Raw genomic sequence first — 60,948 nt, 5'->3', positions numbered from 1 at the left:
CCTAACAATTGGGGGACACGTTGATTATGATGAGACGACATTTGAAGGCCATGTCAATCGCAATTAGAAAGGGCTACTCTTTTTCCACAAAGCCTAGATTGCTTTCTTCCACAAGTTATTTTTATGATCAAAAGACTGCATTGCCCTTGAGTTGAGGCTCCTTTGTTCCCAATTTCATTGATCCCTTCTTCATGAAAGGTCAGCCGTAACTACTCCCTCTTCTCTTTTCAAATTATAGATTTTACACTGCAAGTGTGAAGATCCATCACTCCGTAACGTTCGATAAAAGGTGCCTCTTGAGATGGTGCTTATTCAATGTGTTGTTCAAGGTTCACTTTAAATACAGAGATGATAAGAAGATCAACTATTTGGCCATTTAAACCAAACCCAAAATAGACAAATCAAAAATATATAATGAGGGAACACAGTCACACACCGCTTGTTTATTATGCACAAACGATATTATACATCTGTACATGTTTGGTTCTATGGAAGGCAAGGCCATGTAGACCTCCTCTTTGGTGGGCCCGGTACTGCCCCTTTCACCCAAACTCGTGAATTTAATCTCATTGATATCTTTCGGACTTTTTGCCTAAACGCTCATCGCTAATTAGGAAAAGCACAGTGGTTGAAGCACTCCTATGTCGACCATTTCTCATGCCTTGCCGTGTGGGAATACTTCGGCCAGTTGCTTTTGCTCCGTCACCGCCGCTCTTCCAATGCTTTTTTTCTTACCGAAAAATCCCCTCGCATCCGTCGTCTTCAATCCACATCAATCGTTTCACAACGGGGCAAAAGTAAGTTCTGATCTGCTCAGCTACAAAAGCAGTGGAAACAGCCAATCGTGGCGCCATGAATCTTTAGAGTCCCCCATCTAGAAACTGACAGGTGTGCGTCGATGTTGGCCTTAATCATTTCTCGAAAGTTGCATGGAAATTGCGTGGAGTCGACCCCACGCAACCAATACGGATTCGACACCTTGTCGCAAGCGAAATTTCTCCCCTGTTCTCATCATTTTGATTATGGAGCAGGTCGTCGGCACGCTTTCGGTACCCGCGAATTGAACTCCGGACCGACGTGTCGTCACGGCCCGGAAATTTTAAAGGGAAGTTTTTATCCTGGGTTTTCTGTGGGACGGCTGAAGCGGCCAGCCGACATCTCGCCGACCGCTCGTGATCCACGCAACCCCTCAATTTCCAACGCTTTCGTCTGCATGCGACAACTTGGGTTTGGATAGGAAAAGACCGGTGGCCAAAGTCCATTGTTTTTGTCTGCTCTTGAGAAAGGATTTTGGGATGCTCGTAACAAAGGACGTTCGTGTTGATTTTTCGTAGTTATCACCCTATCTCGTTTACAGGTTATCGTACGTTCTGTATGGAGTCGCTTTCACATAAAAATTTCACTTTCTAAATTGGATTTCCCGGGAATATTATCAAACCTCTCATGCTCGATTAGCTTGTGATTATGTTTTACACTGCTTTGCTTTGATTTACCCTCATCCATCCCTTACAAACTCTTTCTTTTATCCCATACACCTGACGACGGTGATGGTGAATCCTCAAACAAACTCATATTTTTATCGAGATACAGAAAACTATATCAACATGGTGAAGCAAACTAGTATATGCATGAATTGAATATGAGGCGACACGTCATGTTATGCATATGGGATGCTTTTATCTTTATTAGAGATTAGTCCGTCCACGAGATGTTGCGCTTAACTTTTTTCTTTTGGCTCTTCTTTCTCTGTCTGTTGTACATCCGGTCCATTTTGGTGCTTGCTTGACTTTTGTGTTGTATTCTCTTTATGAACAGGAAGCGCATCTCAATAGGTAATAGCAACCTCATTCAAAATTCTCTCTCGTTGTATGGACGGATCAAGTAATACGAGAGTTAGCGGCCAAGCGAGTCGCCGACTTATTACCGCGTTTGCACTGTGAGGCCATTTGCACGTAGGAATTATCACATGGCACGTCAATTCAAATCACAATTTCGCACGATGAACAAGAGGCGTATCTAGATAGTCGCCTTTCAAGACTTTGCGCATTGTCCATCCCAGCAGTTTTGATTGATCACTTCTTTTTTTCTCTCCACATGTGTGGGAAGGATATTCCAAATTAGCGGATGACCTGCTACTTGACAAAGTTACAAATTCGATCCTAAATTTTTTTTTCAATTTACTGGTATAATCGTGAGCCTTCACATGAAATTCTATTACAATCTTTTCGGCATATTGATAATGTGGCCTCTAGTCATCGTTGGCCGTTTTACATGACACGTTGATGTACACAATTTATCAATGATTCCTAAAGGCTATTGGTCGGAAGGACTTCCATGAAATTTCACAATTTTTTAGGATTACCTGGCAAAATTGAAAACTTCAAGATTGAATAGACATCCTTACAACAGGTTTAGGACTAATAGGGTAAATATCTCCCCGCCTCATGATTATATCCAAATTAAACATGGACTGCAATATGTGGAGTGTCGTTCTTGGTAATCATGATTCAACGGGAATAGCATCCACAAATTTCACCCTTCTTAGGTCAAACTATGTTTTGCATACATCATCTATACCTCTCATAAAGATTAAACCAGTCGGTCTATTTCTTATGAAAGCAGCGTAGAAACTTTTGGCATGGCCAAACATAAGACTATTGATGTGACCAAACTTTGTCACTACTTATATATATACACGCGCGCGCGTGCACACACTCTAGAACCTTCTCATTGCTTTCAAACGTAGACGTTTAAAACTCTAGTGAATTATAGTAATATGTAAAGTACATATTGGCTAGATCATTCAAAATTAGTGTACAATGGATCGCACGCCTGATTAAAGTCAAAGGGACTATGAATATTTTATTCCCTTTCGCGTCAAAAGCTTAGCTGGTGAACCTTATATTATCTCTTGCTCAAAAAAAAAAAAAAACCTTATATTATCTCTCTGGACAAAAAAATAAATAAAATTATATCGGACACTCTACTAAACTCTCCCTTTGAATTTGATACGTGTGTAGAGGAAAATGGGGAGATTTCCGAATTTCTATAATATTTATTCCATTGTTCTCACACGTTCATAATTGCGCTTAAATTTCCACTATTCAGATAGTCATTAGGTTTTTTTATTTGACTAATTTTCCCGATTTAATTCACTGAAGAAAAAATCTAAAATATAATTTAAATTTGAAATGTTATGGAAAGATTATACGTCAATGTAGGTGTCAATATTTGTATCTGTGGAAAATTTCAAAAATTTCGGATTAATTAAAAAGTGAAAAATAAAAAAAACTGTGTAGACACTTCGTTTCTAAGGCGTGCTAGCTGCCAAGTAAAATGGTTCAATCGCTGACTGAAAAGCTAATAATAAAGCTGCGGATAAAACAAGAGAAAAATAAAATAAAAGGGAAAAAGGAAAAGGCACCTCAGCTCTGAAAACGACTTCACAAATAATTAAATACGGAAAAGAGAGTTGACGTCGGAGAACCGGCCTCTCCCCTAAAAAGTCCAATTTTAAGTTTAATATCAATTCCGTCCCTATATTCATTTATTTATTTTTTATCTAAAAATAACAAACTTTCACTATGACTCTAAACTGGTCACGCATTCAAAAATCACCGTTTCTTAAAAATTATAAATATTAGAAGACTTTCGTTTAATTTCTATAAAAACAAGAGTATTAATGAAGACCCAAGTTTTGACAATAAATCCCTAACTAGTCTGGATGTTGACAATTTTAAAGAAATTAATAGGGACGGTTGGATGTGGGGGTAGATTTAAGATCGAGAATTGTTTATGTGATTATCTTTAATTTACTGTGATTAGACCAAAAAAATAATAAATAATTAAAAATTATTATGAAATTCATTCTTTGAAAAATTTGTGATTTATATCGTACGGTTACTCTTTGGCAAAGCCCTTTTGGATTATGGTGAACGTTTGGGATTTTTTTGGGGGGGAAAGAATCGGGGTAAAATTGAAAATTGACGTACAGTTGGGGTCCTTTTAGGGGATTAAGCTTGGGACAACGACTCCATAAAGTCGCACATTACGTGGTTTCCATCCGGAGAAAAAGCCGCAATCGTCGCCATCACAAAAACAGATCCACCACCCATTTTATAACCTGCAAAAATTAGGCCAATTTGGATACGACAGTGACTTCTTCCCCATTTTTTATAATTTTTCAAATTGACAAGGAAGGCAACACCAATGGATTTTTAAATCGATTAATATATTTGCGAAATTTTATGTGGCAATTGAGCGAGCCCGAATGATATCGTGCTGTAACCATCCAATGTGAACCCAATGCCACTTTTTTTTTTTTTAGCACCCAATGCCACTTGTAAAGGTGGCAATTATGCATTATTTCTTGTTGACATTGAAATGGGACATACACGGACTGACCACGTCAGTCGGAAATCACTAACATGCAAATTGACTATCTTCTGTGACATGTAATTTTGTAATTTCTTAAAAAATTTCTGATCTTTTTTCATTTTTTCTCTCTTTTCCTTTTCTTTTCTAGGGCCGGCCTCACCTGGGCAACACCCTTGCTTACCCTTGCTTAGGTGAGGCCCACGCAAACCCGACCCTTGCGTATGTCTGGTGAGAGAGACCCTCACTCAAGCAGATCCAACTCTCGTTAGCCATTGACATAAAAAAAAAAGGGGAAAGACAAAAAAAAGACAAAAGAAGTTAAGTAATCTCCACAGCAAGTCATTAAAAGGTTTATAACTAAATTGACTAAATTAAAAAGATTTAAAACGGAATTTATGACTTAATTAGTAATTTTCTCAAAAGTTGACGGAACTTTATAATTGTCGCTGCTCTATTAGTATAATATATATGTTGAGATTAATATGGTAATTTGACACGATCGCTCGCTTTCTGACTCTCTCCCATCCACCGCATGTGTAAATCCGGGTGCGCCTTCTTTGCGCATGCTTATCTGAAGAAGTCAGGTCGATTGTATCTTTGATTCCTTATGGACACAGAAGCTAAATAGTCTGTGATATCATATCCAAATGGAGCCTGTAATCCATCAGAATCGCCGGCCGACGGCCATGGCGCTGAGTTGTCGTCGGTAGCGCTTCGAGTTCCTAACATCCATCTATCTTATTGAAGACTTGGAATGATTTGTTATTCTTCAAATGAGGATCTATGATTGCCGTCCATCCGCTTCCAAAGAAGATCATCGAGTAAGACAAATCGGGAAAACTAGAGGACTTTCTTGTTGGATTTCAATCACCAATTGACATTGTTCCATTATCCATCGCATCACCAATCCACATCATTAATTTATATGAGTATTGACGGTTTAGTGGGAGCAATATTGATGAAAATATTTAATTACTGACAAATTTAAAAAGTTGCACGATTGCACGAAATAAAATTTACGAGATCAAATAGAATGATTACAATTAAAACTATACTAATTGTATGACTAATGTGAGCAACCGAAATTGACATTTTATGTTCGAAACTGGAACATCAATTGAAGTCGAAACGAAACAACAAAACTGTCCTAAAAAGTAATTGCATGAACGTTTTTCCTCTTTATGAGCCCATATCTGCGATGCCCTCATTACATAATCCTTGCACAATCGTTGAGCGCAATAGCAGAGACAAAAGAAGCTGTGCGTGAACTTTTACTAAAAAAGAAGAAGAGGAAGCTGTGCGTGAAATTTCCTGGTTTTGGTGCTGGAGTCACTTTCGGTAGATGAAGAAGATCAGGGTCGGTTGCTTGGTGGGGGAGGACATCCTATATATTATTGCTCGTATAGGCTGATGTGGCTAGAGTAATCATGAGGAGGGTGTACAGTGATGTACTTTTTTTTTAATGATGTAGAGAAGACCGGTGATGGAAGGGGAAAATTACCGAAACAATTTTAAATTTATTATAATTATTATAACCATGTCAATTTAATTATAAATTCATTTTTTTCTCAATTTAATTTAATTCTTTTGTATTTATGTCAATTTAGTTTATTTACTCAATTTTCAATGGCGACGTGTCAATTTTTTAAATATATATTTTATTTATTTATTTCACTTAGCTAGTCTGATGACCAGCCACTTGTGAGGCTTGCCCTTGTCGTCGTGGGCAAGGTCAAGCTTGCCCAAATTTGGCCAAGGTGGCCAAGGCTCGCCCTTGCTAGTGCTAGACAGGGCGAGCCTCACTAGTGGCCAACGAGGTCTAGGCCCTACCCTTTGGCTTGTCCGGTGATTGGCTAGAGGAAGAAGGAAAAGAGAGAGAAAAAGAAGAAGAAGAAGAAGAAAAGGGAAAAAAATTAAATTAAATTAAAAAATTGCCATATTAGTGTCGCTAAATAATTGGTGCCATCCGGTATCCACATTAGCACCAACCAGCTAAAATTGATTAGATAAATTGAATTAGCACAAATCCAAAAAGTTGATGACTAAATGGGTAAGAAAAATGTTTAGAACTAAATTTGTATATGTTTAAAACTATTTTTGTAATTTTCTAGTGATGGATGGGCTAAGCCGTGACTATAAGAGTTGATTCCATTTTTCATGAGATAGTGGCAACGATCCTTCATTAGTTGAGATAAGTTGTGACTAGAGACGAGTTAGACTAATTACTCGTTTGTATATGTTGATGAGCCACCGTGTAATAGGTGCGTATAGTGAGATAAGTTGTGACTAGAGACGAGTTAGACTAAATTTGGGTGACTTATTTTTCTGCCACGTTGTCATGTTATTTTCATTTCATATCATGAAAGAGGATTGATAAATTTACCCACCTTCAATTTGTGCATTCAAATATTTTAAATTCATGCTATTGTATTTAATATCGAATCAAGTGGTAAAATGATCTCCTTCCTTAAATTTAGAAATTTAGCCTACTGAATTTTAACTCGTTTTTTTATCTCACAAATATGTAAGGATGGATCCTCCAACTTGCACTAGGTTTTGGAGCACCTATATTTTATCTGTGAAATATATTATTATTGAATTTAGTTCCACTGTCTGGTTTGATGTATGGCTACCAGAGTTTATCCCTCGTCGTTGGCCCACGATACATGGGCATTAATGGCAAGTGACTAGAACAACTAAGGGGATATGATGGTCCAATTGCTCATGACAATGGAGGTAATGTGATGATGCCCAAAGTCATAAACCCTCAAGTCAGGCGGTGCTATAAATAAATAAATAAATATAGGAAAAGATATGTGTTGAGCACGACAGAATACTCTAAATTTGTACTGGTGCACTAAAATTTAATGATTTCTTTTGTGAAGTTGATACAACTTTAAAGTTTTAGCAACACAGGAAAAAAAAAAGTTCGGGCTATGAATATTGCAATGTGTATGCTTTGGAATCTCCGGCGACACGATTAAGATGTTTAGGATATTTTAAGACGTAGACTCGTGGGATTGACACTTCAAACCGGATCTAGGATCGCCCTCGTTCATACCAGGGTTCGAACACGATCATCACATTGCCCGTTCTAGAAAACATGGATCCCTTCCTCACAACAATCATTGAGCGCAAGAGCGGCGCCCCAAAAAGACAAGAATCCGTGCGTGAAAATTTCCAGGTTTTGGTGGTCGCGTCGCTTTCGGGAGTTGAAAATCTGGTCCGGGTTGCTTCGCGGGAGAGAATTCCACATCACTGCTACCATTTGATGGCGGTGTAAAATGATTTCATCGGCTCGATGCGAGTCCCCGGTCCTTTTCTCATTGCCATCAGTTCGTACTTTTTGTAGGTTACCTTATCGGATTACCGCGGAGAAAAGAACGAGGCGTTTGCAAAGTTTAGTTCGCGGGACCGGACGCATTACGTGCTAAAAGAAAGAAGAAGAAGGGATCTCTTGGATTTATATATATAGTGGAGAGACACATGAAGTGCTTTATATGATATCCTATTGGACGTGATTTAAACATCTCACGTAACCATCGAATAAGGGGATGAGTAAATATGCATTTACAATATTATGAAAGTATCAACATATGAATTATCTTTTATAGTATCTTGTTAAAGTTTTGAGGGTCCAAAAAGTTTCAAACATCCGATGCTTGTTGATATCGATGTTATAGGCCATCCAAAACTCGATACAAGTTCGAGTTGGATACTCGGGCTTCATTTATTAGTTATTCATCGTACGAACTGATTTCAAGGATCGTGACAACCTTCATTAGGGAGGAGTGAGCAAGGGAAACCGACCAAACATGGCCCGTTCGAGGTGGTTTTCGATTGCCAAAAATTAGAACTGGGGACTATTAGTCCCATTCTTGATTTTAGCTGTGACGTCATGCAACCAGCCTATATATATATATATATATATATATATCAATTCTAATTTTTACAAAAATAAAAATCTTGATTTCTAGTTTGCCCTATTTCACTTCAAATCGCTAATTAGATTACCTTAATTAGCTTCTCTCTCATTTTGAAATCACTAATTAGATTACCTTAATTAGCGTCTCTCTCCTTTTGCTCATGTAGCGCACTCTTGCAGAGACGTCAAGTTCCAAACCTTAATTGCCATTTGCCCCTTTTCTAGTTTCTTCACTCAAGTCTTGTGCTTCTTTCTTGCAGCTCGCTCTCTACTTCGACATTGGCAAAGAAGCCAAAACTCATTCTTCCATCTCCTTCTTCTTCGATTGTCTCAAGCTCATTTCTCCATCCATCCACATCTCGCGAATCTTCTTGTCCATTATTTTGTCCAATCATTTTGAGTTCTTTCTTCTTCTCTTTTTTTTAATTACATTTTGTGTGCATTGTTGTGGCGTAGACTCTAGAGCAACCACAAGTTCACCATCACTACCTTCTCGGTCATGGGAGGAGTTTGTGAGTTTTCCTCTGTTTTTTGGATACCTTTAAATGTTCATTCACTTTATTGAGTTACAATTTGAAACCCTTAATGGTTCTTCAACCATTTTTTTGCACTAGAACGTTTCCCATTCCTATGACCAAATGTGCAATTCTCGGTTCCGAAAATTGAAAATTGGTCCTTTCAAACCAATTCTTGATTTTGAGATGAGAACCGGTCCACTTAAAAAGCGGATCACCCATAGCTTTTGACCGAATGGGGTCGACGCATCAACGGCCCCTGGTTTCTCTAGGGGTCCATGTATTAATTCGAGTTGAATTTCATGGATGGGAACGCAACTCCATGGGAGTCGCTCCAAAAAAGTGGCTTTCCCGACATCCATGGAGAGAGTTTCTTTTTTCTTCTTTGGGTCGACATTCAGTAGATGAGTTTATACGGGGGTATCTTCTCGAAACGATTCTCTCCCGTTGAACCAGGCCAACTCCGCTGGTTGGCCTTAGCTTTGTCCACGTCGGAAACACTCGCCGTCCCCGTCCCGTCCCGCGGTGGGGCCAGCGCCAGCAAGCAACTAGCAATTGGTTTTTGACGGACAGGACGAAACCGGCGCAACGCGACATGTCACGTGACGCGTCAGCGACACGTCGTCTTCGACCGCCTCCCAAACGAGGAGAGGGCGAATTCCACACACGATCCCCAAAGCGGTCCCCCCCACGCCCCTCCCGAATTTACCCTTTTGCCCTAAGGCCACGACAAGACCGAAACTAACGCCGGGCCCCGCGCCCAAATAATTAATTAAAGAATACCCCCAGGCCTCGCTTTTCTGGATCTTCTAAGGTCTTCGCCCCCACCCCCCTTTCCATCACCGTCGCCATTATTAAAACGGCTGTGTGCTCGGGCTTATCTCCTCGCTCATCGTTCCCAAAGCTCTTCGAGAACGAGTACTGCAACGGCGATTTCAGCTCTCCGTGTGGCGTTCTTCGCTTTCGTGTCGTGTCATCCGAATCTTGGAAGAAGGGTGTTGCTACAAAGTAGCAGACATGGTCGCTCTGGTGTCCCAAGAAAGCATGGTCACCCCCACCCTGGTGTCTCGCACCGGTCGGCACTTGCAGCGGTACAGCAAGCAAGGCTCTCGCCAAGTCGTCGGGTTCGTCTCTCTCTCCCTCTCTCTCTCTCGCTCTCTGTGAGAATATGTGTGGAGATTGATGTCTGATTCGGTACCGCTACTGATGGGTTACCCAGAACAGAGTAGAGTCTGGTTTATTAGAGGAAGATGAGGTTTAATGTCCGTGTCGTCATGCGAATCGATGAATAGATCGAGAACCAATTTGGAATGATCCTAGGGAATTGCATTTTCGAGCCTCTTGAAAGTGTACTAAACGGGCTCGTTCTTGGTCTCGGTTCTGTGCCGAACTACTTGCAGGTGCATTCCGTACAGATACAAAAGCAGAGAAGACGATTCTTTGGCGGGCGAGGAAGAAGACGAAGTGGAGGTGCTTGTCATAAGTTCCCAGAAAGGGAAAGGTCTCTTGTTCCCCAAGGTATGAAGGATCTACCCATTTCGAGCGGCACGGTTTTCGCAGGTTCGATTAGTGATTGACTGTTAATCTCACCCGTGCTTGTTGTTCTTGGTTTGTTCGTCTCAGGGGGGTTGGGAGAAGGATGAATCCATGAAAGCCGCAGCTTTGCGGGAGACCGTGGAGGAAGCCGGCGTCCGTGGTACTATTGAGGTGAGCGAGTTCATACAACAGGCTTGCTGTACAAAAAGATTTTTCAAGGATAGAAGTTTTGAGTTGCGCAAGAACAAGAAATCCTGAAATTTCACAGAAGATTAATATCTGCACGTGAGCGTTGACCTCTAGGAGTCAAAACCCTATCGAGTTCTTGATATGTATCCGTTTTGATGTCGGCAGCCCACGGATCTCTCTAATTTTGAATAGCTGAACTCTGATGGAACAGGGCCGGCATTTCCCTTTGAAATTAGCCTCTTTTCTTGAATTGAAATTTCCCAATTCGTCGTTCTGTACTTGAGTAGCTTGAACAGAAAATCTGAATAGGTGGAGTTCTGGGAAAGTCAACTGAGTGTTCCTTCCTTGTGTTGCAGAGCAAATTAGGCAAATGGAGTTTCAAAAGCAAGAGCCAGGACGCGGTTTACGAAGGACACATGTTCCCGTTGCTGGTGAACGAGCAGCTGGACGTCTGGCCAGAGAAGAACGTCCGTCAAAGATACTGGGTAAGAGCTCGTGCCGGAAAAAAAGCTTTACTTCCCATGCGGGTACTAACGTAAGTAGATTATTGGGCGAATCTGATAAATGGAATGAATGGTCGATGCAGATGAATGTGAGAGAAGCTGGAGAGGTATGTCAGCACTGGTGGATGAAGGATGCCCTGGACCTTCTAGTGAACCGTCTCACGTCTAAGGATGGAGATCGCCCCGCATCTAAGGAAGGAGATTGTCCCTCGCTACGACATTGCTCGATCAGGCCCACGTATATAGGATCGAAGTGATCACTGAGGGGAGGAAATGTGAAGTTGTGTCGTTTAGATACTAAGGCAGGCCGTAGGAGCTGTTAGAGATTCGGGAGCGAGTCCATCCATGTGTTCAAGGCAAATTGTATAGCATTGTTTCTCATGGTGAAAGGATCCGAGAAATCGCTTCGCCCAGTTTTAATTTCAGGTGGTTGTATACCGTCGCCTGTCTTCTTCAGAGTAGAGAATTTACTCCGTCTCCTCTGTTTACTATAGAGTTTGTAAAGTCCCATCGAAATCAAATTGGCCGATGAAAAGTCTGCGCTGCAGCGTGTCGCGTGGCACAATTTCGCCGTTGATTGGATCGACCGCTTCTTTCGGTCTTTTTCCATCCTTTTGGTCCTCGCGAACTTTACGAATTGAAAGCTGTAAACAGAGCAGCACGAGTAAGCTGAATATTGCTCTGAAATGTTGTGTATCAGAAGCGTCTGGCCAGCTCTCCGAGTCCATTCCCCGAAGCGGAGGGATTACGAGCATCTGCGGTGCTAATGCATCCCCACGATAACAGGAGAGGCTGAACTACATCGGCTCTCTGCTTATCTTCCACACCACACTTTCCAATTCCAACATTTTATGACTTGACATAATAATGGAAATTATCCTATAAGTCTAAATTTACTGTACATTATTCTAAAATTTTCAACCGTGTCAATTTAATCTCAAACATTCTTGCAACAATTAAATTCTTCCGACCAACCTAATTTTGGATGAAAATGCTAACGTGATAATTTAGTCAGGCACTCGTCATCTTAATTTTCTTGAATCTTATTTGAGGAAAGTTCCCAACTATTTCATAAAACACAAACATTTATTTAAACTAATATAGCGAGTCATTTAAAAAATCGACCCCATCAACCACTAGCATGTGCCGTCTCGTCAGCAATGCAGGAAGATGTGCCCTGTGCGAAAATGGGCACAAATGGACCCTGTCACGACACATGTAACAAATGGGCCGGCTCGGCCCATTTGTAACCGCGAGCGGGCTAACATTTCTCTTTCCTCTCTTGCCACAACCATCCTCTTGGCCTAATTATCCCTTAATTAATAGTATTGTTTGTTTCACAAAAAATGAATTAATATCGTTTCAAATAATTTGACCAATAAAAAATGTTCTTACTATTGACTGTACGGTTGAATGATTTTATGAATGATGAAAATACTTTTCATTCATTCATTATTATAAGTGATTTAATTGATTATTTTTTTCTCATGTGTGTTACTCACTCGACAAAGCTTCCGCTCGTCACGGAAAAAAAGAAGTCCCCAACGGTCATCTAAATTAACAGCTCCAGATCGAAAAAAAGGAGTACCATTAGCTGGGTCTCCGCGCCCAAGAAAAAAAATGTGCACTAGAGGAAACCCTCTTTAAATGAGAAGTGGTTGGATACTTAGAGAGCACAAATCCTTCCGATCGACTTTGAAACGAGGAAACTTCCGGACGAAGTTCATGCGAAGCAAAGCCATACAATGAATTATGGGACCGCCCCTTTTGATCGTGCTGGCCATGCCATCGGGCTCAATTATGCACAGAAATCTTGGGTTAAAGTGGCTCTCTTTATGTTCGACAGAAAGCAAAAGTAGATGAGGAAAAAGGAAACGCTTTCGCCTTCTGATCTTTTTTCTGAAGGATTTAGCCTAGAGAAACGTAACAAGACGAAGGCGTTTCGAGTGGCTGTCTGGTTTATCTTTTAGTCGGTCATTTTTCGCTTCGCTTTTTGGCAACTTGCATTGCATGTGGTGAGTCAGTCTCTCTCTTTCCCTCCACTTATAATGATATTCCCAATAAGGAAATAGTAAACTACATTGAACGATTTCTTCGTGGTATATAGAGAAAGGTATTTTACATTTGATTCGTGAAAGCTTTCTGTTATTGACTTTATTTGAGCGCTCGACTCAAGTCTATCACATTATTTAATAAACCCATTTAACATACGAGTCTTACAATATTCTTATATAAGTAATAGGAATAAGTGCACTATAAATCTTAAAAATTACAATCGAGTTTAAAACTTTCAAAATGTGCAATCAAATCATAAATCTTATCATAAAAATGCAATTAAATTGTAAAACATTCAAAAAAGTACAATTAAGTTTTAAAACTTGTCAAATTTGTGCAATTAAGTTTTCCAATTTATTTACAATTTATTAATTTGGTGTAATTAAGTCTTAACATTTGTTAGTATCAAGTTGTATGGAGTTAATGGAAGAATTTGATTATATTAATTTGACAAGTTTTATGACATGATTATATTAACTTGACAAGTTCTTAGGACCGACTGCATAAATTTGATAAGTTTTTAGAATTGATTATACTTTTTAATGTTTTATAACTCAATTGCATTTCCTTGACACATCTTATTAGCCAACAGTAGCGTTGTGGTTGCCGCACCCTTCAAGGAAACAAAACAATTGCACATTGACAATGCACAAAATCAAGAACCATTGAGTAGTGAGTCAATTTGCACTAACAATTTGTGCCGACGTCCCTCTTTATGTTCAATAATAGTCAGTTTTTCACCTCACACTTCATCTACGACACTCTCGACACACAAGACACGTCACTCTCATATACCCAAGTGATTAAATTAATCAAACAATCAACAAAGGGAATCAACTAAAGATATCCAACTAGGATTCTGTCTTTCTCGCAACTTTTAACACATTCAAAGTAAGCATATACAAATTACCATAAAGCAAAAGCTGCCCTTCCCTTACAGTCTCGCTCGACTTATTTGAGCCGAGAATCTTGCATTGCATAATGGAAAGTTAAAGAAGGCCCAGCAGCACTTCCCCTCCTCTCTAGATGTGCAACCATGTCTGGAACAGCAAAACTCATTTCCCTCTTGATCATCACCATCTTCGTTGTTCCGTCGCATTCCTACACCGATTCGTTCCTCTATAAAGGCTGCTCTCAGCTGAAATACGCCCCCGACTCGGCCTACGAGTGGAACGTCAACTCGCTCCTCACCTCGCTCGTCAACTCGGCCACCTACTCATCCTACAACAAGTTCACCATCGTGGGCTCGAGCCCACAGGACGTCGTCTACGGGCTCTTCCAGTGCCGGGGCGACCTGTCCATGCCCGAGTGCGCCAAGTGCGTGGCCCGTGCCGTGAGCCAGGTCGGGTCCTTCTGCTCTCACTCATGCGGCGGTGTGGTGCAGCTGCAGGGGTGCTACGTCAAGTACGACAATGACACCTTCCTCGGGGTGGAGGACAAGACCGGGATGAGGAAATGGTGCGGGCCCTCGGACGGGTACGATGCGGAGGCGATGGGCCAGAGGGATGCGGTCCTGGCAAGTCTCGCGAGCGCAGGGGGCCCTTACCGCGTGGGCAGGTCGGGGAAAGTCTTGGCCATGACCCAGTGCGTGGGCGATCTGAGCACGGGGCAGTGCCAGGATTGTGTCGGGGAGGCGATCGGGCAGCTGAAAGGCGTGTGCGGCGCGGCGGCATACGGCGACATGTTCCTGGGCAAGTGCTATGCTAGGTACTCAACAAACGGGGCACAGTCGTTCTCCAAGGGGAATGATGGCGGTGAGCGATCGCTTCTCTATTTTCTTGTGCTTTTTTTTTTTTTTTTCACGCTAGATCAGGTGATACTTCACGAATGCGTTCAATGCAGTAGCATAGATACGACATCACTACTAACCAACCAAATCTGCATCATCTAATGCCCAACCAAAGTGCAAAGACACGACCATTTGGCCCAAACCATCGACATAAAAAACATGGTTTAAGCTGCTGCGAAAGGATCTGACTTCCTGGACGACGATCTTGTTTAGCATGCCATGAAAACAGTTCTTTAGAAAACAGAAGACGGTCGCCCGATCGACTTGAGTAATTTAGACCAGTGTTATCTATGCGATTCCGTTCTTGAAATGCAGGGAAACCGAAGGACAGAGGCCCGAAGACGTTCGCGATCATCGTGGGCATGCTAGGCGGAGTTGTGCTGCTCATCATTTTCCTCGCTTTCGTAAGGACGGTGTTTTCAAGAGGTAAACATCTCCACGAAAGAACACCAAAAAACATCACAACATGCCTTCGATTATTCAATAAAAAGAGACTATAATTCGCTGGTGTTTTGTTTTCGTTTTCCTTGTGGCAGGTAAATAGCGAAGTTGGGATATTTGGGCAAGATCCGCCATCGTGTTCGACTCTATTCCTGTCCGAGACGTTTGAGGAAAAGAAACGAAGATGCATTTGATCAAACAATTCATTTGGAAAGGATTCAAAATAAGGCAAAGCTTCGATTTGTAGTGCGCGTGAAGATGTTGTAATGCAATTGATTAATTGCAAAAATTTCCCATTTTTACACTCGTTTGGTTTCACCTAACTTTTCCATGACGAGGTATTTTTCCTTCTTTACTTTGTAAGAAATTCCCATCCTGGCATAATTATTTTCCGCTTAGCCCAATTGAGATGGTTTGGGGGAAAGGAGGACGCGCGAAGCCAATATAAATGTTGGTTCCGTTAGATATTGTCGCAGGCTTGAGTACGCGTATGAAACCTGATTTGCCTTACTTTTTTATTTTAATTTTATTGGGGATAATCTTGAAAGTCCTAGAAGGGAGATCTAATCAGACATTGGAGTTCTTTCTTAAAAATTATAGAGAGTATCAGCGATGAAACGAAACGAGAAAACGAAAGGGAAAAAAAGAAGAGAGTGGAGTGACGCTTTCTATTGACGCGAAGCATTTTCTCTGGCTGTTGGTGCATCTACGATTCCTCCTGTATTTGGACGCCACTACGTTTAATTTCGGATCTCGTCTCTTTTTCTTTTCTTTCCTTTTCCTTTTCCTTTTTCCTCTTTCTATATTTTGTGACACGTGAAGGTTTTGAATTGAATAGTGGTGTTGCTCTTCTGGGCAGTTGCCTTGACAACGGTCGACAAGATTGCAGCCGCTAGGGGGTGAGTAATTGGGAGATTAGATTCGGGAACCGTATTGTCCTTAACCGATTGATCGGTTCCGAATTGTATGAGGACCCGAATAGGTCCGTGGATAAAATACATACATAATTAGTTTTTTTTTTTAGGTTTTTAGTTCATGTTAACTTTTGTTTAGAAAATAAATATGTTAAAGATGAGCTTCAAACATTAATAGCCTAAGAAATTCATCAATGTCTTAATGACTACACCATGCAATACATTAGGCCTAGTTCCTATCTACTTCGAATAATCTTGTTCGACCCCAAACTGTTCTCTTAAGGAATATATTATACCATAATAGGTTTTAGATTTTTGTTTCGGAATTTGTATATTTTCTCAAACATATCACCTCATAGTCATTAGTCTTTTTCAAAAAATTGGGGGTACATTTTCAAGTGTTCACAACTTTTGGATATTGTGAAAGGATCTAAATAAGTAGCTGCCTCTTTCCCAATTCAATTAAAGGTCTCTTTTTTCGTGGCAAAACATTGAATTAAAGGTAAACCTATTCATTTTAAGTGAGGGAGGAGTTGGTTTTGTTAGTGGAGTGGAAAGGTAAAAGTCAACGTTACCTTACTCCCCGACCAAAAGAAGGTCAAACCCCCATCAGCCCATCTCTATGCATCATGTGGATTAGCTGACGGGCCCCACTTTGGAAACTTCCCTTCTCAAGATTGCTTAATCATGTGCACAACCAGACAAAGAGTTAAGAAACCTCGGCACGACAGGTCCCGCACCCACTCTTGCGGTTGAAGATTTTCATTTGGGTATTGTTTCCTCCGTCGCATCATAATAAACCTAATTTATCTCATCAGACATTCAATATTGATTGTTGCGCCGCATTTCAATCTTTCCATCAAAAATTTCCAAATACTCGTATGATCAAATACTTTATATAAGAGGTACGGAAAAATGAAACTAGATAAGACTCATACGAGAGCAGTGATTTCTCAAGGACGGCAGAAGTCCTTCACAGTGCACCTTTTCTACCATGTCCGTTGATTGCTAAAGCAAATGGTGCAAGTTTTCGAATTTTAAAGTGTCTGTGCGTCATTTTCTCGCCACCGTCCCTGAGAGTTTTCCCTTTTTTCGGCCCCCTTTTCTTCTCCCTAACAATAAAGGAGCGGGACCTGCCTCTCCACGCATTTTGTTATACTGAGTATGAAAGTCGACCGTCCTGTAAAGGAGCAATTATCATACAGTAATAACTCCGCCGCGCAAAATAATGACAATTCGGACCTACATCTTTCGAGCGAAAGACGAAGGAAGGATACACGTAACGGTGAACAAAATCGAACACCTCGCCCCTTTCTCTTCTCTGTCCGGCGCAGTTACGTTGCCATTCCTCCTCCACCAACTTTCAAGAAAACCTGCAACATCAAGATTTTCAGAAATCTTCCCCATCTAAAAAGTCCACCTTCAACTCACTCCTCCATCTCCCACCATTTCGTATCAAACCTCAACTACCACACTAGATGTTCCTCACCAGAAACTCAATCGAGTTCTTACAAAAACTAAGTCGGTTGCTCCCCATAATTTCACATGGTCAAACCAAGAACCCCGGAATCTTGCTTCGCCGATATCTTGATCCGAAGTCCTCTCTCGCCATGAAACAGAGCATCGCCGCCGCCCTGCCCATGCCGCCGGTCCTCCTCCTCCTCTTGCTCTGCCTCTGCTCTTCCCCTGCCAGTTCCGACCTCGCCTCTGACAGAGCTGCCCTCATCGCCCTCCGCTCCGCCCTGCACGGCCGCCCCCTCCTCTGGAACCTCTCCGCCTCCCCGTGCTCATGGGAAGGCGTCAAGTGTGCCCTCGGCCGAGTCGTCGAGCTACGGATGCCCGGGATGGGCCTACGCGGCGAGCTGCCGGCCGGCGTCATCGGCAACTTCACGGGACTCCAGACCCTGTCTCTCCGGTTCAACTCGCTGAGCGGCTCGCTCCCTCCCGACCTCGCCGGCCTCTCCTCTCTTCAAAACATCTACTTGCAGGGCAATAAATTCTCTGGCCAATTGCCGGACTTCTTGTTCTCCATGCAGAGCCTGGTCCGCTTGAATCTAGCTCTGAACGAGTTCGACGGCGTGATCTCCACGCGGTTCAATAACCTCTCCAGGCTGACCGTTCTGTATTTAGAACAGAATAACTTTACCGGGTCGATTCCAGAGTTGAATCTGAGGCTTGATCAGTTCAACGTCTCGTTCAATCAGCTGAGCGGGGCTGTTCCGACCCCATTCTCGGGCATGCCTAAGAGCGCTTTTGAGGGGAACTCGCTCTGCGGGAAGCCCCTGAGCCCTTGCAATGTGACAGCGGCGACCGCTGGTCATAAGTTGTCCCGCAGAGCGATTGCGAGCATCGCAGTGGCTTCCTTGCTGGTATTGTTGCTGGTCCTCGTGATCGTTCTATTGATATGCTGCGTGAGGAGTGGCAAGAAGAAGCGCGACAATTCGAAAAAGGCCGAAGCTCCGAAGCAACCCGAAATTGGCAATCGCGCCATCGGGAAAACTAGCGATGCTAGCGGGTTTAACAGCATGGTGTTCATAAGGAAGCAACGAGAGAAGATGTTCGGCTTGGAAGACCTGTTGACGGCTTCAGCTGAGGTTCTAGGGAAGGGGACTTTCGGGACGACCTATAAGGCTTCTCTGGGGGCCGGAATCACCGTGGCCGTGAAGAGGCTGAAGGACGTGAGTGATTCCGAGATTGAGTTCGGAGAAAAAATTAAGGAAATCGGATCGATGAATCACGAGGGCTTGGTGCCTTTGGTGGCTTACTATTATAGCAGAGGTGAGAAGCTTCTGGTTTATGACTACATTCCCACAGGAAGCTTGTCTGCTCTATTGCACGGTAAGAATCTGACGTTAATGTTTTGTGTACTTATGTTGGGTTGTTAATCATAGAGTTTAGCGCATTGTTTTCTTTGTCGACGCCGAATAATTCCGTGATGATTTTCTTGATGATAGATGATAACGGCGTTGGGTGGACACCGCTTAGTTGGGACACAAGGTGTCGCATTGCGCTCAGGACCGCACAGGCGGTCGCGCACATCCACTCATGGGGTCCCGGGGCCTCCCACGGGAACATAAAGTCGTCGAACGTCCTCCTGACCAAGTTATACGAGCCCTGCCTCTCCGACTACGGTCTCGCCCGCCTCGCCGGCCCCGCCGTCTCCCCGAGCCGGTTCCATGGGTACCGTGCCCCCGAAGTGATAGACATTCGGATTGTGTCCCAGGAGGCCGACGTGTACAGCTTCGGTGTGCTAATCCTGGAGCTCGTCACAGGGAAGGCTCCCTTGATGTCGCTGCTGGCCGAGGATGGGGTGGACCTCCCGAGGTGGGTCCGGGGGGCCGTTGAGCAAGACCCGACTGCCGAGGTGTTCGATGCCGAGCTCCTGAGGTACCAGAATGTGGAGGAGGACATGATACAAATGCTGCAGATTGGGATTGATTGCACTGAACAGAGTCCTGATCAGAGGCCCTCCATGGCACAGCTGACCAAAAGGATGGAGAGCTTCTCTCAGTTTCATTCTTTTCAAGAAGAAGACTAGGATCAATCTGTTAAATGTGTTTTCAGGTTCATTTTTAGAATGATTTTTCGATTGATTGAATTGCATTCTGAGTCTGCATTTAAAGAACTGGAGATGATCAGATTCGGCAGCAAAACATTGGTGTTGGGGGGGTTTGAAAATTTGAGTCAAATTGTAAATTCTTTTTTGCTATTTCTTCCTTCTCTCAAGTTGTTTATTTAGTTTTTGTTTTTGGGATTTCTGGGGCTTCTTATCTCTTCAAAAGAATTTAACCTGCAGTTCCAATTTGTCAAAAAAAAAAAAAAAAAAAATCATTTTCCTGCTTTTGGAGGAGCAATTAGGACCTGATAATTTGCTGGTTTGTTTGGCTAGCCTCGTATGAAATCGTTGACATCAGATTCGTTCATCTTAAATAAGAAAAGCTTAGTTAGTAAGCTATTAAAAGTTAAGTTAATATACATGATGACACAAGCACATTGAAGAATATCATATGCCATACATGTGCAACTGGACCGGGTTTACTCAAAAACATGACCAAACTATCTGGAAAACAGGTTCAGGAACAAGTTTCTAATTGAATCGATCCCCGTTTGAACTGGTCCAAGAATCGGTTTCATTTTTGGGAATTGGTTAAAATCGGTTTAGTTCGTGATTCCAAGTAAAGGCCACCTGGAACCAGACCGATTGGACTAGTTTTGGAATTGGTTTTTACTTGTGTTACAAAAAGATTTGTTAACTGTTTTAGATAAATGAACGACTTTCTATAGTGGGAATGAGACAAATATTAGACTCATATTCACTACTAATGTTTATGCAATATTAGAATTTTACTTTGCCTTGTGATATTGTTTATGATAATTAGTTTTGTGGATCTTTAGTTTTATGTTTAGTAAAAAAAATTCATGTATTTATTGATTATTTGTGCTTAATGTTTTAATACAAATTAGGAGGATTTTTCTCGCGTATTTATGTAAAATTCAAAACCATATAGGTTATCGGACAGTTGCAAAATAGGTTCTAATGCAAACAGTGTAAACCTTGGAATCGGATCGGAAAAATAGTGTTCCAAAATAGGTCTAATGCAAACATGATATGATATAAGGTTTTAAAAAAAGGGAACTAGTTATAATATGGTAGAATATAGGATCTAGATCTGGAATCTACTCACCTTGGAATTGATCACTCCTACTATTAATGCTTTATTAACGAATCAAACAAGGCTTTTTTCCTTTGATCCAATGAAGCATGAAACAAATGTTTTTCACTTTGACTTCAAATTCGAGCTCAATTGAATTTTATCTATTGTTCTCATTGCATAATCAAGATGATGAGAACAAATGGAGAATCATGAGAAAAGTCTTAAATCTATTATAATTGTGCTAATTTAGTTATAAACTTTTTTCTTTTTGCCAACTCAGTGATAAACCTTTGCATATATACCAGTTTAGTCCATTCGCCAATTTTGGCCGGGCGCGTTGAGGATGCATTTTAAAAATGATTTTTGATTAATTTTTTATTTTTTTAATAATTTTTCTCCACAATGCCCTTTCATGGGCCGCGGGAGCTAGCCTTAAGGGAAGAGGGAAATAATTAAAGAAGAAAATTCAAAAAATATTAAAATATTATTTTTAAAATGTCACGTTAGTGTTGACGGATCAAAATTGATTGAATTAATTGAATTGGTATAAATATAAAAAGTTTAGGACTGAATTGACAAAAAAATTATGATTGAATTGAAACAATTACAATAAATTAAAGACTTGTTTGGTAATTTTTCTCAAGAGAGAAGGTCATCGTTCGATGGGTATCCAATATTGTGCTAACCCGACATTACCGAGCCAATCGGGCGATCTTTATTTCGATGAATATGTACCATGTCTGCGCGCTGGATATGAGAAAGGCTACTATCGTCATCGATATATTAAAAGAAGTAGAATGCATAAAAAGTCCTCTAAAGATGGACCTTTGCTTTGCGGGCAACCTTGATCCGTTGGGCAGGATGGAGCGGTTTTCTTTCTGCGAGACAGCGACTGTTTCTTTCCAGTTACGACCCGTCGCTTTTGCTTTTGCTTTTGATTATCTCTCACGACATTCTTCTGATCTGTTCCTGCTTTTAGTTAAGAAACCGGCTTGCTTGTCTTAAACCGAAAGTGAGTTTGTTGGGACTGTTAGGTTCCTTTAGCTTTCCACAGCCATACAAAAGAGGACACCCATTTAAGGACCCTGGCGAGACCGCCAGGACAAGGATGGATGAAATTGAGGATTTATTTTTTTTACGTATGTGTTGGGCATGAATGAAATTCAGTCACTGAACCAGACTAATTTGATTCTAGAAAAATGCACTGTCAACCCAGCCTAGACTTGTATTATGTGGAGTGTTCGTGCGATGTAGGGGATCACCGCCACTTGGGTTTTAGGTCATGTGTATCATGTTCATGAGGATTATAGATATTTTGTATGCTCAGGATATTTTTACTCGTGTTGGCTTCATTGTCTTAAAAAAGAAGAAGGGCGATGAACCATAATACCAAATCGAAATCGAACTGGTTAGTTCCATTTTGTTTGGAATCGGTAGTTTTGTTCTAAAGCAAATAGGAATAGCCAAGGTTTCATATTAATAATACCCATAATTTTTGTGAACTTTAGTTACTTTTAATTTGCAAAGTACGGTATTGCAGTGTTACAAAATTCACTCATCTTTTAGATAAATTATCCAGTAAATTGACCTTTACCAAATAAAAAATAAAAAAACTATCAATAAATTGACTATATGTACTAAAATGAATAAAGACCATCAGATCTAGCAATTCCCAGCACGACCTTGCATTTCGATAATTCAGGTCCAATTTATTACATATGATACACCCTATGTGATAAAGTTTCTCCCATTCCGTCTTGGAATCTCCTCCATGTCTTCTCCATCTCAATTTTCATATTAAAGCCCCGCGCCCCAGAAGAACGTGGGCTTGCTACTTAGCTAAAAAGCCCATCTATTAAAAGGCCCAAATCCAAGACCCGTTTGAGGGCCATCCCCTCTGGCAACAGTCTCGGGTCAGGGCCACCACCCATGAAGGAGGCCCAGTCCACCGCCTGAACGGTTCGAAGTGTGTGAAACCGATCCAATTCGCCCTTTTTCATCGATGAACCGACGGTCCAATTGGGTCAATCTTAGGTATTAAATCCCACCTTTATTCTTTGGCACAAAAATTATTTCAAGCAAGACTTAGGCTCTGTTCCCATAGACTAGAACACTTCAAATAAGAAAATAAATTGATGATCCATTCTTTAATTTTTTTACTAATATTTTTATATTAACACAATCGATCGATACAGTTAATCATAATTACTCAAAATCAAAACACGTTTTTATATATATACAGAAAACTAGCATCCACAAATTATTGCACATTGTGCAATATGCATGATGTAAATGTATAGTAAAAATGAAACCAATCGATTTTTGTTTGATTATTGCAACCGACGGTGGTGTGAAGATAGCCGTTGGAAGTTCACCTCTTCGATCCTGACGCGTGACCGACTTTCCTAATATGCGAGGGTTAAACTTGGAAGAACGGGAAAAGTGAGGTGAAATACCCGATCTAACCCCCCCGCACTCTCTCTATCAGGCCAAAATAAAACAGGGACCCCACTCCCGTCCCGGCACCTCTTTTCTTCTTCTTCTTCGTTTGTTCTTCGGCTGATCGTTCGTTCTCTCTCTCTCGCCGGAGAACCCGTCACGGCTGAGCCGGCGACGACGGCGCCAGTTTCGGCGGGATCGAAGAGGGTGGAGCCGCATCCGGGTCCGCGTGCGGCCGCAGAGGCAAGGCTGAGCGGCGGCGCGTGGGTTCGCTCGGTGAGTCTCTGGAAACTCGATCGCCAGTGAATGTTTCTAATTTTTCTTCCTCGATGATGACGGCATTATTGGAGTCGTTTGTTGCTAGTGCTTGTTAATTGTCCTGTTCTTGCTCTGTTTAGATTTCCGGTTGCAATCTTGTCGGGAGTTTCTGTTTTTTTTTTTTTTTTTTGGGGGGGGGGGTGTCTGTTGAATTTGTCTTGCTGTGCTGCACGAGATGGTGCTGCTGGTGTTGTGGTAGATTATCATCCGAAAGAAAACTAGCGCAAGAACTAAGATGGGCTAGGATCTCGCCAATTATCTCTCTGCCGTGTAAAGCTTCACATGATTTTCGAAATTCTCGTACGTTTCGATAAGTAGCAATTTTGGCGAAGTACCTTTTCTTTTGGGTAAAGAAAGTGCCTCATACCGTGCTGTTTCTGACGTTACACATCCTTAAGTTCAGCCTCGGCATTGTCTTGCAAAAAATCTCTCGACTCTGCTACTTTTTACCAATTTCCTTGACCAAAAGATCAACGTACAGTCCACTAGAAGTGCTTGAACCACTTGCTATTCGACTCTTTCTTAATTTTTCCCAGCCATCTTGGATGTTTATCTAGAAAACTGTCTCTTAGACTAATGTTTGTCTTTGTCGCTTTCGAATTAGTCTTTGAAGTTGGGTTTCTAACAAAGCCTTTTCTGAAAATTCCGCTTTGAGAATGGACAGGTTTTTTTTCCACTAAATATATTTTAAACTAAAGTTATTTAAATAATCTTGAAGTTGCACTGCTTTTCTGAGATTCCTTTCTTTTGCCATCTTTCTGACTCTCTCCTTATTCCTTCTGTGTTTTTTATTTTCAATTTTCAAAAAAGACATGATATTTGGACAATGACATTTTAACGAGTGCGTAAAAAAATAAAAAATCCATTTTTGGGTCAAAGAGGCGATAATGTCAATATGACAAGATTTCTTAATTTTTGTAAAAAGTGCCATTATTCTTTGAAGGGTCTTACATTACACGAGACTTCCAAATAAAGCTACTTTTCACGTCTTGAGCATTTTATTTTTGACTAGATAGTTTTTCTTTTCTTCACATACCATTTGTTAAGTCAATTGAACAGTATATGGCTTTTCTTGAAACAACATTTTCAACTGAAATGCTTATTTGTACTGCGAGTTTTCACACAAAAGGTATTTATGCAGCCGTTAGTGCAAAGGACTTTGTTTTGATGTATAGTTTAGCAATTTTTTCAAAAGATTATTTCTATAAATATCTTTCAAGTGATCTTGGCATCTTTGTGTTTACATTTCTCAATAAAAATTGAGGATGTCGACAACAACACATTGTTTCTGAAAAAAAGTGCAGTTTTTCTTTGAATGGTCATATTTTACGTGAGACGTTTTCTTTTTTCCAAAGTAATTGCAACCCTTCATGATTTGAAGCATTTCATTTTTGACTAATGGTTATTTTTTCCCTAACAATTCTATTTCCAGGTCAAATTAAATTGTATATGGCTTTTATTTAAACAGCTTCTGCCACTGAAAGGTTTTTTTCTACTACGAGTTTTCATCACCAAATTTTTATGTAGTCTTCAGTGCAGAGAAGTTCATTTCAGTTTGCAAATATTTGCAACTTTGCACGTTTCAAACATTTCAGTTTTATTAAATTGTTTTTGTCCTCACGTTCTATTTTCAGGGCAATTAAATAGTATATCTCTTTTCTTGAAACAACATTTTTCCACTGAGAGGTTTCTTTCTCTATGAGTTTTCACCACAAAGACTTTTTATGCAGTCCTAAGTGTGCTGATGACTTTGTTTTGATATATAATTTTGGTATTTGTTCAAAAGACAATTTTTAAAAATCCCTTTCCAGTAATCTTTGGCATCTCTTTGTTAAGTTTTTCAATAAAAGATTGGACAAGACTCATTATTTTTGTAATAAGTGCCATTTTTCTTTGAAAGGTCATATTTTACATGAGATTTCTTCAAAATAACTGTAATCTTTCATTTTTTGAAGCATTTCTCTTTAGACTTTGGTTTTTTTCCCCTCACCTTCTATTTGCAGGGCAATTGAATAGTATATGGTTTTTCTTGAAACAACTTTTTTTTCCCCTTGAAAGGCTTCTTTCTACTATGATTTTTTACACAATAGACTTTTTATGCAGTCGTCCGTGCAGAGGACTTTGTTTGATATATAATTTTGGTATTTTGTTCAATAGCCAATTTTTTAAAATCCCTTTAAGTAATCTTGACATCTTTTTCTTTCCTCTCTCATAAAAAAAATTGAAGCACTCGGTGACAATAGTCATTATTTTTTCTGACAGTAGTCATTATTTTTTCTAAGAAGAGCCATTTTTCTTTGAAAGGTCATCTCTTACACAAGACTTATTCCCTAGTGACTGCAGATTTTCTCGTTTTGAAGTATTTCATTTTCTAAATGGTTTTTTTACTCACATTTATTTTCCAGTGCATTAAAATAGTATATGCGTTTTCTTGGAACAACTTTTCTACTGGAAGGTTTCTTTCCATTATGAGCTTTCACCCTCAAAAAACTTTTTATGCATTCCTAAGTACAGAGGACTTTGTTTTGATATATAATTTTGGTATTTTGTTCCATAGCCAATTTTTTCTTAATCCCTTTCAGACAAGTAGTCTTGGCATTTTTTTGGCTAAGCTTCTTAATGAAAAATTGAATATTATGCGGTCAAGAATCATTATTTTTGTAAGAAGTATTTTCTTTGAAAGGTCACACGAGACCTCTTCCAAAATAACTCAGCCGACGAAGCATTTTATTTTTCGACTAATTTGAGTTTGTCTTTCCTTACATTCTGTTTGCAGTCTGTTGTTGAGATAGCGTTTTCACTGATAGCCTATTTTATGCTGTCAGTTATGCGGAGGACTTTGTCTTGATATATAATGTTGATATTTACTACAGAAACAATTATTAATCCCTTTCAAGTAATGTTGGCACCTTTTTTTTTTATGTTTCTTTATTTAAAATCCAAGATCTCGGTGACAACCCTCATAATTTTGTAAAAAGTGACGTTTTTCTTGAAAGGTCATAATTTACATGAGATTTATGCCGAAGTAACTCCTTCTTTCTCACATTTTTAAGCATCTCTTTTTGACTAAATGGTTCTTTTTTTACTCAAATCCTCTTACCAGGGCAAATTAATTAGTATGTGACCTTTCTTGAAACAACTTTTTTCCATTAAATGACTTCTTTCTACTATGAGTTTTCATCCCCAAGGACTTTTTATGGATTTTTCCAGCGTTGATGACTTTGTTTTTTATGTAGATTTTGTATCTTGTTTAAAAGCCAATTTTTTATGCACCTTTCAAGTAAGCTTGGCGTCTTTTTGTTATGTTTCTCAATAAAAAGTTGCAGATCTCGGTCACAAGACTGTAACTTCTCACCTTTTGAAGCAGTTCAATTTTGACAAAATGGATTTTTTCCTTCACATTCTATTTCAACAGCAATTGAATTGTAACTTTTCACCTTTTGAAGCATTTAATTTTTGACAAAATGGATTTTTTCCTTCACATCCTATTTCAACAGCAATTAAATAGTATATGGCTTTTCTTTAAACAACTTTGTTAACCGAAAGGCTTCTTTCTACCACGAGTTTTCACTCAAAAGACTATGCAGTTGTTTGTACAGGGGACTTTATTTGATGTATAATTTTGGTATTTTGTTCAAAAGGCAATTTTTATATATCCCTATCAATTAATCTTGACATATCTTTTTTACATTTTTTATAAAACAAATTGAAGTTCTCGGGGACAATAGTCATTTGTTTTCAATGCGATCATTGGCACAGAGGACTTTGTTTTGATATTTAATTTTGTAGATTACTACTAAGTAAAATTTTGTCAATCCCTCTTAGGTAATGTTGGCATCGTTTTTAAGATCTCAGTAATAAGACTCATTATTTTTGTAAAAAGTGACGTTTTTCTTTGAATGCCATATTTACACGAGACATAATGCAAAATAACTCCCATCTTATCTCATTTAAGCCTTTCTTTTTTCCTCACGTTCCCTTTTCAGGGCCAATTAAGTAGTATATGGCCCTTTCTTGAAACAACCTTTTCCACTAGAATCCTTCTTGTTACTACGAGTTTTTACCCAAGGACTTTTCATGCATTTTTTAATGATGATAGCTTGGTTTAGACATATAGTTTTTGTATTTTGTTCAAAAGCTAACTTTTTAAAGTACCTTCCAAGTAAACTTTGCATCTTTTTCTTACGTTTCTCAATAAAGAATAGAAGAGCTTGGCAACAACTCTCTTTTAATAAAAAAATTTCCTCATGTTCTTGGCAATTGAATAGCATATGGCCTTTCTTGAACCCACGTCTTCCGCTGAAAGGCTTCTTTCTACTATGAGTTTTCACGCAAAAGACTTTATGCAGTCCTTAGTGCAGGGGTGGGTTTGATATATAATGTTGGTGTTGTTCAGCATATTTTATAATTACCTTTCAAGTAATGTTAATCTTTTTTCACGTTTCTTTTAAAAAATTGAAGCTCTTGGTGACAGTAGTCATCAGTTTTGGAAAAAGTTAAGTTTTTCTACTGGGAGGTCATATTTTACATCAGACTCCTCAAGTAACTGCAATTTGTCACGTTTTGAAGCATTTCATTTTTTATTAAACTGGTTTTTTTTACTAGCATTTGTTGTCCGGGGCATCTAAATAGTATATGGCTTTCTTGACACAAGTTTTTCCACTGAAAGGGTTCTTTTTACTATGAGCTTTCACCCCCAAAGACTTTTATGCAGTCCTAAGTGCAGAGGATTTTGTTTTGATATATAATTTTTGTAATTTGTTGAAAAGCCAATTTTTATAAATCCCTTTCAGGTGGTCGTGGCATCATTTTTTAAGTTTCTGAATAAGTAATGAATGTTTTGGTGATAAGACTCATTATATTTGTAGCAAGTGCCGTTTTTCTTTAAAAGATCACACAAGATTTCTTCCAAAGTAATTGCACCTTTTCACCTTTCGAAGCATCAGTTTTGACTAAATGGTTTTTTCTTCTTTTTCCTTACATTCTATCTTGGGTCAATGCGAATAGTTTATGGCTTTTGTTGAAACTGCTTTTTCCCTCAAATGCTTCTTTCAACTACGAGTTTTCATACCAAGGGCTATTTATGCAATCATCTGTGCAGAGGACTCTGTTTTCCCTCAAAGGCTTCTTTCAACTATGAGTTTTCATACCAAGGGCTATTTATGCAATCATCTGTGCAGAGGACTCTGTTTTGATATGTAAGTTTGTTATTTACTACAAAATAAATTTTTTATTAATCCCTTTCAAGTAAACTTGGCATCTTTTTTATGATCTCAGACTTATTATTTTGGTAAAAAGTAATATTTTCTTCAAAAGGTCATATTTTACACGAGACTTATTCCAAATAACTTTCATCTTTTGTCATTTTAAGCATTTCCAGGGAAAATTAAATAGTGTATGGCCTTTCTTGAAACAACTTTTTCCTCTAAAAGGCTTCTTTCTACTATGAGTTCTTACCCAGAGACCTTTTATGCATTCTTCAGTGCTGATGACTTCGTTTTGACAAATATGTTTTGTATTTTTTACAAAAGCCAATTTTTAAAGTACCTTTCAAGTAAACTTGGCATCTATTTGTTGCTTTTCTCAATAAAGAATTGAAGATCTTGGTGACAACTCTTTCTATATGTAAAAGGTGCCATTGCTTTTTTTAAAGGTCATATTTTACACGACTTCTCAACTTCTCACGTTTTGAAGCGTATCATTTTTGATAAAATTTCTTCCATCACATTCTATTTCCACGGAATTTGGATAGTATATGGCCTTTATTGAAGCAACTTTTTCCATTGATAGGCTTCTTTCTACTATGAGTTTTCACACGAAAGACTTCATGCAGTCCTTAGTGCAGGGGGTTTGTTTGATATGTAAAGTTGGTATGTTGTTCACAGAGCATTTTCTATAAATTCCTTTTAAGCATTCTTGATATCTTTTTCTTACGTTTCTCATTATAAAATTGAAGCTCTTGGTGAGAACAGTCATCAGCTTTGTAAAAGTTTCCGTTTTTCTCCTGAAAGGTCATATTTTACATCAGACTCTTCTCAAATAGCGACAATTTGTCAGTTTTGAAGCATTTTGTTGTTGACTAAATAGTTTTTTTTTTTTTCACTCACAATTATTGTTCCAGGGCATGTAAATAATATACAGCTTTTCTTGGCAAAAGTTTTTCCACTGAAAGGGTTCTTTCTACTATGAGCTTTCACCCTAAAGACTTTTTATGCAGTCCTAAGTGCAGAGGAGTTTGTTTTGATATATAACTTCTGTATTTTGTTCATAAGCCAATTATTATAAATCCTTTTCAAGTAATCATGGCACCTTTTTTTAAGTTTCTCAATAAAATATTGAAGATTTCAGTGATAAGACTCTTTATATTTATAGCAAGTGCCTTTTTTCTTTGAAAGATCACACAAGACTTCTTCCAAAGTAATTGCACCTTTTCACCTTTCAAAGCATCAGTTTTGACTAATTTTTTTTTTTTTTTCCATTTTATTTTGGGGTCAATCCGAATAGTTTATGGCTTTTGTTGAAACTGCTTTTTCCCTCCAAGGCTTCTTTCGACTACGAGTTTTCACACCAAGGGCTATTTATGCGATCATCTGCCTTTTCCCTCCAAGGCTTCTTTCTACTATGACCTTTCGCCCTCCGAAAGGTTTTTATGCATTCCTTAGTACATACGACTTTGTTTTGATTTATAATTTTGGTATGTTGTTCCAGAGCCAATTTTTTTGAATCCCTTTCAAGTAATCTTGGCATATTTTGGTTAAGTTTCTTAATAAAAAAATTGAATATTACGCTGTCAAGAATCTTTATTTTTGTAAGAAGCATTTTTCTTTAAAAGGTCACACGAGACTTCTTCCAAAATAAATGCAACTTTTCACCTGATGAAGCATTTTAATTTTTGACTAAATCGAGTTTGTCTTTCCTTACATTCTATTTCCAGTTCAATTTGAATAGTTTATTGCTGTTGTTGAGATAGCTTTTTCACTGAAAGGCTTCTTTCTAACACGTGTATTCACGCCAAAGCCTTTTTATGCAGTCATTTGTGCAGAGGAATTTGTTTGAGATATAATGTTGGTATTTACTACAAAAGTAAATTTTTTATTGGTTCCTTTCAAGTATCATGACATCATTTTCTTATGTTTCTTCATATAAAATCCAAGATCTCGGTGACAACCCTCTTTATTTTTTTACAAAGTGACGTTTTTCTTTGAAAGGTCATAATTTACATGAGACTTACACCAAAGTTACTCCCTTTTTTCACGTCTTGAGCATCTCTTTTTTGACTAAATGATTCTTTTTTCCTCACATTTCCTTACTAGGGCAAATTAACTAGTATGTGACCTTTCTTGAAACTACTTGTTCCATTAAAAGGCTTCTTTCTACTCTGAGTTTTCACCCCCCAAAGACTTTTTATGGATTCTTTAGTGCTGATGAGTTCATTTTGGTATATAGATTTTGTATCTTGCTTAAAAGCCAATTTTTTAAATACCTTTTAAGTAAGCTTGGCATATTTTTTGTTACGTTTCTCAATAAAAAGTTGCAGAATGAAGCATTTCATTTTTGACAAAATGGATTTTTTACCCTCACATTCTATTTCAACGGCAATTGAATGGTATATGGCGTTTCTTGAAATAACTTTCTTAACCAAAAGGCTTCTTTCTACTACGAGTTTTCTCACAAAAGACTATACAGTCATTTGGACAGGGGACTTTATTTGATGTATAATTTTGGTATTTTGTTCAAAAGGCAATTTTTACATATCCCTATCAAATTAATCTTGACATCTTTTTCTTACATTTCATATAAAACAAATTGAATTTCTCGGTGACAATAGTCATTGGTGTTTAATGTAATCATTGGTGTAGAGGACTTTGTTTTGATATTTAATATTGTATATTTCTACTAAGTAAAACTTTGTCAATCCCTCTCAGGTAATGTTGGCATCTTTTTTGAGATCTTTGTAACAAGACTCATTTTTGTGTAAAGTGACTTTTTCTTTGAAAGGTCATATTTACACGAGACATATTCCAAAATAACTCCCATCTTATCTCGCTTAAGTCTTTCATTTTTTACTTAATGGTTCTTTTTTCCTCACAGTTCTCTTTTCAGGGCCAATTAAGTATTATATGGTCCTTTCTTGAAACAACTTTTTCCACTAAAAGGCTTCTTGTTACTACGAGTTTTCACCCAAGGACTTTTCATGCATTTTTCAATGCTGATAACTTGGTTTTGATATATAGGCTTTGTTTTGTTCAAAACCCAACTTTTTAAAGTACCTTTCAAGTAAACTTCGCATCTTTTTGTTTTGTTTCTTAATAAAGAATTGAAGAGCTTGGTGATAACTCTCTTTTGGTAAAAGGGGCCATTTTTCTTTGAAAGGTCATATTTTACACAAGGCTTTTCAACTTTTCACATTTGAAGAATTTCTTTTTTGACAAAAAATTTTCCTCACATTCTCGGTAATTGAATAGCAAGGCTTTTTTCTACGATGAGTTTTCACACAAAAGACTCTATGCAGTCCTTAGTGCAGGGCTTTGTTTGATGTATAATCTCGGTGTTGTTCAAAAGGCATTTTTTTATAATTGCCTTTCAAGTAATCTTGAAATCTTTTTTCACGTTCTCATTAAAAATTTGAAGTTCTCGGTGACAGTATAAGTTTTGGAAAAGGTTAAGTTTTTCTACTGAAGCATTTCGTTTTTAAATAACTGTAATTTGTCACATTTTGAAGCATTTCGTTTTTGATTAAATTGTTTCTTTTTTCACTCACATTCGTTTTCCATGGCATTTAAATAGTATATGGCTTTTCTCGACACGAGTTTTTCCACTAAAAGGGTTCTTTCTACTATGAGCTTTCACCCCGAAGACTGTTTATGCATTCCTAAGTGCAGAGGAGTTTGTTTAGATATATTTTATTTGCATTTTGTAAATCCCTTTCAGGTGGTAATCGTGGCACCCTTTTTTAAGTTTCTCAATAAAAAATTGAAGATTTCAGTGATAAGACTCATTATATTTATAGCAAGTGCCGTTTTTCTTTGAAATATCACACGACTTCTTCCAAAGTAATTGCACCTTTTCACCTTTCGACGCATCAGTTCTGACTAAATGTCTTTTTTCTTACGTTGTATTTTGGGGTCAATCCGAGTAGTTTATGGCTTTTGTTGAAACGGCTTTTTCCCTCAAAGGCTTCTTTCAACTACAGTTTTCACACTGAGGGCTATCTATGCAATCATCTGTGCAGAGGACTTTGTTTTGATAAGTAAGTTTGTTATTTCCGACAAAATAAAATTTTTATTAATCCCTTTCAAGTAAACTTGGCATCTTTTTTAAGATCTCAGACTCATTATTTTGGTAAAAAGTAATTTTCTTTAAAAGGTCATATTTTACACAAGACTTATTTCAAATAACTCTCATCGTTTCTCATTTTAAGCATTTCATTTTTCACTAAGTGGTTCTTTTTTCCTCACATTGTTTTTCCAGGGCAAATTAAATAGTGTGTGGCCTTTATTGAAACAACTTTTTCCACTAAAAGGCTTCTTTCTACTCCAAGTTTTTACCCAGAGACTTTATATGCATTCTTCAGTGCTGATGACTTCCTTTTGATATATAGATTTTGTATTTTGTTCAAAAGCCAATTCTTAAGTACCTTTAAGTGAACTTTGCATCTTTTTGTTGCGCTTCTCAGTAATGAACTGAAGATCCTGGTGACCACCCTTTCTATATGTAAAAGGTTCTATTTTTCTTTGAAAGGTCATGTTTTACACTAGACTTATCTACTTTTCACGTTCTGAAGCATATCATTTTTTATAAAACTTCTTCCATCACATTCTATTTCCACGGCATTGGATAGTATATGGCCTTTCTTGAAGGAAATTTTTCCATTGAAAGGCTTCTTTCTACTATGAGTTTTCACACAGAAGACTTTATGCAGTCCTTGGTGCGGTATATATATATATTAAAATAATGTCGGTATGTTGTTCAAAAGGCATTTTCTACAAAATACCTTTTAAGTAATCTTGGTATCTTTTCCTTACGTTTCTCATAAAAAAATTGAAGCTCTCAGTGACAAGAGTCATCAATTTTGTAAAAAGTTCCATTTTTCTCCTGAAAGGTCATATATTTTACAGCACGCTCCTTCTCAAATAGCTGCAATTTGTCAAAGTGTAGAAGCATTTTGTCGTTGACTAAATGGTGTCTTTTTTCACTCACATTCATGTTTCGGGGCATGTAAATAGTATACGGCTTTTCTTGACACAAGTTTTTCCACTGAGAGGGTTCTTTCTACTGCGAGCTTTCACCCCTAAAGACTTTTTACGCAGTCCTAAGTGCAGAGGAGTTTGTTTTGATATATAATTTTTGTAATTTGTTAGAAAGCGAATTTTTACGAGTCCCTTTCGAGTATCATGGCATCTTTTTGTTAAGTTCCTCAATAAAAAATTGAAGATCGTTATATTTATATCAAGTGCCCTTTTTTTCGGAAGATCACACTAGACTTATTCCAAAGTAATTGCATTTTTCAACTTTCGAAGCATCAGTTTAGATTTTTTTTTTTTTTTTGTTAGTTTTAAACTATTCCTATTCTACACTCATCCTCAAACTTTTGCCCTGCCTCTTGCAGGGCGTGGGAGTCGAAATCTATTCCTGAAACTTACGCGTCCCCACCCCATCCCCTTGAGAAGGTGGGGATTTGAACCCCTCACCTCTCTCTTCCATGTTGGAAGGGAGGCCACTGGGGTGAATCCCAGTAGTTAAGCATCAGTTCTGATTACGTAGTTTTTATTTTTATTTTTTCCTTACATTCTATTTCATGGTCAATCCGAATAGTTTATGGCTTTGTTGAAATTGCTTTTTCCCTCAAAGACTTCTTTCGATTACAAGTTTTCACACCAAGGACTTTTTATGCAATCATCTGTGCAGATGACTTTGTTTTGATTTATAATTTTGTTATTTACTACAAAATAAAACTTTATTAATCCCTTTCAAGTAATCTTGGCATCTTTTTTTGAGATCTCAGACTTGTATTTGTAAAAAGTGAACATTTATCTTTGAAAGGTCATATTTTACATGAGACTTATTCCAAAATAACTCCCATCTTTTCTCGTTTTAAGCTTCCGATTTTATTTTTTCTCCTCACATTCTTTTTCCAGGGCAAATTAAATAGTGTATAACCTTTTTTGAAACAGCCTTTTTCACTAAAAGGCTTTACGAGTTTTTACCCAGAGACCTTGGAAACAAGACTTTCTATTTGTGGAAGGTGCCATTTTTCTTTGAAGTATCACATCTAATACGAGACTTATTTAAGATAACTGCAACTTTTTTTCACTTTTTGAAGCATTTGGTTTTTGGCAAAAAACTTCTTTTCCTCGCATTCTATTTTCATGGCAATTGAATGATGGTATCTAAAACAACTTTTCTGGTACGAGTTTTCACACAACAGACTTTATGTAGTCGTCGGTACAAGGGACATTGTTTGATATAGTATCTTGGTATTCTGTTTAAAAGGTGATTATTTATAAACCCATTGCAAGTAATCTTGACAACTTTTTCATAAATTTCTCATTAAGAAATTGAAGTTCTCGGTAACAATAGTTTTGTAAAAAGTGCCACTTTTGTACTGAAATGTCTTATTTTACACGAGTATTCTCAAATTAACTGCAATTTTTCACGTTTCAGAGCATTTTTATTGACAAAAATTTCTTTTTGTAACTCACGCATTAGCCTGGGCGTTTAAATAGTTTGGCTTTTCTTGACACAAGTTTTTTCTGCTGAAAGGCTTCTTTCTACTATGAGCCTTCACCCCCAAAAGACTCTTTATGCCGTCCAATAAGTGCAGTGGAGTTTGTTTTGGTATATAATTTTTGTATTTTGTTCAAAAAGCCAAATTTTATGAATCCCTCCCAAGTAATTTTGGCATCTTTTGGTTAACTGCTCATAAATAATTGAAGAATTTGGTAACATGACTCTTTTTTTTTTCTTTTTTTTTTTTTTTGGGTTTCATTTTTCTTTGAAAACAAGAGAGTCCTTCCAAAATAACTGCAACTTTTCACCTTTTGAGGCATTTCAATATTCACTAAATGGTTCCTTTTTCCCTCGCATTCGGTTTTCAGGTTAATTTGAATAGTTTATGGCTTTTGCTGAAACTTTTGTTACTGGAAGGGCTTCTTTTTACCAATAGTTCTCACCCCAAAGGCTTCTTATGCAGTCACCGGTGCAAGGGACTTTGTTTTGATTATTTACAGAATCAAAGTTTTACTCATCCCTTCTAAGTAATCTGGGCATCTATCTGTTCCATTTCTCAAGAAAAAAATCCAATATGTCGTTGATAGGACTCATTATTATTTTTGTATAAAGTGACATTATTTCTTTGACTACATTCTCTTTCTAGGGCAATAAATAATTATATGACTTTCTTGAAACTACTTTAAATGGTGTGAAAACTTGCAGAAGAGAATCAGGAGATTCTATTAAAGATACTTTGGGAAGATAACCGTATGTTAAATCATGTGGTTCTTGTCCCTCATTTTTCATTTTGACCGTTTGGCTAGTTTTTTTGTCTTTTGGATATGTGCCTTCTGTCGTAGACGTGCGTGCAATATGGCTTTTTTCTTGGAACAACTTCTTCCACTGAAAGCTTTCTTTCTACTATGAATTACTTCATAGACATTTTATGCAGTTCTCAGTATGGAGGACTCTGTTTTGATTTGTAAATTTGGTATTTTGCTCAAAGTCCAATTTTTATAAACCCCTTCCAAATAATCTTGGCATCTTTTGGTTAAGTTTCTCAATAAAACATTGAAGATCTCAGTAACAAGACTCATTATTTTTGTAACAAGTGTCATTTTCTTGGAAAGGACACACAAAGACTTATTCCTAAACAACTGCATTTTACCTTTTGGAGCATTTTTTTTTTTAAAGCATTTCATTTTTTTAATAAATGGTTTTTTCCCTTTACATTCTATTTCCAAGGTCAATTTGAATAGTCTTTGTTGTGGAAACAGCTTTTTATACGCCAATGGCTTCTGTCTACGAGTTTTATACGCCAATGGCATTTTATGCAGTCATCGGTGCAGAGGACTTCGTTTTGATAGGTAATGTAAGTATTTACTACATAAGCAATTTTTTTATTAATCTCTTTTAAGTAATTTTTGGCATCTTTTTGTTATGTTTCTCCATAAAAATCCAAGATCTGAGTGATAAGACTGTCATTTTTGTAAGAAGTACCGTTTTTCTTTAGGGTCAATACCACGAAAAACTCCAACCCAATTCACTTGTGACAAAGTTACCCAAATTAATTTTTTGACAAAAGAACTGCAAACCGCTATACATGTAATAAATTTTACCATCAAATTATTGAGTTAGATGATACGTGACAGTTGAGGAGTATACTAATTTAGGGTTATACTATTTGTTTGTCACAAGTTTGATTTTTCATAATATTAATCTAAATTAACAGAAACTAACGAAGGGTGAATTGATCACAAATGGACTAGTTGTGAATTTTTTGAATTAGCCCTAAAGTTAATTTATCATAGGTATACCAATATTTCTTGATACTACTTTTTTCTCTAAAAGGCTTCTTTCTACTATGAATTTTCACCCCAAAAGACTCTTAATGCGGTCGTAGGTGTTTGGAGCTTCGTTTTGATACATTACATAATTTTGGTATTTTGTTTAAAAGCCAATTTTTGTTAGTTCCTTTTCAAGTCTCTTGCGATCTTTTTGTTACGTTCTAAATAATAATTTTTGTAGAATGTGTTTTATTTCTTTGAAATGTCATAACTTAAACTTTTCACGTTTTGGCATTTCATTGTAGTTTGAATGTCTCCCCCCCGCCCCGCGGGGCGCCGCGGCAACATTCTGTGTCCAGGTTAATTGAATAGTATTTGGCTTTTCGAAACAGCTTTTTCCATTGAAAGGCTTCTTTCTACTGCCAGTATTCACATGCAATCGACACTGCAGATGACTTCGTTTTGATATATAATTTTAGCATTTGTTCAAAAGACATTTGTTTAAATTACGTTTCAAATTATCTTAGCATCCTTTTGTTTGATTCTCCGTGAAAATTTGAAGATCTTGGTGACTAGTCTCTATATTTCTTAAAGATGCCATGTTCTTTTTAAGGTTGTATTTTACATGATATAACTGTAACTTTTCACACTATCAATACCTAAATTTTGATAACCCATTTAGTCATATTCATTGTATAAGAAAATCAAGATCGATCCTAAATAAAAAATATATTATTATTTTGCATTGACGTAGGGAAGTTTTAAGCTTAATTGAATTATCTAGGCCCACAGGAGCATAAAGTTCTGCCCTACCCATTTAATATCTTTATAGCCGAAGTTGACATGTGAGGAGCACATGACGGTTGCTAAATTAGAAGAGACCGCATTCTTGATTAAGATTTGGGTCAATAAATTCAATATCTTTTAAGAATTTTGATCATAGGGAATGATTAAGTGATGTACCATAAATTCTTAGTGAGACAAATTACATGATATGTAATTACCAATATTATGTAATTTGAATTAAATATCCTACTTGGAATCTACATTTAACATTATTTTTATGTTCAAACTTATAGGATGGAAAGCCAAATCAATAGATTTCGTTAACTTGTATTAATGGAAGAAAAACATTGGTTATTTTCATGTATTCTAGCAGTTTAAATTAAATATTTATCAAAAGTTTAGGGATCGCATTGGACAAATTAAAAGTTTTCAGAGATGAAGCTACTTATTGGGTTAAAAGTTGAGGAATTACATTGAACAAATTAAAAATTCAAAGATGATATTATACATTAAGTCAAGTTCATGGACCATTTGTATATTGAATAAAGTTCGAGGACGATATTGCATGTTGAGCCAAGATTTAATGGACATATTGCACATTGTGTGGTATTTCTAACACGTTGGCCATTTATTATTTAACCCCATCTAAGGAAATTTTGTTTTTCGAAACTGACTTACCTCTATGCGAGCATATTTCATCATTGTAATTGTTGTACTATTTATCATTATAATTATTGTACTAAGCATTTTGACCAATACCATTATGGTTGGCAACTAATTCACTTTTCTTAATAGGAAAATGAGTAAAATTTAATAATGAAATTGGAAAAGAGAAGAATTTCTTAGTGAGACAAATCACTTGATCTGTAATTGTCAATATGATATAATTTGAATTAAATATCCTACTTGGAATCCACATGTAACGTTATTTATATGTTCAAACTTGTTATATTAAAACTTGATGGAAAGTCAGGATTTACGCCATTTGCTGGTCAGCTTGGGTCATACGGGGTTCCACAGGTATAAAAAAAAAAAAAAAAAAATCGTTAACTATAATTAATTGAAGAATAATATTGGTTATTTTCATATAGTCTAGCCATCAAATTAAACATTTATCAAAAGTTTAGGAATCGTACTGGACGAATTAAAAGTTTTTAAGGATGAAATTGGCTGTTGGGTTAAAAGTTCAGGAACTATATTGAGCAAATTAAAAATTTAGAAATGATGTTAGACATTAAGTGAAGTTCATGGACCATTTGTATATTGACTAAAGTTTGGGGATGATATTGCATATTAAGCTAGAGTTAACTAGACATGTTGCACATTGCATAGTATCTCTAACACATGTTGGTGTCTCATTTATTATTTAACCGTCTAAAGAATTTTTTTTTTTTCTAAGCTGGACATACCTGACTATGCGAACATGTTTCATCATTGTAATGGTTGCACTGTTTATCATTATAATTGTTGTACCGAGCATTTTGACCAATACCGTTATGGTTGGCAACAAATTCACTTTTCTTAACAGGAAAGCGAGTTAATTTTAATGTATGAAATTGGAAAAGAGAAGAATTTCATCAAGGAAAGTGAATTTAATTGTTTTTGACAACTTAAAAAACTAGCTGAAGTTTCCAATTCATTCAACCGACGGTGGAATTTGGACTTCACGTTCGGTTGATAATATAATAAGGAGAAAAAAAATAGTTATTATATTGTTCACCAACAGTGAAATCCAAATTCTACGGTTAGATATATGGGAACTTCAATGATATTGATATATTTATTAAAAAATTGACAAATTTCTATTTTCGTATACATATGAATTGATTATCTATAAAAATAATAATAATTGATATTATAAAATTAGCTAAAAGTCAAACTGGTCTTTGATTGATGGTAATTTGACAGTTAGTAGTTTGACTTAGCTGTTAATATGGTTTATTTTAACTTTTTCCTATTTAAGTAGATTTACATGTATGACAGAAGAATATATAATAAAATAAGTATAACTCGAGCAGCAAACACAGTAAATCCAAAGTGGTACACATAATAATTTTACCCAAATCTTACTTTTTACCACAAAAAATCCAAACTAATACACTCGATACAAATTTAGCTTCATTAGATTCCATTAAATTTTATTATCAAATTGTCGAGTTGGATGACATGTGGAAATTAACAAGTTTATAATTTTTTGTGGTGTTAATATTGTTTAATGGAAACTAAGTGAGGTTATTTGTCGTAAATGTGTAATAGTTTAAAGTTTTTGGTGGTCAAAATTAGTTTGAAGTAAATTTATCACAAGTATACCAATTTAGACTTTTTGTAATCAAAAAATTTGTTTAGGGTTAATTTATCGTAAATGTACTAGTTTAAGATTTATCATGATATTAACCTTGATTTTTATCTTACTATTTTAAATTTCATTTCGAGTTTATTTTAAATGGATCAAAAATAGGAATAAGTCATGTTTAACATTTCAAATGGATCAAGTTTATTTAAAAGTGATCAAGTTATGCTTAAAATTACACCTAACTAAAAATTAGTTGCACTTATGCTCACTCTAATATATTCCATGCTCTTACTTTTGGTTGCCATATATCAGGCTGTTGCGTTGTGCGTAAGAATGAAATGCGCAAATGGGTTTTGTCTCATTTTTGGGGGTAACACCCCTCGAATTCACATTGTCGATGGACAGGGTAATAATTCGAAAAATTGCGCAAATAGGTTTTGTCTCATTTTTTGGGGGTAATTCACACTGTCAGTGGACAGGACAATAATTCGAATAAAATGCGCAAATGGGTTTTGTGTCATTTTTGGGGGTTACCTATTTCAACGCCCCTGGAATTCACAGTCAGTGGACAGGGTAATAATTCGAAAAGATAGCCAAAAAAGCTTAAGAATTTCCCATCGTGGTCAAATCTGACGTGCAATAAATTATTGGCACGGGACATCTTATTCTGTAATCACTAAAACTAGTGACGCTTCAACTCTCGGGCATGTTAATTTTTACAATTAGAACACCTTGTGTACTGACGATTAGGATGATCTTGCCCTGGTCGATAAACCTAGAGATGTGCCCTTTGCTTTGCTTGTCGCGCGTGAAGAGTTCCTTTTGTCTCTATCACAAGAGTATCCAATTTCGGCCACCTTTCATGTTGAACTTCTTTAATCTTCCGAAAATCATGACGACAATGAGGATGATTTTGCCCTCATCGCTCCATTTCCCAGAGAATCCGTACCACTTGTCCTCGCAGCCTTCAATACGTCTTAGTTGTCGATCGCAATTGTAACCTATCGTGAACCCCACATTCCCATATGCACTGCAATTTGTGAAGTCGTTAGTTCATTGTCCGAATTTATTCCTATCACTTCCACTAAATCATCATACGAATAACTAAATACTTTTCTTGAAAATATTTTTCATGAATAATATTTTATTTTAAACAAATGCACTTTGAATTCGATTGTGCTAACACCTTTTTTTTTTTTTTTTTTTTTTTACTTTTTATTCATTTATTTATTATTTTCATTTGATTAGATGTCCAGGAAAAGTTTTGAAACTTATGGAATGTTGTGGAGATGGAATTTATAGATCTTTTCACTTCGTCTAAAATATTCTTTATGATGTGACTGTCTATGAAAAGGAGATGGGCAAAAAGATGCTTACATTATGACATTAACCACAATGTTCGACGCGTTAAAATGGAGGGAATCTTTACGATTATCTATTAAAAAAAAGGAGAGAAGGGGAAACAGAGATGCTTACCTTATCACTTCGACCACGATGTTGAACACATTAAAGTTGAGAGGATCTTTCTTCATCTTTTCCTTCTCCGTTATGCAAATCGTGATGATAAAGATGGCCAAGTAGGAGAGCTGTGAGAATATGAGACTCTTCAACATTAGTTTATGACTTCGTTTCGCCTTTTTTCTTTCCCCATTTCCCAGGAGCTCCTCACCACCTTTCGCCGGAAGGAAGGACGTGTATGGCGGAAGGTACCTGAAAATCGTAGACATGTAAGTACAATAAAACTTACTATGCACATCACAGCGTGTTAAGAGAAGTAAACATGTTAGGCGTTGTGGTAGGTTTAATAAAGAATAATGCTTTTACTAGGTACATTTGGGTTATTCACGCTAGTTGAATGGTACACTCTTTTAGATTTGGAAGTGAATTGAAGGCAGCTATATGTATCTTCTCGTACATTTGGGTATTTTTTGCTTGCTTACCATTTTTTCCCAAGTATTTTCTTACATCATTTGAGTCATGAATCCTGTATTACGTCGATTATCTTAATTTAAGACAGGAATCCTATTCTAATAATCCAACAAATGAACGGGGCAAATTGAAATTTTGTGATATTTCAAATATTGATTTCTTATCCAGAAAGCAAAATCTTTTCTATTCCTGAACGGGTAGGAGAGAGAGAGAGAGAGAGAGAGACTAACATCATGACGACGAATAACACTAAGATGGCAGGAGATACTTTGGACAGATTAACGATCGTCTCGCCCGTATATCTGGTGTTCACGCACTGAAAGAGCACGGCCACAATTTTCTCGTACGAGTTTAGTCCATCTAACGATTCTGAATCCCACTGCATTGAGCAAAACATTATGAACTGAACACCAATAAACCCCAACACCGTTACCACCAGGAGCGACGAGTAGAGGCTCGGAAGCAAGTGCTTGTAACCAATTTCACCTGTTCTGCTCAACAAATAATCGATTTCTGCTTTCTTGCTGAATTTTCCCAAGAGCCAAAGTACCAGCTGTAAGGTCGACGGGAACAGCGTGTTCCCGAGAAGGACCTGAGGGATGAGAATTAGGAGGAGGCCGGAGTTCTTGCTGAAGACAGCCATGTTTTCGTTCGTCGGGACGAACCCGCAACTGGCGAAGGTCGACACGGTGGTGAAGATGGAAAATGTCATCATTTTGAGGCCCTTCCTCTTTAGCACGTCTCTCGCGCTGGAAACAAGTATCATATAGAGCGAAACTGCGGCGACACCGAGAACATTGACTCCCAGAAGGTAACCCAACACTACAAGACACAAAACGTTAGCGGAACGATATTTCAAATAGTCGAGATCTGGGGACTCGTCTCGCGGTCCGTGCAACTGAGGTTCTACTCGAGAGTTCAGGCAATCTGAATTCGTTACTACAGCTAACTCTACGTGGTCAACGACATCGTTGGTTGGGTTCGAAGGGCAGAGATTGGCATGGACGGAGGCGACTTTTTCTTCGGTTTTCAGGAGCGACTGGAGTTTCAATTTCCTAAAGTGAAGCCCGGCAAGAGAAGTGAAGACTTCCCCTCCGACGAACATCAGGACGGTCATCACGACGAGCTGGGAGTTGGAGAAGACCTCCATCTCCACCGTGGACATGCTCGAGACAGTCGCCAAGGAGACAGAGGTGAAGAACAGATCCAAGTCCCTAGGCCTGAAGGAATGGGTTAGCGGCCTCGATGCCTTAAGGACCCAGAAGCCAAGGAGCGAGAGGAAGACGAAGTACAAAAGCTGGACACAAAAGGAGTTGACTCGGAGGAGCAGGAAGCGGAAGTACCAAGAAAAGAGGAAGCAGAAGGACCTGAAGAGGCGGGCTATTTTGAGGCATGAAGCAATACAAAGACACACGACTTCTTTGCCTAAACAAGGAAAGCGCATCATTTTTTGGGAACGAAATTGTTCTTCTTGATGTTAGAATTCGAGGGATGGTGGTGGAGGTGTATATAAAGGAGCAGTCAACCTGGTCTTTAAACGGACATTATGGGTAGCCAATAAACCTAAATTTGGCAAAAGCCGTGAGTATACATTTGGTAGAATTGCCCAAATCTTTTTAGATTTAATTAAATCTCCACTTGAAACTTTAGAAGGTAAAATTTAATTTAATTAATACATTGCCTAAAGTACGATTTGTTTTTTGAAAAATGCCAATGAAATATCATTATTTGGATCTACAAAATTAATATCATCTTCGAACTTTATGAAAAAATATCAAGATGTCTCACTGTACATAATGATTTTTCTACATGTATTCTTAGATATTGCTCTAACATCATATACGCTCAGTGTAAAAATATCTTGTTGATATTGTCAGGAAAAAAGATAAATTTGTTAATATAGTAAATAAGGAGATTCGATATATATATTAGCCTAATAAAATTAAAAAATAAAAAGTTCACCAAGAAAGTGAGCTTTTGAGATAACATGAACAATAGATAAGTTGTTATAAAAGCAATTATGAACAAGAAACTTTTCAACTTTTTTACCAATTCCATCGGCAATATAATTTTATATGAAACATGTAAAACGTTATAGGAATATATAAGAATGCACTTTTTCTTTCATTATGGTAACTAAATCCTAAATAGAAAAGGAAAAAAATAGAAAAAATAGGAGTGGGGCTTTCTCTTTTACTTGCAATTAAAAGATTGATGGCAATTTTGTCTGCTTTTGTATGAATAGGGTAAATTTAGTTATTTAGGTGGTGAAAACACTCAAAACTAATTTTTAGGGAAACCTTTTATCTATGGTTGTATTTTGTAAATAATATGAGATTAATTTTCTTAAATATGTTACAGGAAAATGATCAAATACACATTTGAGATAACATCTCTAAAATAATCTTATGTCTCATGTTCAAGTGTTGGGCATTCGAGCTTGAGTGCATGAGATCGAGCCCAACTATCAAGGACGCGAGCCTAGTTATCAAGATCATGGGACCAGCCTTAGGGGACCCAAGCCCGGCCTTGGGTGACTTGAGCTCGCCTGCTGAGCATTGAGGCATGTTCACAAGGGCATTGCATTCCCATGCCTAGTGCCATGGACCTAAGTTCGGCATAGATCAACCTAGAGATTTACGGATAAAGGTAAGAGTCAACTCGAGGTTCACAGATCGGGATGTCAAGAAATTTCCAACTTAAGAGCCGGAAGTTATTTATTCAAATCCAATCAAGTTTCATTCAAAATCGCCATGAATTCAGGTCACTTATATGAACTAAACACTTGATTTGATCGATTCATAAAAAGCGCCAACATCTTTTTTGAGCCTTTAAAGGTGCGCATGATAAAATTTATACTTCTCTATTTCTCTGTTTCTTTATTTTAGGAATAGGTTTGGGCAATCCGTTTAAGAACGATTTGATTTTTCATTTACGGAACAGATTTTATTCCGAAATAGATTTGAAAAAAAATCAAAAACTAAAATTTTTAACTTAAAAATTGAAAAATCAATTTATATTTTAAAAATTTTGTTATGCGCGCCCTAAGTAGTGTATGTGTCCATACTTTAAGGTTAAGTACGGAAAAAGGAGAGTCCGGTCAAGGTGGATGAAAGGCTGTCGATGCACCCTACCCTAAACGAGAACTGAAAGGGGTCCACCTGGCACAGATGTCCCCTGGGCACCTCTAACATTTTCTATCATGGGGATAGATGGAATCCCCAGAGCGTCAAAAGGAGAACGTTTTCTGTCATATCTGAGGCTTCTTCGATGGAAAGGATGGTCCAGATATCGGGGTCAGCCCACGCAAATTCCCTCCCCAACCTACGCTTGTTTTTCTTATTGTAAGATAAGCAATTCTGTTATGATCATTCACATTCCCTCTTGATCTAATGATAAATATTTTTCATATAAAAAATATGTATATTTAATAACTTAAATTATGCAAAAACATCTTTTGTAATTATTTGTAGCTTTACTTGAATGTTCTCGGATTCTATTTATTTACAAAGAAGGGATATATACAATTAAAATTCCAAATTGATACGCCACAATAGATTTTTCACAAATTAATTTTCATCTCACAACAAATCTTTTATCAATACCCTTGATGCAAGTCTACCATCTACTTGCATTTTGTCTAATATCCATTCACAATCCATAAGTGTGAATACACGTGAATTTCCTACATTGGATCTATCATTCTCCACACCACATGCCTACATTTTGATAAGATATGGGATGGAATGCTCACAGAGAGTAGAATTGAGTTGAGAGTACCGGATATTTATTAGTATTAACCCCTAGTGAAAATATTTCAAAAAGAAAAAAGAAAAAAAGAAGGTTCAATGGATTTCCTTAAGTTCGGCTGTATTCTGTAGATTATATGGGGGGCTATTAAGGTAAGGTATTGTACGTTTTGGTGAGCACTGCTAGCTACCCTCCAGATAGCCGGTCAACTACGATCGAATCCCTGGAATACTAGAAGAAAAAACAAAGAGAGCCCGCATCGTGAGAGGAAACAAATTATATGATACACAATCACTCCACCTCCGCACCCCCCCAATAACTTGAAGGAATCATGATTTAAATTTGTAGAGACTTATTAATATATTTATAAATCATGATTTTGTGACTAAATTAATATTATATTAATATTATATGCCTATACATCTTTTGAGTTTTTCATTGTACGTTAAGCGATTAAGATTCCTTATCTTTTTGGGTTCCTTAATTTACCATCCCCAGTTTTGCATCAATACCTACTTTATAGAGTTGCTCCCTAAATGGAGCTAAAAGAATCGAGTTTTTGCATATGGCAGCCAGGTAGGTCATTAGATCAAGCAAAATTTATAGAGAAACCCTCGAACGCCAACATTATGGCTATCTACGAAAAGGAGGGGAGGGGAAACAAAGATGCTTACCTTATCACTTCGACCACGATGGTCAACGGTTTAAGTTGAGGGGATATTCCTTCACCTTTTCCGTCTCTGGGATGCAAAAACCATGATGATAAAGCTGGTCAGGTAGGAGAGCTATGAGAATATATGAGATTCTTCAACAGTAGTTTAGAACTCCTTTGGCTTTCTTCTGTCCCGATTTCCCAGGGGCCCCTCACCGCCTTTCGCTAGAAGAAAGGACATATACCGCGGAAGGTTACCGAAGATCATAAATAAGAAAGTATACTTATTGGACGGAGATCGCATAATCCTCGTCACATGCACAACACATCACATCATGTTAGAGAATTAAACTTCTTAGACATTGTGGTAGATTTAATTAAGAATCATGAATTTACATTACGTATCGGATCCACACTCTCAACGTTTGGATGATAAAAAATTACTTAATCAAAGAATACTATTTCTATGGATTGAAAATAACAAGTTTAGAGTGGGGAAAATGACTTCCCCAAAGAAAATCATTTCTTCCGATTTTCAAGAATACAAGCTACCTTTAATGGATTCACTTATTATCAAGCACCTTGAAACTGATTTTTGTCAACTTATTTTCAGCACAAACAAATGCCATAAATTATTTACTTTCGCCGAAACTGAATTTCCTAAATGCATTTTCAAACAAGAATTTTTTAATGAAATAAACACGTTCCAATTCAATACATTAACATGCGCAATCCTTATATTACAAGAATAGTGCACACCTCCCTAGAAAAATATAGATTCTATTAAAAAATATTTTTAAAAAATATAAATTTTTTCTAATAAACGAAACTTTATATAAGTAAAACTCTTAAGTGTATGGGACAGTTCAGATGCGTCTGTGACATTAGTCAGATCAAGCATTTACATGCCGTGCTTTCTAATTTGTCTTTTAAATAATTGAAAATGCCGTGTGAGTAAACTATAAAAATCTGCAGCAACTAACTAGTGTTCGAAAAAAGTCGGAAACATGATATGACCTCTTATATTTCATACATATTGACCGTGTGTCAAATGCAGATGCGTTCAATCTCAATAGAGTTTTTGTCGACTAATTAATAGAAGGGGCAATGATTGGGTAGTCCGAAATTATTGATTTTGTTCACTGTTCAATGGATCCCTAATTTTTTTTTTTCGTTTATTTTGATGTCCAATGAGTCCTACTATTGCCCCCATTACGAGCATTTCTTTGACGAGAACGGTCACATCAAGAATTATTGGCCAAAAATAATGATATAGACCGTGACATCATAATTTCAAGTTAGGAATTGAAATTATGGAATTATGGTCATGTGGGCTTCCGGCATGGTAAAACTAATGCCAAATTAATAGGAATCGTGATGACATCTTCGAAAGTGCTACATTTAGTGACTTTTCGAAAGTTCAAGGATTAGATTGAATAAAAAAAAAACCTTATGAATCATATTGAATATTAAAGAAAAATTTAGGGATCACCACGTGATTATCTTATTAACAAGAAATCTTTAAATTATACTATAAATTTAAAGTAAAAAAATATTTATTAAATATAAATGGATTTGCAATTACATAGCAAAATAAGGGATAGGGAGAGGCAATTAATTGCTAGTTTTGTGAAAGGAAAAGGAGCTCATATAATTACCTAAGCAAAATGACAAAACGCAATAACGATCGAGCCATGACTCTCAACTGCCATGTTGCATCTGAATTATTCATTCGTAACTTGGAGGGGATCACAATGGAGAGTACTAGTTCAATTTTGAGTTAGATTGATTTACATGGAAGACTTGAAGTAGATAAAAGTGGAAGGTAATATCGGTTCTATTCCAAATAATCGTATGATTGCATATAAGTTACAGTAATATGAGATGCAATCTCTCGCACGTGTTTCTCTCGCATCGATTGCATCGAGAAGTGGCTTAGAGAAGCCTTACTTACCCCTTATGTCAAGAAAAGTTGCCCGTGGCCTCAAGGAAAACTAAAATTTGTGGTGAAATTAAAAATTCAGAAGTTGAAAATTTAGCCCGGCCCGAAATTCCTCAGCCCAAGTAGTTCGGTCCGGGACTTTCGGGCTCATTATATTCTGGACAAATTCTGAGGATTTAGCCCTAAAAATTGAAAAAAAAAAAATAGACAAATCACCCTTGATGCTTTCAATTGGGTGACAAAAACCTGGGACAATTTACATGCCCACCCACCTCCACCTGTACATATAAGATAATTAGCAGATTTGATTGTTGCCGTTGCACAGATAACATAAGCAATTGTGACTCTATGATGTTGTCGAAAGAGTCCCAGAAAGTTACGACAATCAAGAAGAAACTATATGTTCCGTAGAATGACAATGCTCAAGCAAGAAAAGGCGTAATTACACTGCCCTCCAAAGACAAATCTCCTTGCCATAACCTTTTTGACAATTTGAAAAAGAGTTCTGAGTTGATAATGAAGCATGTTCTGGTATCTCCTTTCTGTACCAACGGAGAGAAACGGTCAACTCCACAGGACAATGTCGAGTAACACGATAAGAGCTGAAAATGCAGACTAACTTGGTGAACTCCCTCTTTAAGATAGAATGTTCGATGGGAGAGAGAGAGAACAAAATTATACTCGAGGGCCTATAACTTTGTGTCATGCCGATTCATGTCACCACTGATCTAGTAGCACCATTCTCTACACCCAAAAACGAAGAATGCCTAGACAATTTCCAGAGAGAACAATTCAAATAATCTCACTTCTTCAAAAAGAGGGAAAGCGTTTCCAGCAGAAGCAGCTGTAAACGAAATTGTATGGCCAAGCCCAAGATGCGAGACAATTGCCATCCGCGTGAGAAAATCCCCGCGGCAGCAAAGGGAACTCGTCAGAAAAGTCGCGGTTAAAACACGGGATGGATAGGGGAGTAATATATGCTGTCAGACCGGTGGATTCTTTTACCTTCTGCCGTCTTTTCACGATGGATTCACCTCTCTCTGCAGTCTTTTCTGCCACCTCAAGAATCACGTCTTTCGTGGATAGGTAAGTCACTTTTTCCAAACGGTGCGCTGGCAAACCATTATTGCTTAGTCAGAGAAGATATCTGAATCACGATAAGATATTGGTTGCAGTTCTGAGGCCGGACAAAATTCGGTGAATCGAATGTCGCGATATCCTAAAACCTATCTTTCTCTTCGATTAATGTTTTTTACTTATCTTTTCCTTCTATTTTTTTTTAACCTTTTTCCTCCTCCTTCTTCTTCCTCCTTTCACTCCGCCGGAGACGCAACGCCTCACCGTCTCGGTCCCCACTGTGGCTGCGAACGCCGGTTGCCGGAGAAAACAGAGACTCGCCGACCGTCCGGGTTGCCCCGTAATGACGAGAAATGTGGGTCTTTGCTCGGGCGCTCGCTCGGCCCCGCGAGGTGCACCGGCCCGACCTTTTCCTCTCCGGTACACAAGCGCGCTCTCTCTCCTTCCAAACTCGAGGGATCGCCATCGCAATCCGATAATCACAACCTCAGAAGATAACGTGGGGGTTCGGGTCGGAGGTCGAGGCGTTCGATCCACGCCTCGTGCGTGGGTGGGGACGATTTCGAGAGAACAAAAGAAACAGGAAAAGAAAGAGAAAAAACCGTCTCAATCCACCACCTCACCACCGTCTCCGTCCTCCGTCCTCACGCTCAAGCTCGGCCAGCGAACTTTAGCCTCAGATTTCAGATCTAAGCTCAAGCGAGCTCTAGATGGAGCTCAGCTCGACCTCGAATCTGATTCGAGGTCGACCAGGCGTAGGTCGACATAGGCAATGGACGAGGCGAAGGCGGAGGCGACGGCATGATTCATCGACGCGACGGAGGGCCTCGAGCTCCTGGCCAACCCGGCGTCGACGCAGAGGGCGCGGGAGGAGTTGGACAGGAGGTGGCGGCGCTAGAGGTCGGAGAAGAAGTGGGCGAACATGGCGGCGAAGATGGAGGTGACGTGCCGGAGGTAGCAGAGTTTTGGGAGTGTGTGGGAGGGCTTTGAAACGCAGAAGAGGGAAGAGGGAAAAGTTGTACAATTGAAGAGAGAGAATATGAAACGTTAATTGAAGAGAGAGATGAGTTGCAGGGATACATGTCGTCTAGTGAATGGAATCGAATTTTTGTCACGCTGGCCTCTGAGCACCACTCAATATATATTCTCCTAAACCACAGCTTTGACGATACCCGATTTGGAGAGCGAATTTTCCAAATAATGAAAACGCCAAGAGAAATCGGGTTCCGCAATGGTAAACAACTGAGCCCTATTTCGAGATCCCGGGCACGAAAAAGACCAGCAATTGCAAGACCCTTCAAATTCAACGGGTCAGGTTCGGTCCCTCCGCAGTAGGAAGATAAAGCCATTCTCAGTTCAAGGATGCTTAGACCGTGGAGCTACTCTTGCTTTGTGTTCCATCAGAATAACTTATCTAACCATACTAACGTCTGCCTTGCAATTCATTAAGCCCCTTGAGTTCAACTCGAGAGGATTGCAACACAATCCATCTTGGGGAAAATTGCTAATAATTTTTTTTAGGAGGGGTTGATTGGGTCCAAGTCATAGTCCGTTATAAGTCATTAAATTTGTAAGACACAAAGTGGGTTAATATAAGTTAAAACTTATCAATTTGGGTTGACTACATTTTCATCCTATCCAAACTTGATCCAATGTACCCACTTAACGAGTCTACATGCTGATTTGATAGGTACTTAAAAAATGTTATATCAACTATATAAATAAACTTTTTGTGAAACTCTATGGATTTGTTTTAGGCATCAAATTACACTGTAAAAATGTAAATCTGGAACAACCTCCTAAAACCACCTCCCATTTGAAATTCTAACCCCATCCATTGATTTTCCCTCCCCCCTAAACATAGAGGGAGTTCGATACCTAGTTGCATTTGGAAGCTGGGAATGAGTGATGCCGGTTAGGTATGTTGTTATGAATCTATAAGACCAATAATTTCAGTAATTCAATAAATGTTAACCGAACATTCTAATTTAACAAAATGAATTTCACATCCAATAAAAAATTGGCATGCTTGATTAATTTTTACATTTGATTTAATTTAAATATTATTACTCTCGCACCCGATTTTCTATTCTTACCTTTTACCAAAAAAAAATTTAATATTAGATCATACCCGGTTTTCTTTTAGATCGTAAATTCCCAAATTTTTTCGGCCACTCAAATATTAGCACGTAGTTTTGCATATAAATTTTAAATAATTTTCCCACATATCAGTTGGCGATTTTCTCCTCGGGAGAAAGCAAAAAACCTGGCGATTTTCTCAAGGGTGGCTGAGGAAAGACGATGCTGTCGGTTGATAGAGACAAAGGAATGCTCTGTCCAAGAAAAGAAAAAGGAGGGACCAGCAATAATTGCCGTTATGCTTGATATGTTCTTGCCATTGATTCTAAATTAGGACCACACGAAGCTCGTCCACCTACCAATCTTAGAAAGCCTTTAACTTCTAATTTCGGCATATATAGCACCACCAAATTAGAAGCTCGTGTCACGACCGGTGATGTCACCGCTCCCGTTACCTTTCCAAAAGCACCTTTTTCTCTCTATTGCGTGTTCGAAATAAAGTAAGCATCCTATTGAACATGGACCGGTGCATAATATGGTAATAATGAACAAGTACATTAAAGATACTTATCCCAATATATTACACGAGCAAATATTTAGAGTTTTTTATTTTTCCAATTTTTCAGTGTGGTCACAGTTGAAAGAAATCTTCCTTCTTTCGATCATTAATTCATCTGTTGAAGTTATACTTTCAATATTTAAAGCAACACTGTGTTCATAGCACATGAAATTGGGGAAGAGTTACTTCTAGAAAAATGGCTGAGAAAAGTGCATCTACGGCATATGAAAAGAATCCTAATTAATTGATTGATCAAAAAGCTTGTAACGATTATATCTACTCCTTTAATTTTGGGAGTATCTACTAGATTTTTCTTCATAAGACAAGGTTTCGGCCGGTTGTCACTTGATGTGCAACCCTAGCGTGTGATTATCATCATAAATTATTATTAAACAGGTGTTTGATGTAAAACGTCGGGGAGCTTTGGTATGTGCTCTTCGAAGAAGCAACTAAGTGGTTGATAGAAGGCCAAAGGTAATATTCCCGTAGGCTGAAGAAAAGCGACGAGGGCTCGTGATAAATCGTGTGATAATGGGAAAGTTAGAAGCTTAGACTTATTGCATGTGAGTTAAAAGAAGAGGAGTCAGATATTGACCATGTCAAATTGTGCTTCAGCAGGTGAGAATGGAAGTTACAAAAAGAAGTGGCAAAGGGAAAAACATGGGAGTGGCATGAAATTATGGCAAAGTTATAACAGCTGGCCAACCGTCAAGAAGTTGGTCCTCATGGTCTCCTCATCAGAAGTATCCATGGAATCAAGTCAATATGAAAGGAAGTTGTGGTCTACCGTGAAACTACGAAATGATCCTGGTAGCTCTCCAATCATCCATTTTTAGGGAATAAGTGTCGAATTGGTCCTTAATACTTTCAACATTCGGCAATCGAGCTTTTGAACTTTCAATTTGGTGAATTACATCTTTCAATATTTTGACAGTAGTCGAGTCGCATCCTTAGCGTTTCAATGAATTATGTGCTCCCCAATAATGGAGATCAAAGCATATGATTCCTCGGCCCCACATAAAAGTGTAAGATGTGAACTAAATAATGGAGGAATGGGCCACCTATTCTTCGATATGTTTGGAAAAGTTGGTGTAGGCTGACAAGTCCACAGTGTGGAAAATTAAATAAATGGACCGGCCAATTCCACAAATGAGCACAATCATCACGTGATAGAAAGATGATTACAATACAAAGATGTCCATCAGATAATAATGAAAGAAAGAGAAATGAAAGCAGCATCCATTATCAATGAAAAGACATTTCATTGTATCTAACAATATTAAACTCGATCCACATAGTCATATCTCTCGTCGGATCGGCTAGAATTCATGTAATATCCATGTGAGGCCTCTCGTTTTTATTGGCCCAAATTAAATTCAAGATACATAGATTACACTCATATATAATAATTTCTCCCTAGTAACAACAATTCACGAGCTGAGAATGCTATCATGAATTCAATCCAAGTATTTGTATATTATGCATTTCTTGTTAATATAGATTGATTGTATTTATGAGTTGTGTTTGAAAGGTTATAAATCAGATTATTGGTATGGTGTAGAGGAGTTAATATATCCTAATTAACCCACAACTTATTAATTTAAATTTTTAAGTGAAGGTTGATCTAAATGTTAACGAGCTTGGATTTTAGCTCTCCCTTCGCAATCTTCTCAAATAAAGGTATTGAGTCTCTATTGTATGCTCCCAACAGATTGTCATGAAAAATCATATAGAATTTTCTTCTTGTCTTTTGCTTTCACATTGGAGATACTAATTCTCAAATGTCCATATGTTACTCTTTCTATGTATTGGGATCATAAGATACCATTGAAAAATAAATGAGTGATTGAGCAACATCCTTGGATTTTCAAGCGAACAATGTCATTAATCATCATGTTCCTGATCTAAAAGGCCCATCATAAGATTTGGTCACTCAAATTACAAACCCAATAGGATAGGATAAATAAATTACTTTTTTGTTTGGTAGTCAAGACAAAATTTCGAATAAGATGTAATTTATTTCAGAGCTTTATTAGCATAATAGTTACTGGTGTACAGTGGTTGTGAACTACAAGTTCTTGAAAGAGTGGTTCTAAAGCAATTTATAATTATTTTATTTAATTTTTTTGTGATTTAAAATAGACCGTTATTCTCACGGTACATTAAAAAATTTCACACAATCATGACCATTTATTTTATATGATATTTTGTTCCCCAAAATAGGACGAAATCAAATACAAGAGGGACATAATTTGGATAAAAATATCCCATGGAGAATGTGGAATAAATGTGGAGATGATTTTTTATATTCATAATATAAAATTTATTTTTGCTAATAACAAACTTCTTAAATTAAAAAAAAAAAACTACAATAATATTTGAATTCTAATTATAAAGAAAATTCAAAATAATATAACTAACAACAATTTCTTTTTATTTATATTTTTGAATTTCATTTTATCTTTTAATATATATTCAATATATAAATATATATAGTATTTATATTGATCACATTTTTTAGATATGTTAGTATCTTAGGTATATTAGTATAGTTTACTATTTAAAATTTTTATTAGATAATGATGGAAGGGGAAAAAGAAATAAAAAAGAGAGGAAAATAAGATAAAATAAGTAAATAAAAATGAAGTTAGCAAGAGTTTAGTAAGTGATTTATGACATTTCCGTTTGTGCAATTCCGAAATTTATTTGCACCGATATGCTATTTATACTAAATAATGGACATAAAATGATATGAAAATATATGATTTTATTATTATCATGATTCATCAAATAATGTGTAGAATATAGTAAAATTTCTGAATTTCATATCTTGTTTTGACTAGAAATCCAGATATAACCAACGTAGGCTAAAGAATTGGACTGACAAAATTTGGACCCAAAATCTAATCTACATTGGCTCACTGGCAAGGTCAAAGCAAGTACAGCAACCACTGCCTGTGTTGATACTCGGCTGCTGACCGACGACTTATCAGCAGCCCTAATGATGGCGGGCGACTACATCTTTACCATTCTATCTCGGTTCTTTATGGGAGTTACGTGCGTATCCTCACTTACCCGCCGATGATGTTTTAGAGGCTGCGGATCTAATGAGTCCGCGGCGGTTCCTTCTGTGACTCGATGAATCGGGGGAGATGGAAGAGCACGCGCCAATTGCTGCGCATCAAAGGGCAATCGACCAACAGGGACTAGCGGGTCAGCAATCACCACGTGCTTTTGGAGCAAAAAGCTTTAACCTATTTTCTTGCCCAAAAACAGCAAAGCATCACCGCCTCTCCTCCTCCTCTCCGCCTCTCCTCCTCTTTCCTCAGACCAACCCACAACACCAACCTCACATATTTTCCTTTACCTTCTATCGATTCTCTTGTCGGTTTGTTTCTGGGGGGGTGTGTCTGTGATGGAGGACTTTCTGGGGTTAAAATGGCAGGAAAACCCACGAGCTGGGAAGAAGAAGAAGAAGGAAGAGAGTGCGTCATGCGATTCAGGTACTTACCGTCGATTACTCACAGCTCTGGTTCTGGTCTCGCTTCATTTAATTGAAACTGTCGATTCTCTCTCCTGTTTAGCTTCTGAAAAGATGAATTTGTTGAGACCATAATTGTCGTCTCTTTGAATTCCATATGTTTTCGACCGAAAACGGTCGTTGCGTTTGTAATTTGTGAACTCGGGGGGACGGAGGACATGAGATTCATCAGGTTCGCTCGTTGCTCATGATTCCAAACTAAATCATCTCTCTCTCTCTCTCTCTCTCTCTCTCTCTCTCTCTACGGCACGTTACTGCAAATAGCTTCGGTAATAAATTTGCAAGCATCGAACTCCAGGGATTGACTATCTACCGAGTACAGTTAGACGTGTCATGTAATTATGCGATTGAGTGAAGTGACTGTTGCTCAGATGTTACTTCCTCCATTGTTGTTTTCAGAGCTCCAGCTGCAAAACCCGCAGGTTCACTCAACTAGTTCACGTGTTTCTTCTAAGGGTGACTCCTTCTACTTCTCGTGAGTGTAGTTAGTTTTTTCCTGCAAACGGTATTGTACTTCTGTCCCTAGTGAAAATGGTGTTTGTGACAAATAGCGTCAGCCACCACTGAAGTTTGAATTGATATTGTTGCGAGACTGAACGAGACCAGAAATTTCAAACTTAGGGCTCTTATTCTAATATGTGTAATTTCGCATCGCGGGACACCACGGCCCAACCCTAAAATTTAGCCAGCTAATGGACAGAGGCATTTATTAGACGAATGCTTTTAAAACTAGCGCATTTGCCATGCCGTGAGGACCATCTATCGATCAAAGGGTGTTTATACATTTTATTCCACAAGTGGATTAGAGATTCGCACATGGGAATACAAGTTGCCAGAAGTGATTTCTGTCAGTGGAATAAAGGTTCCCTTATCTAGTTAAGAGTTACGAGATGGCATGTTTTCATTTGTCTCACTTCGGATTTTTGGAGTAAATCATTTACAGTGGAGCAAGCAAGACGGTGGAAACAGGTCACAAACCGGACTCCCCAATATATGACTTTGGAAGCAGCTCAACTGCAGCTTGTGGGTCATGATCATCCCCTCTTTTTGCCAACATCCAACAAGTACCCCTTTGATTTCAACCGCAAACGCCCACCTTTCCTAGAGGTTTGCTTCTCCACTTTTCCCCCTCTTTTACATTATGTTTGAAACCCTTCTATTCTTTTATTAATGGATGGATGGTGTCCCATGGTTGGTGATTGTTTATGAAAATTTCCTAAGAGCTGCTACTCACATTTACAGATTCGTTTCACCTGCGCCGCCTGCATGTACACAGTTTAGTACGCACCTACTGTCCTTAAGTTGTACACCAAATGTGGAATAGAATTCCTGAAATTATTAGAAGAGTAAAGAGAAAGGGGTTCTTGCCAGCTCAGGAGGAAAAAGTGATGGTCTAATGCAACCAACCATAAAACTGCCCCATCTTCTGAATTTATTTCTTCCTTTTGATTTTGTAGGGATATCATGATGCAGCATTGAAGTTCCCTTTTCCCAAAGAAGTCCATCATGGTCCAGCTCTAGGTGAGATTTCATCTGTGGGACCGTCCTTCATCTCTCAGGCTCAGACCACAGATGCATCAGCCAAAGGCTCCCTAGGTCATACACCTGAAATTAGGTATGTCGCTACAGGTGCAACCATGACTGTTCATACTGATTGGGACAGTATCATATAAATTGGCTGTCTAAACTATCAACCATTGGCTTTTTTGTTAGATTGAAAGCTTGCTTAAGAGTTACTATCCGGATATTGCAAATTTTAAGAATGTCGAATGATTGATCCACATATGTAGGAGCGAAGCAATGTTGTCACAAGGACCCGCACTGCTCACCATCTTTTACGGAGATGGTGTTTATGTGTACAGTGATATCACTCCCGAGAAGGTCACTCTTCGAGCTATATTCTATCTATTAAGGGATTTTTCCTCTCTCTTCCAAAAAAAAAAAAAAAAAAAAAAAACATTCTTTCTGGGCGAGTGAATAAGTTTGCGATAACCCTGATTCAGGCTGAGCTCATAATGTCTATGGCGAGAGAGCAGCCGACCACATTGTCCACGAGCCAAGCACAACATCTTGAAGTCGCTAGCAACATTCATCGTCCCCGTGCAACTTACCCTCAAGGCAGTATGTTCTTGAAATTAATTGATCCCAATTAATTTTACTACGGTAAAGTAAATGGACCTAATTATTGTAGAAATACTTGTGATGCAGCTCTGCCTCAAGCCCGCCGAGCGACCTTGGTACGATTCTTGGAGAAGCGCAAAGACAGGTGACAAGGGTTTTGCTTATTAAATCTTCTCTACAGTATTATGAATATCTTAGATTATGATAGTGGAAGAATTATTTTTCACTGCATATGGCACAATAAAATATAAAAAAGGATGACCATTTTCCTAATCTTCGTTGCAGATTGAGCAGTGACATTTACAATCTCATAAAGAAATCATCCGAGAGCACAATCTTTCCCCAGAGGAGCTGAATTAAAGCAGCTGAACTGCAAAAATTAACCTTCTCGTGTTTGTTTAGTCATCTTCTTTTTATTGATTACCCATTAATCTCTGGCTATTACCTGGCATGTTACGAGACCGGTAATGCCTTCACAATTGCGACATCGCTAAGTATGATAATTACGTGGAAAAACTTGTTGCATCTACCGATGTCTTTCATGGCTATCCTCATGGCGGAATGTGGTTATATAGAGAAACAACTGCACATGATTCTCATTGGTGTTGGATTAGATTAATTTACACACGTATTACCGCTTTTTTGTCCGAAAACATACTTCGTTAGCTATATATAGAACCGAGAACGTTAAATTAAGTGTGGCATTAGGAAATTTAAAATGAGAAATAGCTAATCAGCATGAAAGTTACTGAGACTATATAGGGATTATTGTCGGAGAAATTCTAAATTTATTGTAGGTGATCAATTTGGTGATAAACATTTTAATGCGATTTATTTAGTCCTAACGATTTTTATGACTTTCCATTGTAGTCTTTATCAATTTTGGCCGGAACTCGTTAATGTTGCTGCCAGCTATTTTACATAGCACAATTGACATTGGCAAGCATAATCTTTGCAATTTTGTTTTATTATGAATATCTTTATTATTTACTTTCATTTTACTTTTTCTTTATTTTTTAATATTCATCTTCCCGAAAGCACCAGCGGAGCGAAGTCGCCGGACCCTAATCAATAGCAAGAAAGGGCGGCCCTTGCCTAGTGGCTAGCAAGGGCGTGCATTGGATTTTCATTGATGATTGGATTACAATAGCCAACATTTTTTGCTTTTGTTTCGTCCACGCATGCTCTGATGGGTACCTCCTTCTAAAGCAAAATGCTCTCCTACCGATGCATTTTTTAATCATACAACTTTAGCAGATCAATTAGCCCCGTGTGCTTTCAGTGCAAGAGTACTAGACAAACTTCCCGACTGTGTCTACACCTCTATCTCCTTCATCAGTCAGAGATCATCTGGAGCCTTAATTAGTTTATCCTCGGTACGAGAAATATGTGATTTGAGCATAGATCCATTAATGTAGTATTAGAGCCATGGTTTCATTTGTGATTTAGTTGTTTCATGGGCTTAGATGGTAAATCTAATGCTGAGAAAATTCTTCATTCTCATGACAAATCTACAAATTCTCAATGCTCTTGTTACTCTTACTCTTTCTCCATTTTCCTCTTCTTTTTCAAATTTTCATGAGTGAAATGTCTCTAAGATTGACGATCTTTATAAAGTTTCTTTTAGCGATGATACTAAAATCTCTTAAACTCAACTTCCTTTTATGAACCCATATTCATCTTTTGCTAAACTTTCTTCTTTGTTTTCCCCTATCTGTTCAATTCGACATCTTGTTCGCCACACTCCCAAAGAAGTGAAACAGTATGTACAGTCCTTCAAGTTTGATCGGCATTTTATTCCGGCCATTGAAAAGAAGTACTTTGTTACTTTTCAGATCTCTCTAGAATTTCCTAAATAGTGGAACCAATAGGGATATTCTTATATTCATTAGCTGTCTATCTTGTAGTTATTTTTCATGATCGAAAATGCTTGCCAGTTGTAGCCAGAATGGCCCTATTAAAGAAGCGGTTCCTAGAATACCAACACGCTTGCATTGACACTATCCAAACCACCTTAAATGTTGGAACAATTTTTGTAAAATTTAAATGTTGCACTTTCAGATCATCAGTTGCTTTCCTTCTTGAAGGTTCAAATTCAGCTTACTAGAGCACCCTAGGCTGCTTATTCCATTGTAGCAACTCTACACTACCAGATGGTCTATTGAGTAAGAATCATGCTCTTGATCTTAATTTCCAGTATGGAAATGAAGACACACTATTCATTTCCATGCAAAATAATCAAGCATTCTGCATCCACGTTCCTAGGCAAATCCCCAAAGAAAAGCTGGCCAAACTCCTTTTAAAGACTTGGATTACCAACTATGAAAAATTGCACTAAAACAATAAACCCCTCCGGTCCTTAGATTATGAATTTGTGAGGAAAAAAGATGGCATTGTTGCCACGACAAAGAAAATGAAGAAACTCCTTCTATCTTCCAAACTTTGTTCATGATTCAGCCTTGCATTCTAGATCTGATCTCGAGCCAGACCCCAAAGGGCTTAGCAAATACTTCTATAGTGATGGACATCTTGTCCACTACTATTAAGACCCTTATGATCATTGTTTTTGGGATCATTTTTGCCAATAATTTTATTCCACAAATTCTCCTAATGAGGTGGACCCGACTATAAAGCCAAAGCGAAAAGCCCGAAAACCAAAAGATGGTGTTTACCAAAAGTATTTAAACAGAGATCTCTCTACCGATACATTTGGAGAATGTGATAAATTTCAGTTTATGGTTTCTTATGCTCCATCTCCACCACCTTCATATGCATCATCATCATCATCATTGGCTTTGCCACTTTCACTCCTTCCGGCTTTGCCACCTTCACCCCCTCCTTCACCTCTTCACAAAAAACTAGCTATTTGCCCATTTTATAAGCTAATGCTTAAGTGGGGAAAAAAGCATTCATATCCACTTGAGGTTCCAAATGAGACACCACCCAGCCATGAGTTGTATAAGAAGGTTAATCTTTCCATTTTCACGTTCCATGATATAGACTTTCCCCATCTTACTCGAGAAGGCTCTAAGCTTTCTTTTCCCGTTGCCGAAGAATTTATTGA

At 37.7% G+C, this 60,948-nt stretch overlaps 5 protein-coding genes and 1 long non-coding RNA gene across 7 annotated transcripts; 5 read left to right on the top strand and 1 right to left on the bottom strand.

The window, feature by feature from the left end:
* Positions 1–9,645: 9,645 nt before the first annotated feature.
* Positions 9,646–11,622, top strand: LOC104449730 (nudix hydrolase 17, mitochondrial). The gene is made up of 5 exons (XM_010063972.2): positions 9,646–9,941; positions 10,218–10,335; positions 10,441–10,524; positions 10,899–11,027; positions 11,129–11,622. Exons 1-5 carry the CDS (start codon positions 9,835–9,837, stop codon positions 11,300–11,302), a joined length of 612 nt encoding a protein of 203 aa, XP_010062274.1. The 5' UTR covers positions 9,646–9,834; the 3' UTR covers positions 11,303–11,622.
* A 2,473-nt stretch (positions 11,623–14,095) lies between these two features.
* Positions 14,096–15,760, top strand: LOC104449729 (plasmodesmata-located protein 7). The gene is made up of 3 exons (XM_010063971.3): positions 14,096–14,854; positions 15,205–15,315; positions 15,426–15,760. The coding sequence occupies exons 1-3, from the start codon at positions 14,137–14,139 to the stop codon at positions 15,431–15,433; spliced, it is 837 nt and encodes a 278-aa protein (XP_010062273.2). The 5' UTR covers positions 14,096–14,136; the 3' UTR covers positions 15,434–15,760.
* A 1,692-nt stretch (positions 15,761–17,452) lies between these two features.
* On the top strand, positions 17,453–19,960 carry LOC104449727 (probable inactive receptor kinase At5g16590). Its single transcript, XM_010063970.3, has 2 exons — positions 17,453–19,082; positions 19,199–19,960. The coding sequence occupies exons 1-2, from the start codon at positions 17,723–17,725 to the stop codon at positions 19,780–19,782; spliced, it is 1,944 nt and encodes a 647-aa protein (XP_010062272.2). The 5' UTR covers positions 17,453–17,722; the 3' UTR covers positions 19,783–19,960.
* A 3,446-nt stretch (positions 19,961–23,406) lies between these two features.
* Positions 23,407–42,277, top strand: LOC104449725. Its single transcript, XR_726616.3, has 2 exons — positions 23,407–23,614; positions 41,893–42,277. It is a non-coding gene; the product is annotated as an uncharacterized LOC104449725 (long non-coding RNA).
* LOC104449726 (sodium transporter HKT1) lies at positions 40,842–43,622 on the bottom strand. Its single transcript, XM_010063969.3, has 3 exons — positions 42,394–43,622; positions 41,711–41,944; positions 40,842–41,264 (listed from the first exon to the last, which is right to left on the bottom strand). Exons 1-3 carry the CDS (start codon positions 43,608–43,610, stop codon positions 41,066–41,068), a joined length of 1,650 nt encoding a protein of 549 aa, XP_010062271.2. The 5' UTR covers positions 43,611–43,622; the 3' UTR covers positions 40,842–41,065.
* An 11,682-nt stretch (positions 43,623–55,304) lies between these two features.
* On the top strand, positions 55,305–58,413 carry LOC104449724 (protein TIFY 10A). 2 transcript variants are annotated; one of them, XM_010063968.3, is made up of 7 exons: positions 55,305–55,725; positions 56,707–56,870; positions 57,221–57,378; positions 57,554–57,644; positions 57,767–57,884; positions 57,972–58,029; positions 58,170–58,409. In XM_010063968.3, the coding sequence occupies exons 1-7, from the start codon at positions 55,638–55,640 to the stop codon at positions 58,237–58,239; spliced, it is 747 nt and encodes a 248-aa protein (XP_010062270.1). In that variant the 5' UTR covers positions 55,305–55,637; the 3' UTR covers positions 58,240–58,409. The 2 variants fall into 2 exon arrangements, with proteins under 2 accessions (XP_010062270.1, XP_010062269.1); XM_010063967.3 differs by lacking the exon at positions 55,305–55,725 and adding an exon at positions 55,754–56,219 and having other exon boundaries at positions 58,170–58,413.
* The last annotated feature ends 2,535 nt before the right edge of the window (positions 58,414–60,948 follow it).

Source organism: Eucalyptus grandis, chromosome 6, assembly GCF_016545825.1.
Source record: "Eucalyptus grandis isolate ANBG69807.140 chromosome 6, ASM1654582v1, whole genome shotgun sequence".
NCBI classification, from domain to species: domain Eukaryota; kingdom Viridiplantae; phylum Streptophyta; class Magnoliopsida; order Myrtales; family Myrtaceae; genus Eucalyptus; species Eucalyptus grandis.
The sequence above is the reverse complement of the archived record's forward strand: the minus strand, read 5'-3'. Positions and strand labels throughout refer to the sequence as shown.

What these genes read in the sequence shown, in the direction of transcription:
- LOC104449727 (XM_010063970.3), top strand. Translation starts at nt 17,723, where the DNA reads ATGTTCCTCACCAGAAACTCAATCGAGTTCTTACAAAAACTAAGTCGG. An exon ending in CTTGTCTGCTCTATTGCACG is followed by an intron (nt 19,083 to 19,198) that starts GTAAGAATCTGA and finishes TCTTGATGATAG; the next exon opens with ATGATAACGGCGTTGGGTGG.
- LOC104449726 (XM_010063969.3), bottom strand. Translation starts at nt 43,610, where the DNA reads ATGATGCGCTTTCCTTGTTTAGGCAAAGAAGTCGTGTGTCTTTGTATT. An exon ending in GTGTTATTCGTCGTCATGAT is followed by an intron (nt 41,945 to 42,393) that starts GTTAGTCTCTCT and finishes TACGATTTTCAG; the next exon opens with GTACCTTCCGCCATACACGT. An exon ending in ATCGTGGTCGAAGTGATAAG is followed by an intron (nt 41,265 to 41,710) that starts GTAAGCATCTCT and finishes CACAAATTGCAG; the next exon opens with TGCATATGGGAATGTGGGGT.
- LOC104449729 (XM_010063971.3), top strand. Translation starts at nt 14,137, where the DNA reads ATGTCTGGAACAGCAAAACTCATTTCCCTCTTGATCATCACCATCTTC. An exon ending in CTCCAAGGGGAATGATGGCG is followed by an intron (nt 14,855 to 15,204) that starts GTGAGCGATCGC and finishes CTTGAAATGCAG; the next exon opens with GGAAACCGAAGGACAGAGGC.
- LOC104449724 (XM_010063967.3), top strand. Translation starts at nt 56,105, where the DNA reads ATGCGATTGAGTGAAGTGACTGTTGCTCAGATGTTACTTCCTCCATTG. An exon ending in TTCACGTGTTTCTTCTAAGG is followed by an intron (nt 56,220 to 56,706) that starts GTGACTCCTTCT and finishes AATCATTTACAG; the next exon opens with TGGAGCAAGCAAGACGGTGG. An exon ending in TGCAACTTACCCTCAAGGCA is followed by an intron (nt 57,885 to 57,971) that starts GTATGTTCTTGA and finishes CTTGTGATGCAG; the next exon opens with CTCTGCCTCAAGCCCGCCGA.
- LOC104449730 (XM_010063972.2), top strand. Translation starts at nt 9,835, where the DNA reads ATGGTCGCTCTGGTGTCCCAAGAAAGCATGGTCACCCCCACCCTGGTG. An exon ending in GGCTCTCGCCAAGTCGTCGG is followed by an intron (nt 9,942 to 10,217) that starts GTTCGTCTCTCT and finishes AACTACTTGCAG; the next exon opens with GTGCATTCCGTACAGATACA. An exon ending in ACGTCCGTCAAAGATACTGG is followed by an intron (nt 11,028 to 11,128) that starts GTAAGAGCTCGT and finishes TGGTCGATGCAG; the next exon opens with ATGAATGTGAGAGAAGCTGG.